Source organism: Sturnira hondurensis, unplaced genomic scaffold, assembly GCF_014824575.4.
Source record: "Sturnira hondurensis isolate 20B ecotype Veracruz unplaced genomic scaffold, ASM1482457v3 Scaffold0007401, whole genome shotgun sequence".
NCBI lineage: Eukaryota > Metazoa > Chordata > Mammalia > Chiroptera > Phyllostomidae > Sturnira > Sturnira hondurensis.
The window spans coordinates 1934029-1998002 of NW_028080032.1; the positions used below are offsets into that span (position 1 = coordinate 1934029).

Below are 63974 nucleotides of genomic sequence, written 5' to 3' on the forward strand. Positions count from 1 at the left end.
ACACTTCTTTCCTCTATTCAAATTTTCTACGCCCACCCGTTAGTCAAATTTCCGATCCCATTTTCATCAATCAATGTTTTGACATTTCCCATCTTCCACTGTAGGCTCCTCTAAACCCTTTAGAGTTATGTAGAAACTACAGCTCCTTAGGAAATAAGAACATCTTGCCGTGGCTAATGTGGCTCATTTGGTTGGAGTATTGTCCTGTGGACCAAAAGGTTGTGGGTTTGATCCCTGGTCCATGCACATACAAGAAGGCAACCAGTTGATATTTCTCTCTTACATTGATGTTTCTCTTTCTCCCCCACCCTCTCTCTTCCTCTCTAAAAAGCAATGAAAAAAATGTCATCAGGTGACGATTAAAAAAGAAAAGAAAAAAAAAGAGCATCTCATTGAGACACAGAAAACCTCAGTCCCCTCTAAAAATGGTGAGGATAATTCAAATACCTGGGACTGGAATTGCTCAAATCATTCTGATGATAAACTTTCCCACTTACTCTTGTCTTTCATCCAAAAAGTAATTCCACATCCCTCAAATGCTAGGGCTGAAGTGTGTCTTAGGGTCTCACTGTTCTGGAAGCAGTTATGCGGCACCAAGAAGATATAAATGAATCTCTGAAGGGCATCTTCCACAAAGGTCCACGTCACCGATATTGTTTTGCTATGAAGCCACTGTCAAAATGGCCTGAGTCATGTATTTCTTCTTTCCAGTGTAATGCATTCCCATGGGACATGTGACTTAATCCTGAGCATGTTCAGTAAGCAGTACTAGAAAATATATTAAAATATTAAAGAGTTATAAAGCTCAGATCTTATATTTTTTAATATAATTTTTATTTAATTCTTGTTCAAGTACTGGTTTCTGTCTTATATTCCCAACCCTGCCCGCCCCCCACCCCATGCTCCCCGCCTCCCTCCCCTTTCCACCCCCCACCCTTAGTTATTGTCCATGTGTCTTTTATACTTGTTCATGTGAGTCCATTCCCTTTTCCCCTATGATTCTCTCCCCTCTCCCCTCTGGGCCCTGACAGCCTGTTCCATATTTGAGTGTCATTGGTCGTATTTTGCTTGCTTGTTTGGTTTGTTTAGATTCCTGTTAACGGTGAGATCATATGATATTTGTCTTTCACCGCCTGGCTTATTTCGCTCAGCATAATGCTTTCCAGTTCCATCCATGATGTTGCAAAGGGTAGTAGTTCCTTCTTCCTTTCTGCAGCATAGAATTCCATTGTGTAAATGTACCATAGTTTTTTGATCCAGTCATTTACCGATGGGCATCTAGGTTGCTTCCAACTCTTGGCTATCGTAAATTGTGCTGCTATGAACATCGGGGTGCATAGGTTCTTTTGGATTGGTGTTTCAGGGTTCTTAGGATATACTCCCAAGAGTGGAATTGCTGGGTCAAAAGGTACGTTCATTTTTAGTTTTCTTAGAAAATTCCATACTGTTTTCCATAGTGGTTGTACCAGTCTGCAATCCCACCAACAGTGAACTAGAGTCCCCTTTTCCCCACAACCTCTCCAGCACTTGTTGTTTGTTTCTTTGTTTATGATAGCCAATCTGACTGGTGTTAAGTGGTATCTCATTGTGGTTTTAATTTGCATCTCTCTGATAGCTAGTGATATCGAGCATCTTTTCATGTGTCTCTGGATCCTCTGTATGTCCTCCTTGGAGAAATGTCTGTTCAAGTCCTCTGCCCATTTTTTGATTGGGTTGCTTGTCTTCTTTGAGTGGAGTCGAGTGAGTTCTTTGTATATTTTGGAGATTAAACCCTTATCTGAGGTATCATTGGCAAATATGTTTTCCCAAGCTGTTGCTTCTCTTTTTATCTTGATACTGTTTTCCTTAGCCATGCAGAAGCTTTTAATTTTGATGAGATCCCATTTGTTTATTTTTTCCTTTATAACCCTTGCTCTAGGGGACACATCAGTAAAAATATTGCTGCGTGGAATATCTGAGATTTTCTTGCCAATGCTCTCCTCTAGGGCTTTAATGGTTTCACGGCTTATATTTAAGTCTTTTATCCACCTTGAATTTATTTTGGTGTATGGTGTAATCAGATCTTATATTTTGAAAAATTTCTCAAAATCTTCGAGATGGCAACAGCATCACTCGCCATCACATGACAGTGTCCCCTTCCATTATAATCTCCCATTGATGACATCTCTGTATTTCTGACTTTTAGAAGAATCACTTCTCCTACATGTATTTTGAGTTATCTTCTCTCATGATTGTTTCACACATGATTGTTTTCTACCTTCCAGAGATTCTTCATAATATGTGTGCCTTTGATGGAAACATTTATTGTTTTTCTGTAGTATTATGAATTATTTCCGTCAACTTTTCTTTCCTTGCAAAAAATTTATGATGGAAGTAGACATCTATACTCAGTTTGTAATTTGGTATAATTTTCAATTGCCCTTTATTTATGATCTGTTTTATTTTTTGTATCTAGCAACACAAAATTATCTCTTAAATAAGACTAAATGAATGAAAAACTTAAATCATTGATTTATAAGACTATCCAACGTAGTCAAGCCATATGCAAACTTAAAATATGTGTGGTAAAGGAACTCTAGGATTTCTGGTTTTCTTATCTTGTAGCTAAAATTTATATGAGCTTAGTTGAATTTGTTTATTTGGTACTGGGTAACAAAAAAGAAGAAAAAACCCTTAAAGCTGTAAAACTCTTCCAGTGGCTTTCCAGTCTTTTTAAAATAGACTTACAGTGACAGCAAACTCATGCTCCCCTCACAAGGTTGTTCAGACCAGTTTCAGAAAGTTCCAATTGTTAAAGACAAAAAAAGTACTCAGAGACCAAATTACAGACTGTTTAAGTGCTAAAAAATTTGGGTAGCTCTTTGTGTCTTGATTAAAAGAGCTCTACCAATAAATGATGTTAGCAACCCAAATGAAAAAAGAAGACAATTAATACTGAACCTCAGTGTCCACTGGTACCTATAAAGTCCTCATCCTCCACCCAACATATCTGTTTATCCAAGTAAATATGCATTTAGTTGGACAGCTGTCTCATTGACTTGTTTCAAATGATTATGTTTTCTTAACACTATTGTTCAGACTAGATTTATTCTCCTTTCAACCTGTAGCTCTTATAAATCACCATGGCCCAAAGTAGTATTTTTCTAGTTCTTCTGTAGCGGTCATGGTGCCCTAGAAGGGCCTTTGCATTGATCAACTCGAGCATCTGCTCTCCATATGTGATGGAGTATAGGTTGCTATCTTCTCACTTGGAGTATAGTGTCAAATTCTTACTAAGGTTTTATAAGATGGTCCTTTTGGAGTAGGATCCAAAATATAATCTTATTTGCCTTGTTTAACCTCATATCATAAGACTGAAAGGCAATCTCAAAGACTGCGATTATCAAGGCAAGTCTGGAGATACAGTCTTAATAATTTTGTAGGCATTTAAGGTTAATTCCTAAGTGGCAAGTGAAGGGTAAGGAATATTCTAAACCTCTTTGGTATCCCTAACATTCACTATTACCACTGGCTTCACTCCAGTCCTCTCCATATCTAATGCATAACTGCTACAACTTATTGTTCCCATCAGCTTCAGCTGTGCCTTGTCTCCCATGCCTTCCCTCCTGCAGCCAGAGTAGTGCCCTTTCTTAAAGGCACATCAGATTAGGTCACTCTGTCACTTAATTGCTTCATTGCCTTTTAAATGGAACTCAGATTTCTTGTTGGGAATACAAAGCTTGTGCCAACGCTCCTTCTTCATCTCTTGTCTTGATCTGTCTATCCTCCAGCCAAGTGGGATTATCTTTGATCCTGGACAGTGTAGGTTGCCTGCTGATTCTCCTCTTCCCTGTCTCTATCTGCACTCATTCCTCTGAGAGAGGCCCTACTTACTGTACAACCTCCAGGAAATTTGTTCTCCATGACTCCTTTAGCCCCAGTCAGAACACATCTATGTTCCATTGTATCCTGAGCTTATCTCTCCTTATTATAATTGTTTCTAGTCGATATCCTCCCCATATCTGAAGCTCTTGGCAAGAACAGCCTGGGTCTTTTATATTTATAACATTGGGATGTAAAACTTTGTAGTTGCCCCGTATTGCAAAAGCATGATGAGTGCAGATGCTCCAACACAGAAGGGAATAAATATTCGGCACTTTAGAATACGTAATTACGCTGCTGAGGGCCGTTCTACAGAATATTCTCTTTGAGTGAACTCTGAAGTGAAGTAATGGTTGCTTTTAGTGAAGCACTGAAATATAAATATGGTGATCTCTGATGGTTTTTCCCTGGGCTGTATTTTTTCTTAGTAATTTTTATATTTTCAAAATTCTCTATGAGGAGCCACATAAGTTACAGTTTATAATCAAGAATAAAAGTTAAAAAACTATATACATTATTTTGTATTTGCATTTGCCTTTGTGGCAAATATGCAGAGAAAAAAATTAGGGTAAAATCCTTAAGAGGTTAACAGTAGTTTTCTCTAGGCCTGGGAAAATAGATAATTTTTTCTTCTTCCTTTCAAGTTGCCATTTTTAAATGTATGATTATGTGTTATTTGTATAAGAAACAATTTTATTTCATATAAATATAAAAGTTAAGTTAATTACATGATTATTAATAATATGATTAGTCAAAAATAAAACCACTCTTGTCAAGAGGTTACTAAATTTAATCAAATCACACTGTCAGGTTATTTAGCTATTATTTTGAAAATGCATAAAAAACATTTTAAGTTTAAAATCTGTGTTTTTAAGTAGAGAAAAATATGACTCTGGAAATTGTAAAACTGGAAACTTCATTTAGATCTTTGAGAAGTATGTGTGTCATTGGGCTGGGAGAAGAACCTTCATCAACTATGAGTTATAGAGTTGTTTTTTAATGGAATGTGACCATCTATTTCTGATGTCAAATCTATTGTCCTTTAGTACATAACACACCGGAGATTGAGAATCCATTATTCAGCAAGAGATTTACCATGATGAAGTAAAAATAGGTTTAGTCATAATTTATACAGGTGCATATTTATTGGTAGAGCATAAATGAGAAAATGGCACTAAGAAAAAGGAAGGAGCCAATATTATTTTAGAATATTATTTTATTTTCTTCCTTAAACCCATATGCTTTACATTTATTACAAGCTAAAAATAAATACCGCTTAAATATTTATCAAACATTAAGAGTTCTCTGAACTGTATTTGGGAAGAGCTAAGTAAAATTGTTGCTTACGGGTGTTTATTGAAAAGGAGATTAGGTGTACTTTTAGCCATTTTGAATTTACTTTTGTGATCAAAGTAATGTTACTTATCTTAGAGGTTCTTGAAATTGTTAATTATCACAATCTAAACACATGATTTATAAACTTGATGTTCAATGATTTTCATGTATTAGTAAATGTCAAGTAGAAGTCCAATAATGCTTACCTGAAAGACAGAAACATATATGTGTTTAGCACTTTGTAGTGTAACAAATAATAGAGCAATGCCTAGTACATACTATCCCATTGAATTCTCACCACAAACCTGTGCAGTAGATCTATTAGGATAGTCAACAACTTAGAATCTCAGTTGCTTATAATCCATCATATCCATGGACAGGCAGCTCTGGACCCTGTTTCATACCCTCCAGGTTGACAGAGTAGCCAGCAGCAAAGAGAAGGAGAGCTCAGAGACTCACATCTGCAATTCAAAGCTCCAGCCTGGAAAATGGGGATACACCACTTCTGCTCACAATCCATTGTTCCAAACTAGTCAGCTGGCACCACGCAACCACAATGAGGCAGGGCAGGGAGTACAATCCTATGGTGGGTCCAGCAGTGGTAGGAACAGGGATTACTTGGTGATAGTTCCAATCACTACTACAATAAGCTTGTGTTCCTATTTTACGTGCAAGGAAACAGACTCTGAGATAGGTCACTAGCCAAGTCACATAGCTACTAAGTAAAAGACTTAACATGTTATTAAAGAACTAAGATTGAATATAATGATTTTATAACCAATTTCATGTCACCTGGAAAGTCACAGGAATATTAAAGATTGAACAGAGAATAGCAGGTATTTCTGGGTCTCACTCTTGTGAACTCTGAAATCCTTTGGTTATACTTCCAACTGCCTACCTTTAAAGCTAGAGGCTAAAAATATTAACTTTCTGCTATGAGAGCTGAGTTCCCTATGAAATTGTCATGGCCCTTGAAATTCTTGGGTAAATTATTCATGATGAAGAGCACTGAGATTTGCAAACACTTTGAAGATGTTGTTAGCAATGTAAGGCCAAATAACACTTAAGAAGAGGTAACACTATCTAATCTGCATTAGTGGTGTGCATTTTTCATTAAGGTGAATTATATAGAGGGGCACTGTCCATGTAGTATTCTAAGTTAATGGTACCTCTTGGAGTTGTGCAATGCATTGGTCAAAAAAATCTTTTATCCTAGGGAGCAAATGTCATACGTTTCCTCCAATTTGAGCCCCTCTCCTCCATAGTATTTTACATCTTATAAGTAGATATTGGAAAGGTATTTTCAGTAGAGTCTTGAGGAACCTACAAATAGTGCACTTTCATTAAGCATTCAGCCAATGCAAGCTCCTTTCTATCATTTTTCTTTGAGCATTTGACAGCAGATCGTCTTCAGCACTTGCTCAAAGATACTGAAGAATCTCGCCTGCTTAGAAATTTCAGCATCAAGTAAAAAACAAATGTACATTGCTTCTATGCAACCCACAAGAGGTGGTTTCCACCCTGTCTGCATTTTAATACTCTGCTGTACTTTCAAAAAAGCCCCTTGCCCTTTTCTACCCCTAGGATCTGAATGAACTGATCTGGCATAGGGATAAACCATGAACATTTTACAAAGCTGCTCAAATCTTTCTGGTAGTAGCCTACCTTGAAAAACACAGAGCTGGGAATAGTTTTTACATGTCCTGAGACAAGATTATTACCAAGGTAAATGTATTAGACTAGGGACATGGGAGGAATATGAGTGTTCTTTCAAAAAAAAAACACAAAGAAAGATAAACCATAACAGATTTGATTCTTCAACCTATCAGATTTGGCTTCTGGCCCACAATTTTGCCAACTCCCACAAGTAAGTTCTTACCACATCGCCAAATTCATTAGATCACTGGTTGTCAATTTTGTACACAAGAATGCCCTGGAAAGCTTTTAAAATCCTGAGACCCAGTCTTATTCAAGCCCAATTAAATCATAATCTCTATGGGAGGAAAATAGCCATAATTTTATTTTAGTGTTCTGCAGTTGGTTCCAATAATATGCAGTTAAGGTCAAGAGTGACTGCAACAGTCCTTTTTCAGGGGAGTGAGGGGAGGTGGAGGTTGGGGGGAGGGTATCAAAGGGGGAAAAATTGGGACAACTGAAATAGCATAAACAATAAAATATTTTTAAAGGTCCCTTTTCAGTCAATAGTGTACTAGCAACTTTTGGTATCTGCTTCTTCCTCCCTGGGAAACTGCTATCTTGGGTTTCATGGTACCATGGTCTCCTGTTTTCCTCTTTCTCTCACTAACCATTCCTCTAACCACTTTCTTTTCCTCATCCTCATGTGTCAACTTCTCTTCTAGGTTTCTACATTATGGAAACCTTCAGACATCAGTTCCTGAGGAAGAATCATCATCTTGGTGCAGTTGATATAATTTATCCCTATGGCTCTAAACACCATTAGTAAGCCAAAGCTCCCAAGTTTATACCACTAGCTCATATTTCTTTTTTGTTTAATTTATTAGGGTGACATTGTTTAACTGTAAGGTTTCAGATGTACAATGCTACAATACATCACCTGTATATTGTATTGTGTGCTCATCATCTTAATTCAAGTCTCCCTCCACCACCATTTATTCCCCCTTTACTCTCTTCTACCCCTTCTACCCCTGTTTCCCTCTGCAAATCACCATAGTATTGTCTTCGTCTATGAGATCTTTTTTCCTTAATCCCTTCACCTTTTTCACCCAGCCCTCAACTCTCTCCCTTATGACAGCTGTCAATCTGTTCTCTGTATCCATGAATCTGTTTCTATTTTGTTCACTAGATTCCACATGTAAGTGAAATCACATGGTATTTTTCTTTCTCTGAATGGCTTATTCACTTAGTATAATATTCTCCAGGTCTATTCATGCTGTCACAAAAGATAACATTTATTTCTTTTTCTTTTTTTAATGCCAAGTAGTATTCCATTGTGTAAACATACCACAGCTTTTCTTTTATCCATTTATCTACCGATAGGCACTTAGGCTGCTTCCAAATTTTGGCCATTGTAAATAACACTGCAATGAACACAGGGGTGCATATATTCAGATTTCTTTTTGAGCTTCTTTATCCACTCGGTTGTTTTACATGCATATTTCCAAAATCAGACTCTTGACCTCAGATGTGTTCATTTTGATGCCTTCCTCACTCTTACTATATAATGCAAACTCTTCAGTTGCACAAGCCAAAAATGTGGGAGGTGTTCTTATGCTGTTCTCCTCAAACCTCATCCGCATATCCAGGCCTTCATCACATTTCATCTAGTTTTCTTTCAAATACACATCAAATCCACCCTCATCTCTATTCCTCCACAACAAAATTAGTCATCTCTTGTTGCACCATATATTATCCTAAAACTTAATGCCTTAGAACAACAATGGATGTTTTATACCTTATACATTTTTCTATGGGTCAAGAATATGAGAGTGGTTTAGTTGGATGATTATAACTGTAAAGGGGTGAACCCAGGGCCCCCAAAGGGGGATTTATTATAGGGTCTATAACTTGGAGTGCCTGGGAATACACGATATCCCCACCTCCACAAATCTGGCTGGGGGTGGGATAGGTGGAGCAGGGCCATTGAGAGTTATTTCACATATCAAAAACATCAGACTAGTCTTCATGTCTACATGCAAAAATGGTTATTTTGCCTATCAGTTGCAGGCTGGCTAGGGAAATGGGTGTGACTTTGACCCATGATGTAACTGAGCGGCAGCTCCCATGGTTACAGTGCCTGCCTGAGAGCTTAGAGATGGCTCCCTCCGAGCCACAGGGCCACGCCTGCCTGGACTAACTTTCATGACAGCTAAGAAAGGCAAAAAAAATGTAGGAGTGCTGGCAGGTGTAGCCAATTGTGGGAAGAGTTGGAAATGGGGTTACAAGGAAGATCTGCCCTGGGATTTAAGACTAGGCATGGCAGACATATGGAATCTAACCATGCAGTTTTAGGGATGGAGAGGAGGGCTCCCTTGACTTCATGGTTTAGGAAGCAGGAAAGCAAGATGTAGCAGTGTCAAAGGATGCAGAAGGATTCCCTGGCTTTGCATGAGGAAATGGTTTTAGATTAAGAAATTTGAGATTGCATCAACCCACCTGATGGTGCTGGGGACTGCAGGAGACCTGCCCAGCTGAGCTCGGATTACTGAGAGGAACTAGGAGTCTAGCCAAGCTACGGACTTCTAATTCTTTTTCCTGAGATACCATATCCCTGAATGGGAAAAGTAGGGGAAGGCAGGACTCTGTGTGTACGTGGATGTTTTAAAGGGACTTTGAGATTTTTAATGGCGACATTCAACTATTACTCTAAACCTGTATAACTTTTGAATAAATAGTTCTTTTCCTTTTTATCAAACTCTGGCATTGAGAGACACAGCTCCTAAGGGCAGAGGGCAAAGAACCACAGTGGAGGGCAAAGAAAAACCCTGGGGGAGGGGGCTTGTTTCAGTAGCAGTATCTGGGCCCCCACAGGTTCATTCTGTAACTGGGCCAGCGAGCTCTCATTAGGTTGCATACGGTGTGGGCCAAGGGTGCACTCATCTGAAAGCTTCACTAGTACAGTCAAGATCCGCTTCCAACATGGCTCACTTACATGGCTGCAGATTTCGTGCTGGTTGTTGGTGAAGAGAGATAGAAGAGGGTAAAGCGGGTCTTCAGTTCCTCCTCACAGGAAACTCTCCAGAGAGTTTCCCTGTGTGTCCTCATAACATGGCAGCCGGATACCCGCAATGAGAGTGATCCAGGAAAGAGCAAACAGGAGGCTGCTGTATCTTTAGGCTTACCTTCGGGAGTCACGCACCATTATTTCTGTATGATCTTGTTGCTTACACAGATCAGCCCTATTTAATGTTCAAGAAAACTACTCCAGAATGTGCAAATCAGGAGCAGAGAATCACTGGGGTGAATTTGGAGACTGATTATCACAAGAGCCAACACCATAATCATTTCCCACCCCCAATATTACGATCGCCTAAACAATAACTTCACTTCTTGGTCCTCATTTCAACCTTTTCCACAAAGCAGACAGAAGGATCTTTTAATCAAGAGAATTCCAATGCCATTATATTGAACTTGGAGATTACTCTCCTTGTCCTTCCCTGCAAGGTTCTCAAAATCTGGCTCCAGCCTCCCCTTCAGTTTCGTGCCCAGCTCTCTCCCCCTCACCACCATCTTTATTGAAGCTTCTCTTTTTCCTGCTATTCATCAAGCCAGGCTCTTTCTCATTTCAGAGCCTTTGCAGGTGTTTCTTTTCTGTGAATATATTGCTTCTGCATCCTTCACCCCCATCCTGCTGTTTCACTCATTCTTTAGAACAGATGCTTCTTCAGAGAGGCCATCCCTGCTTCCCAACTTAAAACTTCACCCAGTACTTTTCCATTATAACTGTCATCACAATGAATAATGATATTTGTGTTTATGTAATTACTGTCTGCATTATGGTGGCAAGAGCCAAGGCAGCAGTGACCTTACTTTGCTCAGCAAAAGTAGCATATTCTTAATATTTATGAATGAAATAAATTAATAAGTGACATAGTCTTTAAGTGAGGATATTCATTGAGCTCTCCAAATTTCAATTTATGTGTCTCTTTTTCTAAGCTTTGCCAACAATCTCAATGGTAGAAGTGAGAAAACCAAAAAGTCTAGAATAATTTTAGAAAAAAATTTTCCTCTTTATTCTGCAATTTTTAAAAAATCCTCACCTTTGGTTATGTTCATTGATTTCAGAGAGAGAGACAGAGACAGAGAGAGCGAGACAGAGACTGAGAGAAAGAAACACTGACATGAGAGAGAAACATCGATTGGTTGCCTTCTGTACATGCCTGAGCAGGGATCAAACCTGAAACCTCTTTAATGTAGAGAACGATGCTTCAGCCGACTAAGCCACCCAGCCAGGGCTATTCTGGTAACTTATACACTTATTTAAAATATTTTTTGCCAAGAGCTTGGAAAAAGTTAATCTCTTCAGACTATTGATTTTTAGACGGAGGTATAAAACATTTAAGGAGTTTGGTTTCTTTAAGATGATTTCTATAAGTAGAAAGGATATAGAAAACCACCAAACCAATTACTGCATTTGAATCAATAAGTATATTTAAATTTTTTCCAGACATTTCCTACCAAATGATTCAGACAACATCATCTGTTCTTGTTTTTTTATGCCTTCCTGCTCACACATATCAAATGAAGAAAAGCTAAAGGCTTTATTAAGCAGTGGGAAGAATCTTGTTGTCAGGCAGTTCATGCTGCTGCAGGTCTGTGGATTCAGGACCCAGAGGAAAATGTAAGCGGACGTGCTCTCTTTTGAATCACAAAATACGTGGCACATTTAAGAATTAGCACAAGGGTAATTTATTAGCTCCAGAACACATTTATCTCCTGATGTGTGGTCAGAAATAGTCTTTTTATTCCGCCAGTTCTGCCTCCCACTCCTCTCTCTCTCTCTCAAAAAAAAAAAACCCCACCAAAACAAACAAACAAACAAACAAAAACCTGTTGTAAAATTATTTGCAAAGAGTTTTGGGGGTTATTTGTTCCTTGTTTATTTGCAATTCCTTCAATTCTTAAGCGTGATTGACAATTTTTATGCATATGGGGGCCTAAGGTGGAGTTGAGGCTGACGTAGGAGGGCAACTGGGTAAGGAAACCCTTCTACGAGTGGACACTTATTAGAAGTAGCCATTTAGAAGACCTGTCTCATACAAATAAATACACTATAAGAGGCAAAAGGAAAAGCTAATATACTGCAGTGTTGCCAGACTAAAGGGGTCTGTCTGCCTGTGCTGAACAAAATGCAAGATACGAACAGAAATTTGCAACAAAGAAAGTACTCTGCTCCCAGAGAAACAGGTTAGTTTGTTGTCACTGGAAATCAGGCTCTTCCACAGGAATGCAAGAAAAGCATTTCAAGAACCCATGCATGGGATATTGTGGTGTGGCAAAACGTATCTGGGTGGAAATCTGCCCCTGGGTTCCAATTTCTTATCTCTCTCTGTCCTGCCATGGAAAAAGTCCAACCATGTCCTCAGCGAGGCCAAAACACAGACCAGTGTCCAATTTCTGCTGCATATTAAAGCTCAGTCCTCAGTATCTCATGCCATCTGTTGTAGACCCCAGTACCTGCTAGACACACATGGTCGTGTGCACAAATAAACAGGGCAAGTGTGGGTCACCAACAAGAGAGAGACACAGAGAAAGTGTGTGTTTGTGTTTGTTTGTTGCCCTGGGATCATATTAACTTGGGTTTGGGATGGACCAGGTGCTTTTTAAAAGAACCAATCAATTTCCCAAACTTTTGCCGGCTTTTTGATGGGTCCATCCTCTAGCCAATCCACTGTTTCCCAGGCTAGAATGACAGGCGCTGTGGGCAAACACCTCCCCTTCCACCCGCTTCCCTGACAATTCAGTACCAGAAGGGGAAACAGAGGATGTAAATTGCCTTGGTTGAACAATGTTGAACTCACCTGAGGTATGGAGCTATAGCTTCCTGGTGAAGCAAAGAGGCTTGTACTCCCCAGTTTGTTAAACTCAATGTCCAATTCCCTTTGTCCCTTTTCTTTAACAATTAATAACTAGTAAATTATCTATGGTAACAAGTTAATGCTAAAACCTTGGCTCCCTCATGACTTCCAGGGGATAGGTTATATAGGGAAAAACCATTAATCACCGTGAATAGGGAGTTAGGCTTGTGGTCAGGGTCATGAGCTCCACTGGTTGGCCATCGCTAGGGGTGGGAATAGTTGATCAGAGCAGCTAGTCCTGAAGTCAACCATGGCCTCACTTCAACTGGTTCTACTACTTCTCTGGTCCGGGAGCTGAAATGCTGTGGAGGCCTAGTTGTTTTCTCTAGCTTGACTGAAACTCTGTGTCTGGGTCAACAGACTGCAGGCTTTGCTCCCAAGATTATTTGATGCTGATCATAACCCATTGTCCGAGGACTTAATGATTAAGGGGTGGCTGTGAAAGGGAAAAGGAGGCAGTTGAGTCTTGGTGCTGGATGAGGCCAGTTTGAAACAAAAGGCAAGCAAAGAGAAGAGGTCATAATCAAGAAATGACATTTCTACGTGGTTGCACCAGTAGAAAGAAACAAAGAAACACTCTAAAGAGCAGATGGAGAAACTTGGGAGTTTAACAGTCAGGGATGAATAAGCATAAGAGCAAACATCCCTCTACATGTGACTAGGCCCTGAAAAAGTACATACATAATTTTTAGTTAGGTATGATGGCTAAATCTAAAATAATTTCTCTGCCATGTTATATTTCAACATGGCAGAGAAATCCTGGAGGGATTTGTAAGCAACCATATGCATTTTGGGAAGTTGCAAATTTCCATTTGATTCTGCTGATTCCACCCTCGCCCTTAGGATTCTCTTGGTTTTAGTAACACCACAGTTCCCAGTGCATCTCAATATCTTTTGAAGGACAATCTTTTTGTGTTAGGACTCTCAACATACACCAATTTGATAATGCTCAGAATTCCAAGGGGTGGGCTGAGCAAGACTACATCTACGATGAGAGAGTTGTGTCTTTCTCCTCTGATTGCTGGCACTCTTGCTCTCTAATTTCCTTGTTCTCTCAGCTCTACTTCCATTTGTGTGTTCACCCACCTCAGTTAGCATGTCCCCACAAAGTAGCAATGATGTCCACCAGCAGCTCCAATCTTATATCCTGCTGGAATCCCACGTGAAAAGAGGTATTCATAAAAACCCTGGTGGGGCTCAATAAGTCTGACTTTGGCTTCTTTCTCTACTTAATTTCTATTTATGTTCTCATTTCTTTGCCTTTATTGGAATGAATCTGTCCTGAAAAATGCTGTTTCTTCCACCAAACTCTTTCCTTCCTTCAAGACCTACTTAATTCCTCACTCATCCTTCAGATCTCAGCTAAATGCCATTTCATTGGCATGAATCTCCCCAAGCCCATAGTGTATACTACAGGTTTACATGTTGTGTAAGGGCAGGGTTACCTTGCAGCTATACCAGAATATTGAAAGGTTTTCTCAGGCTCCACCGAGGAAAAAATGCCAATCAGCCACAAAGTTAGGCAGTATAGAGCTTTATTGGGGTTTGTGCACCTGGGCAAGGTTCTCTGGTCTGCAAAGTGGGGCCAAAGGAGTCGCGCCCAAGCAGGGAATGTGGCGGGGTTTGATTTTGGTTGGCTCTCTTCGTGGGAACTGGGGATTGGTCCCCTTTGAACAAAGTGGCAATATATCATTGGTGGTTCTCCTTGGGCTCAGATTGCTATGCAGATATCCATTTTGGCAAAGCCCACCATTTTGGCTCCCTGGTTTGACCTCAGCCATCTTTTCCGGGTTGTGGTTCAGCTGCCATTTTGTCCTACCCCGCTGATCCTGATAGATAGCACTGTGCTTAACTCCTCAGATGCCTAGAAATCTGGCAAATATAAGAATGAATTGTACTAGCTGGAACTTTATAATGTGCTATTTAAAGTTCGAAATTTCTTGGAGGCAACCTATATTAGCTTCTCTACAATTTTTAGAGATATATAGATGGGTAGTTTATACCTGGCTTAATACAGCCAGTGTGTATAAAAGACCCCTCAATAAATGTGTGCCTGGCCTCACATTTATCTTGATCAGATGTGTTATTTGAAGATGAATTATGTCCTTTCCTGAGTCACTAAGAAAGAACACTGGGTACTTAGGTCTGGAAGTTTGACATGGGTATGAAATCTATATGCTTTTTCTGTCCTGCTGTATTGTACCCTTTATCTGTGTTAAAAATGTATGTGCATGTACCCTGTGGAATCTTATGAGTCTTACGATAATCTTAAAGTTACTCAACTTTGTGTAGATCTCATATATAACATTATGTCATTATTCTATTAAAATATGTTCCTCCTACCAAACTTTAAATATGTTCCTCCTATAAACCTTATGAGGGCATGGGGCATGACTGATTTTGCATTTCATTTTCTCTTGATATGCCACAGTGTTCAAATACCTGGTAAATTAGGATCCAGCCAGGGAAACTGAAACCACTCTTAGGTTTTACAGAAGGGATGTTAAAGCAAATTTGGTGACATTGGTAATAGAAGAGGTTGAGGAACCAACCAGTGCATCATGAGGCTGCCCAGGTATTAACAAAAGAAGTTGGTACTATTCCTAGATTAGAGAAACAGAAAGAAGAGGAGGTGCTACCAGAGGCCAGGGGAGAGAGTCACCTGGTAGAAGCTGGAACCATGGCAGGATGTTCAGGTGGGAACTGGACCCACTGGGAAAAGAGACAGATGCTGCTTGGGATGCTGCCCAAGGCAAAGAGGGAAAGCTATAACTACCCTGGTTTCTCCTCTCCTCCCTCCTCTTCTACCAGTGTCTGCAGTTGTCTGAATCAAGCTAGAGCCAGATGATGCAGAAACCCAGGGCAGACAATCTGGGTGGATCACTATCCCATGATGTACCACAGGGGAAGAGCAAGCAACAGCACCAGGACTTTTATTATCAGTGCTCAATAAATAGCAGCTGAATGAATGAATAAAACCAAAGTGTGTACAAAACAAGTGTTGCTGGTTAATTCAAAGTTCTAGTGGTACGAGCCTTGAAAGGGGCTAGATTTTTATTATGATCTATATTTTTATTGTAGACTTAGTTACATAGACAGAATCTGGTGACACAGGCTGCTTGGCTACTTTCATTTAGAGATAATTCTGTTGCTGATCAATTTTTCTCCTGGCTGACACTTTAGCTATGCAACATGTTCAGACTGATCAGTAATAATTTACCTACTTTGCATTTTGTTGCGTGTGTTCATTTCATTATTTCATTTTTCATGAGGAAATACTTATTTCTCTTACTTCCAACTTCTTTAGGAGGGAAGCACATGCATGTCCCAATAAGAACATAATAACCTGCCAAGTTTAGAGAAATATAGATATTTCATATACTCTTGTAAAGAAGTCACTATATCTATGGAAATGAAATTATCTTTTGTGTGTTTGTTCTTCTTCAAAGACTTATTTACTGAAGATACAAAGGAAAGACTATCATGATTAACCTCAAATAAAACATACACTCATACATCACACAATACTCAACTAGGATAAAAAGAAAAACCTCCAGTGAATTCTAGAATGTTGATAGAATATTCAGTTCTTCCTTATTGTCCAAGTAAAATTCATGATGTAGTAACAATCACCTAAAGATCTACAAATGTTAACAAGTGCTGATTGGATTTGCACAAATGCCCCCATCTACCTTCATTTGTAAATTTCCCCCAGGATCCACTGTTAAAGAACAAATGCAGGAAAAAAAAATATGACATTTACAAATATTTAGAAAATAACATCATTCAGAGGCTGATTAATTTCAAATCTATGCTCATGTATAGAAGGTATCAGAATTATCTTCCTTCTGTTTCATGCTACCTTCCTTAAAAACAAGTTATAGGCTAGTAGTTCCCTTGGGCACCTTCATGGTTACACAGTGAATTGTTAAATTGTGAATTCAGTAAAAAATTGCTGAACTAACTGCATTGGGGCTGATTCATTTGTACCAATTAGACATGACCTTATCTTGAGCATATTTCTGTCTCATGTTTATTATTTCCAATGATTGATATCATGTTCAACTCAAGTTTGAAGAAACAGGAACTGCCAATGAGATTTGCGGATCGCTTTCTCCTTTTTAGTAGCTGCTGAGTCAGTCTCACTGTTGTTCTTGCTCATTCTTTTTTCTTTGAGTGTTTTAGACAAGTTTGAAAGTCTGTAAAAGTTATGTGTTGTTTTTTTTTTAAGAGAAAGTTTAGCCCTGGTCATGTGGCTCACTGGATTGAGTGCCACACTGTAAACCAAAAGGTTGCCAGTTCAATTCCCAGTCAGGGCACATGCTTGTGTTGCAGGCCAGGTCACCAGAAGGGGGCACTTGAGACAACCACACATTGATGTTTCTCTCCCTCTCTTCCTTCCTTCCTCTCTCTAAATATAAATAAATAAAATCTTTGAAGAGAAAGTTTGTTACACAGAATGATCTTCTGTGTAACAAAAAAGTCACTAAAACTTTGCACCCAAGCCTTGCTACAAAGCTTATCATTTGTAGCATATGTTATTTGTGCCCTAACCAGATTCCTTTTCACCATCTGGCACCTCCATTGCTCAGCTACTGTGGTTGGTAGTTGCTTTTGTCTTAGAGCTACCCATCTTTCAGGAGGATTACCTTTGGCTGATAGGAGACTTGCCTCTGTGAGACTTCTGCCTCTACAAGGGTCTGACCAATGAATTACTGAGGTAAAATATAACAGCCAGCCCCTTCACTCTGGGCAAGACAATTTGTGTGGTACATTTCATTCTCCATATCTTGCCCTGGAATCAGGCTGAGGCTAACTTAAGGTCCTCTTCCTTTTTCATCTTTCTTCTCCCATGCCCTTAAAAACTTCTTTTGGGAGCACACCCTCAGTAAAGCTCTTAGGCAGAAGTCCCTATATTGGGCTCTGTTCCTTGGGAACTCCACCTATGACCCTGTTTTAATTGCCTATTTAAAGTCTAGAAGAAATTGGTTAGCTCTGGAAAGAAAAAAATAAACATTTGGTCAACTCTCCACTAAAATTATTGTGACTGGAATTAGTAACTATTTCCACAGCAAATGAGTTCTATGCTTCCTTCTCTGATTATAGAAACTAGATAAAAAAATATGTCTACATGTTTAAATCCCTTCAACTGACAGACTGAAAGTGAATGTGCTTCAACAAATCTTTATTCTTCAGATTGCCTGGTTCTGGGTCCTCATCCCTGTCTTTTATTTTCTTACCTTGCAACTTGAGGCTGAAAGAAGGTACAAAACATTCACTTATTGTGTGCTGACTATGCATCAGCACCAAACTAGAAGCATTACAAATGTTTTCCCATTTGAATCTCATAACAGCTTATTGAGGGATATATTATTATCTCTATAGATGATGAAATTGAGACTCAGAGACAAATTTGTAGCTGATCCATAGACATACTGCTAGTGAATGGCTGGGGGAGGGTTCAAATCCAGGTCCACTGAATACAAAACCCACACTCTCAAACGATTCACCAAAATGTTCACTTAAAGACAGAACACGTATAGAGAAGGACATTTCCCTTTAAGGTTTATCTCTGTATGTACATTTCTGTAGCACACCTTCTTGGAGTTACTTTTCCCATACTATGCACTCACCTCCAGCCTCTGCATGCTTTCCAGACAACAGTTCCCACAATGACCCACTAATTCAATGTATTGTATTGCCCTTGAGCACTGACATTGCCTTGCCAGTACCCTCTCTGGCTTGTACCTATTAACTGATGCAGGAATCCAGAAGCCCAGCACCAATTACCTGTGCTTAGAGCTCCCCGCAGGTTGGATTAAACCTGGGTCTTCATAGGAAAGCTCACCCTTGGGTTTTATTCACTTCTCTGTCCTGCTTCACCCATTTAACCCTTATTGGTCTCCCCTGGGGGCATTTCCTTAACAAACCACTTGCTCCTGAATGTCATTTTCTAAGAAACATAACTAAGTGAAAATATAGAAAGGAATAAAAGAGTCACACACTAATCAGATCACTTTGGTATTTTGCACTTCTGGGTCAAGCTATATTTTTCCAAAAAAAAATAATTTTATTGTTTACATGTTCATGGTAAAAGAGACATAGAGAAAATATGGATAAGCCAAAACAAGACAATAAAAGTCAATAATTAATTCTAAAACCCAGAAAAACTACAATTTATGTGTGTTCTTGCATATTTACAAGTCTGAGATAAGTATACATACTAGTTATACTGATTTTTTAAATGTAACTTTGACAAATTCTTTTTATGCTGGAAAAAGCTGTACACTTTTTTATGCTTATATAGAATTCTGAACAATAATTTTTTGGGGGGGAGGGAGGGTGGGGCCAAACTTCCAGGTGATGTTCATGCTACTGTTCCATGAACCACTTTTTTAAAAAAGATTTTATTTATTTTTAGAGAGGAGGAAGGGAGGGAAAAAGAGGAGAGAAACATCAATGTATGGTTGCCTCTCACATGGCCCCCAATGGGGACCTGGCCCACAACCTAGGCATGTGCCTTGACTGGGAATCGAACTGGCGACCTCTTGGTTCGAAGCCCGCACTCAATCTACTGAGCCACACCAGCCAGGGCCACTTTTTGAATGGCACTGATTGCATTATAGGCCACCAAATGACCTTAGGCTTTGCTCTTTTCAGGTTTAGTTAAACTCAGAGAAAAGAGAATTAACAGGACTTGACATTAACACTTTCTCTCAGTTTATGCTTGTGAATGGCTAAAGGTGACCACAGAACACCACTACACATAAAACTGGCACTTAGAAAGTATACTTACTATAGTGACAGCAGAAAGTTATAGCCTCTGAAAATCTGCTGTTGCAGACTCATTTTGTGTGTTCCTGAATAAAATCATGGGTATGCATTTGCCCTCACATTCAGGAATCCTCTATTTTAGTCAACAAAATGTCATGTTCTCAGGAACCAGCTTGCAGGGGCTTTTTCCTTGGCCAAGTCTGGGATATTTTATATCAAAATGTAAAATATGAGAGCATCAAAATAATGAGAGCAAGGGATTATAACTCATTAAACAAACAAAAAATGCATAAGTCTATACTAATTTAAATACATAAATTAATAGGGAAGAGGAGAAAGTTCTGCCCAATGATAGAAAGTCAACTAAGAAATGTAAAAAGAATGGTCAAATTAGAAAATTTGGCAACCATCACTGCAGTGATTATATCAGGCAAGTTTATTCATAAATGCTAAAATTAAGGGATGAAAGTTATGGGACTAACAGGAAGTTTACATAGTTTCAAAGGCTATATCCATAAAATACACAAGTACAAAGGGAAAAATAAGTTTACAGTGGAGAAATCAGATCCATACCACTTTAACCAAGGGATTAAAGTTTACAAAGTTTACATCACATTCAATATCAGGTGCCTCTTATAATTTGTACTTGAAGGTCCTGTGGTTTTCCTGCCTAAAATGCATCACCTAAAAGTATATTTGAGTAAATACAAGACAAATCAAAACTGAGGGACATTTTGGGCCCTGGCAGGTAGCTCAATTAGTTGAAGCATCGTCCAGATATGCCAAGCTTGCAGGTTCAAGTCCTTGGTCAGTGCATGTACAAGAAGTAACCAATGAATGTATAAACAAGTGGAACAATGAATTCATCTCTTTCTCTCCCTTCCCCACCCTCTCTAAAATCAACAAAAATTGAGGAACATTCTACAAAATAACTGGCCTGAATTTTTCTAATATACCAATGTCATTAAAAACAAGTAACAAGAGACCATAGAGATGTGACAACTGAATGTAGCCCGTGACTTGGGATTTTCTTTGCTCTAAAGAATATTATTGGGACAGATAGCAACATAAGAACTATAGACTAAATATATAGTTAATTCAAGTATTAATGTCCTAATTGACAATTGTAATATAGTTACATAGGAGAATGTTCTTGTGATACGGAAAAACTTTGTTCACCCAACCCCCAAGTACCCCAGGGGAAGAGCTAGCCGGCCGTTTAAGAAAGCAAGTAACAGGATGTTCCCAAGGACTAAGATAAGCTCCATAGCCAGAACTAACTTCCGCATTCTGCTTCTGTATCCCGCTTTACCACATAGACAGGAAAACCCTGCAGACTATATAAATCCCAAGAACCCTTTGTTCAGAGCTCAGAATTTGGAGAGTGACTCCTCTGGGCCCGTGCACATAATAAACTTCTTGTGTTTTCCGCTATCTCCTCTCAGTGTGAGTATCTTCCTGCAACACTTGTTTTATGGATAAACATACTGAAAATTTACAAAGTTTCAACTGACAACAGTTCAGAAAAAATTACACATACACATATATATATGTAGAGAAAGAAAGAAAGTGGATGGATGGTTAACATTTATGTAGTACGGGTAAAGGATATGCAGGATTTCTTTGTATAATTCTTGTAATTTTTCTGTAAATCTGACATTAAGTCAAAATTAAAAAATGAAGAAACAGATAAAAAAATTTCGCAAAACAAAATTAAGTTCTAATAACCAAGGTCCAGGCTCCATACTATAAAATGTGTAAGCGACCCCAGCTCAAGCCTGCCTCAGGAAAAGATGGGCCTGAACAGCTATTTCACTCAGTAGTCATGCAGCCTCCTCTCAGACACACTAGCTTGTTAACATGGAAAGTAAAGGGTTTAAAGGAAAGGGATTTCATGTATACGTCTGAGAGCTGTAACCTGGAATTGTGCCCTCTGGTAAGGCAGATGCTAAAGTGGACTCCTGCTGTCAATGGGACTTTTGTGGATACTACTGGAGCTCCTGCCCAGACCTCACAGTACCTCCTGGTATGGATAATGCCTCCACTAGCTTTTACTTAGTACTACATCTCCAGCGGTGGTCAGTTTTATGTTATGTCTCTATTGGACTACGTTATAGAACCCAGTAACCCAGATACTAATTGTAGGTGTTGCTGTGAATGTAAATTACTTAGTACTACACCTCCAGCGGTGGTCAGTTTTATGTTATGTCTCTATTGGACTACGTTATAGAACCCAGTAACCCAGATACTAATTGTAGGTGTTGCTGTGAATGTAATACTTTGACTAACTTACCCAATAGTTTTCTGCCTTATAGAACCCAGTAACCCAGATACTAATTGTAGGTGTTGCTGTGAATGTAATACTTTGACTAACTTACCCAATAGTTTTCTGCCTATCCTTCCTGGTGGCCTGCCCTACCAGCTCCACAATTGTGTAAGTTAACTCCTTGCAATATCTATCTATCTATCTATCTATCTATCTATCTATCTATCTATCTATCTATCTACCTACCTACCTACCCACACTAGCCTAGTGGGTCTATTTCTTCAGTAGAACCTAACATACCTCTTTCCCAAGTATGAGTCAGGCTACAGAAAACCATTTTATGGTGGGTCTCTCTCTCTCTTTTTTAAAGATTTTATTTATCTTTAGAGGAGAAGGGAAGGATAGAGGGAGAGAAATATCAGTGCATGGTTGCCTCTCATGCATCCCCTGCTGGGAACTAGCCTGCAACCCAGGCATGTGCCCTGACTGGGAATCGAACTGTGATGGTTTGGTTCACAGGCCTGTGCTCAATCCACTGAGCTACACCAGCCAGGGCTATGGTGGGTCTCTTATATCTGCCTTTCTCCCTTGCTCCACACATACTTGCCTTAAGGAAAAAATCATATATAATATCTAGTCATTTCCTATCATATATATTTTTATGGCATCTGGAAATTCTGTCTAAAGTATTATATGAATACTACTTGAACTGCTTCTGAAATGCTTAAGATCCTGGGTACAAACCCTCTACACTGGGGAAATGTTTATTTTGTTGCAAACAGAAGCTAAGGGAATGTATTTTAAAAATACTTGCTAAGGGACTTAGAATCATAATATCATAGATGTCTGAGTTTGGGTCCTTAAAGAAGGAACCTTGAGACAAGAATCTAGGTATAAGTGTTTGGAGGTGACCTCAACAAAGATGAGAAGGGCTGGAGAAAAGTGAGAAAACAGGAAAGAAAAGGTGGTCAATAAAGGGTGTGTTATCACACAAAATCACCACTGTGGGCATGTTGATCTCAATCCCCATGGGGAGCTCTAGAAGTCAGTGAGAATATGTCCTTTAGAATAATCTCTCCACAACAGTGAGGGAACTGGGGCATTAATATACTGAATCTGTTCAGTCACTGCTTAAGAGCTGTTTCCAGGAGGTGCTTATGACACTGTACTTTGGCCCCTACTGTACAAGTTTAAATATCAGAGGCCGTGAGCCAGCATCTGGAAACCAGGTCTGAAACTGCCTCAATTCCAAAGCAGAGGAGAGACGGCTGGAGTGTGGACAGTGTCTGCCAGACATTTACTTAACCCAACACACATCACTTATGATCATGTGTGAGAAACAAATTTCTTCCTTAATGGACTTAAAACTCCTTCTCTTTCTTAATATTAAATAGTCTTCATCAACTTCCAGAATTATATCTTTAGCAAACACAATGGTGTATATTTGGTAAATTTTCTGACAATAAAGTTATGTTTATAACCAAAATGCTATTTATTCCACTACAATCTTAAAGAAGATTGGGGAATTTACCCAGAATGACATTAAATTCATAGTAAAACAAAACACACCTTTTCTAGACAGCTCATACTATTTATAGTTGTTAAAGCAAAAACAAAATTTGGTTACAAATACTTAAGTTGTGGATTGCTTTGGCTTTGATGGAAACATTTACTTCCTCCAAAGTCTGATCTCTGGGTCTCAAAATGTTTAACACAAGGCGCAACTTCTGTGATTTAGTTCTTGAAAGCAGCTTCCAATGCTTGAGCTTTCTCTGTGATGTTCTTCTGAAAGGGCATCATGAAGTCTTCAAAGTCCACCTCATAACTAAACCTCTCCCTCCGCAGCTCCCTCTTTCTGATCAGCTCTGCCGTTGTGGATTCAGGACTCCAGGTCTTAAAAAAACAACCACATCCAGAGCAGGTATGAGTATGACAGCCTATAAACATGCCATAGTCATATAATTTTCAATATGGTTAATTCGAAACTATCAAATTTACTTCTAATTCTATTTTAACTTGTTTTTTCCTTTTACATAACATCAGTGGTTACATGGGCATCACTGTTTCTGATGGTGACTCTCTGGACAACTGAAGTGTTTGTTCTTCAGTTACCTCTCTGATAAACTTTGAGCCAGGTACTGTTCAGTTTTAGGATGTCAAAACCAGAAAGCAATGGAATTAGATGATCATTTGGGTTTACTACCATTACACCTTATGTGTAAATAAAAATTATTTTCATAGTAGAAGGCAGAGAAAGCTGGTGGTCTCTCAGCATGGTTTGATGGACATTGCCAAGATCACTCTTATTCTCCAAAGATGTCTCTACCTCTAACTGTAGATGCTTTAGGTAGCTACTGAACAAATCCTCTCTTAATTAGTGGGAAACCCTTATAAATTAAGGGGTTGGTGGTAGCAAGTACAGGAAGAAGGGGTTGACCTAAGGTACTAAGAAAAACTATCTATAGCACCTGGAGACTAAATAGCTATAGGGAATGATAATAACTAAAGAAGACTTTTTTTAAAATTTATCTTTAGAGGGGAAGGAGAGAGGGGGAGAAACATCAATGTATGGTTGCCTTTTGTGCGTCCCCTGCTGGGAGTTGGCCTGCAGGGAACTGGACTACAACCCAGGCATGTGCCCTGACTGGGAATCGAACCACGATCCTCTGGTTCACAGGCCCACGCTCAATCCACTGAGCTACACCAGCTAGGGCTAAAGAAGACTTTAAACTTTTGAGGAAAATGAAAATGTCAAAATAGAAATAGTAATAGAAGAAATCAGATACTTGGAGCCAAACAAGTTGGACTTAATGAGTCAGAAGTAGCAGGACCTGGCAAAAGGACACCTTCAAATAGTAATTATGAACAATATCCTTTGGACGTCTGTTTGGGTATTCTTCATGGAAAGTATATGAAAAATGACATTATGAGTTTATACCATGTTATGAAAATATTTCCAAAGTACTTACCCTCCGTGGAATAAATGTGATATCTACTTTCTTGGTGTAACCACTGGTAATCAATGAATTGAGATGAACCACATTACCCTTACGCATCTTCTTTTCCTCCAATATGGTTGGTACAGTATAAACTGGTAAAAGTGATTCCTGGAAGCAAAACAAAAAAAATCCCTATGAATTTCATAAACCCATGATACTCTAATGTTACATGTTATTCTACATCTCACTCAGAAGCCAGAAAAATAGAAACAAAAAATGCTACTATATAACTTGAAATGAAGTAGAATATTGTTTTAACTTTTGGTAAGGAGAGAAAATTAGTTTGCCTTGTTTAACTCTATTTAATTGGTAGTTTCAGGAGCAGATCTCATAAGTCTTCAAGATATCCATCCTTGACCTGTGGCAATTCATTAAAAATGATTATTAAAATTATAATGGTACACATAGTAGGAACTTAAGCTGATTGACTTCCTTCACCTCTGGCAATTCTTTTTTTAAGTATATTTTGTTGACTATACTATTACAGTTGTCCCAATTTTTTTCCACTTTGCTCCCCTCCACCCAGTTCCCCCCTTAGTTCATGCCCATGGGTAATGCATTAGTTCTTTGGCTTCTCCATTTCCTATACCATTCTTAATATCCCCCTGTGTATTTTGAACCTATCATTTGTGTTTCTTAAACCCTATAACTTTTCCCCTATTCTCCCCTTTCCTCCTCTCTGCTGATAACTCTCCATGTTATCTCTATTTCTAGAATTCTGTTCCTGTTCTGTTTGCTTTGTTTCTTTTTGTTTTTAAGATTCAGTTGTTGATAGTTTTGAGTTTGTCATTTTACTGTTCATAATTTTGATCTTCTTCTTTTTCTTAAATAAGTCTCTTTAACATTTCATATAATAAGGGCTTGGTGATGATTAACTCCTTAGCTTTACCTGATCTCAGAAGCACTTTAACTGCCCTTCCATTCTAAATGATAGCTTTGCTGGATAGAGTAATCTTAGATGTAGGTCCTTGCTTTTCATCACTGAATACATCTTGCTAGTTTCTTTTTTTTAAAGATTTTATTTATTTATCTTTAGAGGGGAAGGGAAGGAGAGAAGAAGAGAAATATCAATGTATGGTTGCTTCTTGTGAGTCCCCTACTGGGAACTGGCCTGCAACCCAGGCATGTGCCCTGACTGGGAACTGAACCGCAATCATGTGGTTTGCAGGCCCATGCTCAATCCACTGAGCTGCACCAGCCAGGGCACATCTTGCTAGTTTCTTGTTGCCTACAACGTTTCTTTTGAGAAATCAGCTGATTGTCTTATGGGAACGCCTTTGTACATTATTCTCTACTTTTCTCTTACTGCTTTTAAGATTTTCTCTTTATCTTTAACCTTTGGCAATTTAATTATGATGTGTCTTGGTGTGGCCCTCTTTGGGTCACACTTATTTGGGACTCTCTGTGCTTTCTGGACTTGTATGTCTATTTCCTTTGCCAAATTAGGCAAGTTTTCTTTCATTATTTTTTCGAATAAGTTTTCAGTTTCTTGCTCTTCCTCTTCTCCTTCTGGCATTCCTATGATTCAGATGTTGGCATATTTGGAGGTGTCCCAGAATCTTCTTATTCTGTCTTTGTTTTTTTGAATTCTTATTGCTTCATTCTGTACTGATTGACTATTTATTTCTTCCTTATGTTCCAATCCACTGATTTGAACCCCAGCTTCCTTCCCCTCACTGTTGGTTCCCTGTGGATTTTTCTTTATTTCACTTAATGTAGACCTCATGTCTTCATTTATGCTTTTGCCATACCCCATGATTTCTCTGAGCATCCTTATCACCAGTGTTTTGAACTCTGCATCTGATAGGCTGGCTATCTCCATTTGGCTTAGTTCTTTTTCTGGAGTTTTGATCCGTTTCTTCATTTGGGCCATATTTCTTTGTCTTCTAAATTTGGCAGCCTCCCTGTGTTTGTTTCTGTATATCAGGTAGAGCCACTTTGACTACCTGTCTTGGCATTTGTTATGTTGTAAGGGGTGGAGCCTGAGGTATTTGCCAGGGCAGGACTACCAACTTCATCACTTTGTGGTGCTGTATGTGGGGGAGGGGTCAGAAAAAAGGACAATGCCACTTATTCAGCTCTTGCCCCATTTGCAGTCAATTCCTCCCCTTCCCATATGCAATTGGCACCCTTCTAGCTGCTACCCTGGTGCTGAATCCCAGAGTGGGTGGGTTTGCATATGTCCTAGGTCCATGTGGGTCCTTTAAATGGACTCTCCTGAGAGACTGGCAGTTTCTTCTGTAGTTCTAGCCCCCAGTGGTTTTTACTGCCAGAAATTATGAGGCTTTATTTTTCCTGATGCTGGATCCTAGGCTGTGCCATCTGGCCTGGGGCTTAGATCACTTGCTCCCCAGGCGTCCCTCTCAGTTTCTGTCCACCACACGAGAATGTGGGACCACCCATTCTGCTGGCCACTGCCACAACTGCCTCAACTCTGCCACACTGGGTCCTCTCCGCCCTGGCTTCTCAGCTCCACTCCTCCTACTTATCTGGATGAATGTTTCTTCTTTAAATCCTTGGTTGTTGAGCTTCCTTACAGTTCCATTTTCTGGCAGTTCTGGTTGTTTTTTGTTTTGAGATTAGTTGTGATCCTTCTTAAGGTTGTGCAAGGAGGTGAAGCATATCTACCTACACTTCCCTCTTTGCTGGAAATTCCACCTCTGCCAATTCTTAAGCTTACCATCCATGTTTGTTACTCTCTACTGTCTGCCTGTAATCTCTTCACTCTGTCCATTTCCTACTACTTACATTCCTTTTTTTCTATTTGATAACATTAAAGCTTCTCCTTCTTAAATTGCAGCCACTGTCAGGTAAATTTCATCCATTGTCAGGTGTCTGCAAGAATCTCCCAGGGATCCTTCTGCTCCCCTAAAAGAAGCTTCTAGTCTAGAAACGCGTCTAGAGCTTCCCTGCGACAAAACTTTGATGTCTCAGAAATCCCCATAAGCAATGACCTCAACCTTCTCCTGATAGTTTAGAGGCACTCATACCATCCCAGATTATTAAGGTCAGTCAGTTTGGTGCTTTAAACCTTCTAGAGTCATACTGCATGATATCCAAAGTTACAAGTATCCCCCTATCCCAGGGTTCAGTGGTAGTCATTAAAATTCCTTAAGCAGGGGTGGTATAAGATGAGTAATGAAAGAATATAAGGCCAAAATTAAGGAAAATCATGCTTTACTCCATTCCTCACAAGGGTTTTCCTCCTTCCCTGTTGGGCCATCTCATCAAATCTGTATAATGCAGGACCAAATATACATATAAATATACATATATTATATAAATATGTGTATATCCATTACATATATCCAATATCAGTTCTCTTTTCAACATTCTAATTGTTGAAGCAACTTGGTTTTTGTACGGATTCTGTTTGCAAGAAATACTTTTCAGATTCTTCAGTAATAGGAATTTTCTTGCTAGATTTTTTTTAAGTATTGCATAATGGTGCTGAAAATATAGACTGCCTGTTATTCTGCCCATATTGTGTAACAGTATGCAATGCTGCCCCATCCCCCAACAAGTTTTTAAGATATTTCAGTTACTAATGGATAATCGATTACTTCTCTTACCTCTTCTTTCTTAATTTCAGTGCCTTCAGTTTTCACTTTAAGAGGTGGCTTGCCTTTTGATTTTTGGTTTTCTGCTGGTTTTGGCAAGTTATCTAGCTTTTCTTTAATCAAATCAATTATTCTATAGTCAGCATATGCTTTTGCAACATCCATGGCAGTGTGCCCTGTTTAAAACATAAATTCCAAACTATAATAAGCATACTAATAATAAACCATGTAGAAAAACCTTAGCACATCAGCCCTAAACATGTCTTAGTATGGGTGTTTCTAAAGCAAATGGTATGTGTAAGGTCACAGAGCTAGATCAAACATTCTCAAAGGTGGGCCCAGCTCTAAAAATCTCATAATTAAAATGTCATTTACTGGCAAATCAATTTTTTCTTACTAATTTTTAGCATGTTTCTTAAAAAATCAATAGGAAATAATGGCAGATTACATTTTGAACATCTCATTGCTGGTTCTTATTCCAAACTGTGCACATTTCCTTTCATGTGACAATTTTATGTTGTCTTCCCTTTTCCATGATTTGAGGAGGTATATTCTAAAAGGCCTGGGGAACCTGATGGTCAAAAGTGCTCTATGCAGGTGGCTAGAATTTATGACATCTGTAATGTCCTCAGGCAGGACTCCCACGATACCTCCTATGTCTCAGAGACAGCCTGGAGCAGCCAGAGGTAAAATGTTCTTCACTGAAAGGAAGCAATGAGTTCCACTATAAGAAAATGATAACTCCAAGCAGAGAGCTCATATTTATCAAATGAATTTTTATTCTTCATTTGTGATTTTTATAAGGTACGACTTCCATTTACTTCTTAGAGAAAGCCTCAGTTCAGAAATGACTTTGTGCAGCTTTAGAAGAAATCCAAATGCAGAAGTTTTATACACTATGCCAGTTATTAGAAACTGACAGTTAAAACAGTGTGATAACTAACTCAAGGTATGATCTGCACACTGGTGAAGTCCACAAAAAAAAAAAGGTACAGGTCCACAATGAAATAAGCTCAGCAATTAAGAGTAAGTATTTAGAATTTTTTATAGCATTTGATAGAAGAGTTTTCTGTCATTTGAATGTAATTTAAAAAGTTAGAGCTTGGCCCTGGCTGATGTAGCTCAGTGGATTGAGCGCGGGCCTGCGAACCAGAGGATTCCCAGTTCGATTCCCAGTCAGGGCACATGCCTGGGTTGCAGGCCGGTTCCCTGCAGGTCAACTCCCAGCAGGGGATGCACGAAAGGCAACCATACATTGATGTTTCTCTCCCTCTCTCCTTCCCCTCTAAAGATAAATAAATAAATAAAACCTTTAAAAAAAAGTTAGAGCTTGTATTTTGTGGGCTTTTTATCACTTCATTTTTTCTAGTAAACCATTTTTATTGTACTTTGAAAAAAGTATCAGTCCATGAAAGATTGTAAATGTAAAGAATTGGCCCTTTAACACCAGTGATTTGCAAAGAACTGAGAAATAAGACAAACTTCCATAATATTTAACTCAGGCTTATGTTTGCAGCAGTAATTCAGGGGAAAATATGGCCCTACAAGAACAGAATCAGATGGGGTTTGAGATCAAACATAAATCCTTCTTTCCTAACCCTAACCATCAATAAGATGAACACATACCTTTTCTATTTTCCAACTGGAATTTAGCACCAATATCAAGTAAGTATTTGACAGTATCCAGTCTGCAGCTCTCAATGGCTCTGCTTAAAGGAGTTGAGTTGTTGAGTGAAACTGCGTCTATCATGGCTCCAGATTTAACAAGAAGCTCAACAATATCTTGTTGACCTGCATGGCATGCAAAGTGGAGCGGAGTCCACAGAAAATTATCTGTAGAATTAATGTTAGCCCTACAAGATAAGAGAGATGCACAAGCTAAAAATATGAGTTATTTCAAGCACTGGAGGCTAAAAATGCTAAGTAAGCCTTCATAGCCTTTATCAACTTGTTCAAATATAAACCAAGGAAACTCTTGAGTAAAGTTAAATTCTACACCAGGATTTTTCTTGACAAGTATTCTGCATTATCTGGCTGTCTTCACTTTGAGTACACATATAAATTTTGTTTAGTTTTAAAAGGTACTTAAGGTCCTAGGGGTTATAATTTTGCAAAGGTTAGAATCAAGAAAAATTGTAAAACTGAATCCAATGAAGATAAAAGCTAAGAGGAAATATATCACTCCATTTCTGTCTATTTCTGCATGTTATAAATGTTTTAAATGCACCTTCATTAAAATTATAAGCATTATTATTATTTCAAATTTTATTATTATGTAAATGTATTATTTTAAATTTGTCAATTTTAAAGATTCACTGCCCAAAAGTCTAAATCCTCACAGTTGCTTTATACTCTCTTCTGATAACAAATTTGAGTCCTTTTTTTGACATTAAATATTTATAGTAACAATAACAATACTTTTATCAAGTCTGCAATTACGGTGCTAGTAAGTGCTTTACACATTTTAACTAATTTTATCTTCAATACATTCTGTGACCTGAGTCCCATTAGGGGCCCATTATTAAAATGAGAAACTGAGGCACAAAAAGGTTAAGAAACTCATCCCAGGTTATTTAGTTGTGGTAAAAGAAGGACTTAAACCCAAGTAATGGCTGAGATTACAAAGTCAAATGAAAATATTAAGCTTTGATCTTTTAAAGGTATTTACATATTAACCACGGAAAAAACTGCTGTCTCTGGAGAAGGGAATCAAATGTGTCCTTAATCATTATAGGCAACATTCCACCTGTTGGAATTTGTTGGGATTTCCCTGCACACATAAAAAGAGGCAGATTGAAAAGTATCTCGGTGTAAAAAGAATAAATTCTAGAGATCTACTGTATAAGATTCTCATTATAGTTAATAACACTATATTGGACACAATATTTATTAAGAGGCTAAATTTCATGTAATGTTCTTACCACAATAAATTTTGTTCAAGTTTAAAATAAAATGAAAAGCAACTCCACACCAACTAGGTAAGGCACTGAGACTGAAATAACTTCTCTTGGAAGGCCAACTTCTACCCCCAGAGTGAAAATCCCTCAGCCTTCACTTTGTACATTGGTGCTCCTGGCAAGCCATCTTTGTGTACAAACTCTCCTATGTTCCCATTAGGCTGGTTTGCGATATAAGATCCATCTATAGTCTAGGTTCAGGAGTGAAGCACTTTCTTGTGCTATTAAAATTCTGCAATTGAATATATCTTAGCTTTCCTTTCATTTCCTTGAAATACGAAGACTCATGAAAATGTAAGCCCCACCCAACCCAAAACATACCCTCTTTCAAGAAGAAACTTGACCACCTCTATGTTTCCACTTGCACAAGCAGTCATTAGGGGTGTTTTGTAATAATTATCCTTCATATCCACAGGTATTCCTGATTCAAATGCCTTTTTCAGAGAAGCTAGGTCTCCTGCCTTGGTGAGAAAATTAATATTTGAAAACACTTTCTCTGAGTCATCAATGTACCAAGCAGAGTCATCCTGAATGGGATGTTCTGGGGGATGATCCCGATTAAACCGACTGCAATCAGTAACATTCTTGTAGGTTTCAATCATGTAATATGGTGGCCCACCATCACTCCGGCGTGGAAAGGCATCGTCAGGAATGATGCAGATTGGGAGCGGTAAAACGACCTTGCCTTTTTTTGTCTTTTTAGCTATTCCTTTTTTCCTTTTTTTAGGCCCATAGGATCCCAAGACATAAGACTTCTGTAAGTATCTGGTTCCCTTAAAGAAATCGTTAATGTTGACCCCTCCTCCCCGCAAGTGTTCATGAAGTTGAGCTATGGAGAGCAGCTGTTCCGGACTGACTAACTCTTGCCTCTCTTCCAGCACCATCACAAAGTCTTCCTTGCTGACTGTCCCATCCCCCCTGTCCACATAGGAAAAAGCTCCCCGAAGGAAAGTCTCATGTTCTATTGACCAGTCATGAAGTCGAAGGGCCCAGAGTGGGTTGGGATCTTTGGCTCCCGGACGGGCCAGTTTGTTAGCAATGTGTTCTGCGCGCCTTATTTCTTTGCTTGCTGCTTTGAAGCCACCTTCCTTAGCCACAGTCCTGGGTGTTTTATGTTGTAAATTCTTCCATTTCAGGTCACATCCTAAAACGTGAAGCATCATTATTATGAATGGTGCCAAGGCACCTGCATGGCTCTATGAATGACATTCATCCAACTGTGTTCCTATTTCAAATGATTAGTCAAAAACTTGTCCCTAAATTACTCATATATAGAGATGAGCATATTTAGCTATTATAATTATAAAATTAAGCTGTTATTTACTTATTTATTTTTGTGCTTTGCTTTGGTGAATTTCTGAGAGATATTTCCAATTCCTATTATCTGCCCCCAAAGGATTAGGACATTAATCCCTATAGATATTTAAAACAAATACCATATTAGGGTACTTGCTAAGGAGTCTTCATGTCAAACAGGAAATAAGTAAGGGTGACACTGGAATTTGGAAAGAAGCTGTATTCAGACAGCTTACATGGGCCCTTAGAACTCAGAATGCCGAACAATGGCCTGTTTCTTTTTGAATGACTATGACTATAAATCTGTGTGCAATCTTAAATCACATCCTAGAACACACTCACATAGGATCTGGTGATGTTGTAGTACTTCTAAACATGCTACAGAACTCAAAATATTTTCAGATATCTGTTTTAAAACCATAGTCTAGTCTTACGATTCTACCAGGAAGATAAATCTTTTCTATACAATCAGATGAGGCCTGTGGCATGGCTAAAGCTCTGGCCCTTTACTTCTCAGTTTGCTTTCTATGACTTTATCCCAGGAGTATGTGAGCAATAGAGTACATGTTTGGCGATGTTTGTCTCTGGAAGGAAGCAATTGACATATTTAACTTGAAGAAGTTTTGTTAAAAGTGTTCATTATTTTGGAGGGTGGGGAAAGAATAATCAGTTATTGCACTATTAGTTATGCAGGCACATTAGTCTTATTTGTAATATTTGGATCTCAAGGTCCCAGCGACTTCTGAAGTGTTGTGCTTTGTAGAGGAGAGAAAAGCAAAGGTACTTTCTCTGCTCTAATATAGAGTCATAGATCTTCAAGTTTTATGTATTTCTCATAAGCTGGAAAAAGGAAAGCACTACTATAAAATTCAGCAGAATGCAGTCCCATTTCTAAAATTTTAGTGTACAGTCAATTAGCATGTAATTAACACCAAATCGATCCATTTCTTTAAACTTAATTAATGAATATTATCATTTTAAGGACTATACAATATATAGTCCTAAATTAACAAGGTTACTTTTTAAAAAGCTACAGAAAAAGCTAAAATAATAAATATTATTTACATTTTAAGTATTCTTAGAAATTTTAATTTTATTTCATATTTCTCCCTATATTTCCCCCATAATTTCAAATTATCCAGAAAAGTTATCTTTACAGTTGACACAATAGAATATTTTTAACAAAACAAGAATTAAGATTAAAAGACATGGTTTTCAGTGTTTGTCCTTGCTTAGATGGATGTTCATTTTTTTAAAAGGAGTTTAATAACAATAAACATTTTAGAATAATTTCTTGACTCATGATTAGATTTTTAACAATAATCTAAAAATATTTTGGAAAACGGATGTTTATCACTTTTAATACCAGTTTCATGACTTAATAGAAAGCAGAGTAAGAAAAAAATCATTTTTTTTCAACATATGTGCATGAGGTTGGCTACTGAAAAATATAAGGAACTGACAAGTGAGAGACCCAAAGTCTCCACTTACCTACAACAGTGATTTTCTACCTCTGTGCTAAAAGAATCCTTAAAACATGCAGTACATCATGATGTAGTCAGGGGCACTGACCTCTTTCCCCCTTAGATTGTCAAATTAAAAAATGACAACAGCCAACACAACAATAGCTGTCCAGTGAAAATGAACCAACATTATACCTATTTTTTGTCAGATGGGCAAATATGTGTATTTTAGTAATGAGTTTATATGTGCCATGAGACAAAAAAGTTGAAAATTGCCGATCCACAACATGGGTAAGTCATAAATACTTTAAGCATACAAGTGCTGGATGACTTTACCTCGCTGAGCTATGTATCTGCAGCACTCTGCAAAACCACCCATGGCAGCATAATGAAGTGGTGTGTTCCCATTCATTGCAATCAGCCCCACGTCTCCGTTGTAGGCAAAAAGAAGCTTCAATATCTGAAAGACAGATGGTGGATAACGTAGAGGAACAGGAATGTACATTTAGTGAATGAGGGTTGCACTTAGATCTGTGCTATCCAATACATTACATGTTAGTCGCATGTGGCTATTGAAAGTTAAATTGAAATGAATAGGAAATAAAAGTACAGTTCCTTAATTTCACTAGCCATATTTAAAGTACTAAAAAGCGATATGTAGCTACTGTATTGTACTCTATTGTACAGCACAGATATGGAACATTTTTATCATTGCCAAAGTTTCTATTAAACAGCATTGATCTCTAGAGTATAAAAAACTCTATATTCAGCTGGGGTACTATCATTTTGGTAAATCTAGGTAATTTTAGAAAGTATCAAACTAAGGCAAACATCTTCAAAGGAGCAAATTCTTTACCAAATGTAACTTCTATTGTGATTAATATTTTTATTGTAGGGGAGAGACTCAATGACAAAAATAATGGTAACTATGTTAAAAGTCAGAGAAAATTGGGTAAAGAAATTTTAGATGTAATTCAGAATTTCGCAAAGTAAGGCCAGCATTGGTTCCTATTTAGTTTCTGCAGTGTAACTGTCTGTACCTCTGAGAAATCTTTACTAAGAAGTCCAATCAGAATACTTGGAATTTCAAATTTAGGTAAGTCAATAGGTGCACACAACAGTCACAGGGATAAAGATATATTGTTCTCCCCACGATTAGATCATAAGATATTTTGAAGATTATAGTATGTAATAGAGGCATAAAATATGGTAGCCCCAGTAGCCAAAACCTTTAAATTGGTTTAAACCTTTCTCATAGCTAAGAAAACAGAAAAAAATTAATATTATTAAATGCATAAATTAGCAAGCAGATAAAATTGAATAAAGAGCTAGAGTGTGTTTTTAAAAATAATATTTGAACCCTGGCTAGTGTGACTCAGTGGACTGAGTGCCAGCCCGTGAACCAAAGGGTCACCAGTTTGATTCCTAGTCAGGGCACACATATCGGTTGCAGGCCAAGTACCCTACTGGGGGCATGCAAGAGGCAACCAATCGATGTTTCTCTCCACCTCTTTCTCTCTCCATTCCCCTCTCTAAAAATAAAGAAATAAAATCTTTAAACAATAATATTTGGTAGGAAATATAATTTTAGAATGTTTAAAGGAAATCAAGATGGTAACTTAGAAAAAAATCTGCCTTAATGTAACCTATATGATATCTAAAATTTTTGAAAAGGACAGAAAATTTGTTAGCAACAAATTTTAAAGCAATAAGCATGTTATTACATCAAAAAAGCCTCCTTTGGCAGCAAAATGTGCAGCGTGATGTCTCTCGTTATCAAATGCATTCACTTCAGCTCCTCGTTCCAATATCCCTCGAACTAGTTCCACCACTCCTTCTCTGGACGCTTCCATCAAAGCCGTGCGGCCTGTGGCCTGGACATGAAACAGATCAAATAGAGTTGACAGCTGTCGTGTTAAATGACACATTCAGTATAAATACAATCGAAGTCCATTTGGCTTCAGGGTCACTAACATGTTTAGTTCTCTACATTTTTATTAGTTTTATGTAACAAATAAAAAAATGAAGCCAGTACCATGGGTAAATATCCAAAATGTAGAATTCTAAATGAGTCAAGGTCATACCAGATGTCCTGATGAGAAAAATGCATTTCTTGCAAAGATTATAGAGCAAAAGGGAGAAAAGAGGTAGGGTATATGCCAACATTAGGTTACTAATGTGAAGAAAATCTGATTTTATTATCTCAAAATAACAATTAAAAGATAAAAATTCAATAAAACCCAAATGAGGAGAGGGAGCAAAATGGATAAAGAAAACAGCATAACCACATATCCTCTTTTCAAAAGAATAAAAACTTTACTAGGCACTAGTGATCTTTTGTCTACTTTCTAAAATGATATTTTGACATTATGAATAATAAATAACAATTTTCTAAACAATTAGAAAATATGCTGTAAGATCATGGTAACATAAATATAATGAAAGCATGTTGTCTTCAAGCATTTTGAATAAAAATGAATTGTCTATACGCTTAACAGGATCATTTTACCATATTTAAATGCAAAAATTGCCCTGATAAAACTCTATAATTGAAAAAAATGAATATTTATAATCACAGGAATAGTCATACTGAGTTGATAGCATTTGGGTTGGCTCCTCTGTCCAAAAACGTCAGGCACATTTCTTTAATATCATGTGCTTCTTCGCAAGCTCTAAGGAACACTGGGATTCCTTCGTAGGAAGAATTGTTGACATCCGCACCATGCTCCAGGGCAATCAATGCACAGCGGTGATGCCTCTTAGTAGGCAAAATGCAGTGAAACAAAATGCCTGCAGAAAGACAGCAACCCCAAAGAGTACTTATTACCTATATATTTCCATCAGACAAAAATAATTTTAAAATCCACAACACAATTAGCTAGTAAAAGTGATAGAGCAAAGACGTGTCTGCCTTTGTTTTCCTTCCGAAACGAACTGAAACACCAAGATTGAGAAATAGGAAAGCAACTCAGCCCACAGAGTTTGGAAGCAGTCACAAGCAAGTGCAGCTTAGAGCTTTACCTTCTTCATATTCTGCAAAATAGTTCAAAGAGAAAGTACCGTGTGGGGATGGAATATGTCCCCCATCCTTCTAAAGACCTAGTGAGTATTTGAATCATTTAAATGTTTGCTCATCCTTTAGAAACAATCTCTGGAAAATAGATGTTATGACAGAGTACTGTGAAATAAGCAAATCAGTTTGGCAAGTGGCAGCCAAAGTGAGGATGCGCTAGGTGAACTAGATGCGTATGTGGGAAGACAAGGCCCTCGGTGCAATGAGCACAGCAAAGGTTATGTAGAATCCAGGCAGAAGAGGGCAATACTAACAAGGTTATGTTTGAAACAAGACTTTGTATTTGTTTCAGGCTTCATTTTATATTTTCATTTCTTACTATATGATTTGTCATATTGTTTTCTGATATACTCATCTTCCAGAACCTTGAGAGATTTAATATGAACTTCAATGAGGTTAAATTTTAACCACAAGGTCGTCAACATTTATTACAAATATTTACTTGAACTTGTTTCTAATTGTACCTTGTTTAGTTTTAATTTTACAATTTCAGATTTTTATGTACAATTTCTCAACCCGTTTTCTTTGTGATTGGTATCTGTTTCAAACTCAAGGAGGTAAACTATATTCATTACAGTGTTTCCCAAAGTATATTTGACAAAATTCCATGTATAGGAGATGCCATATGGAAAAACTACTACATGGTCAAATAAATATGAAAAGTGTCACCATCACTGGTCTGTCTGACAAATGTGAAATCAACATGACTAAATGTGTTTTATCCAATGTTTCTCTAATGAATTTGACAGTGGAGCCAATTTTGCACGTAGCACTTATCAACATCCCAGGGAGTCAGTCCATGAAACACACTTTGGGAAATGAGACTTGATTGAACTGTGAGCGGCTTCTGTGTTTGTTTTTGTTGTTATTGTTTTTCAGGATATGGCATTTTAAAACCTGAATTTGACCCCTGACACATTTGACCCCTGAGTACACCTGAAGGATATTTTGTTACCCGATGCCATTAAGTAATTAAATAATTCTTTCTTGTCTTTGTCCACTCCTTTGTTTTAAGCAAGTCACTGTTTGGAGAGAGTTACAAAAGCAGATTTTGTTCCTGTCAGAAAACATTAATATTTTACAGGTGGATTTATTTTTCTACTGTGGGGCTGATGATAGTGGCTTTATACTTGATGCAACTCTTTGGGACAACTCATGAAATCTACTGGTTTTTATTAAGCCTGGTGGTAATTTTCTTAGTGATTTTCACGAGGCTATGCCAATTCCTGCTGGGGCCTGGAGTTGTTTGGACAAGAAGCTCCAGGACCATGGTCAAGAGATGGGATTGGAGCGGGAGTGAACAGGGTGGGGGTATGGGGCTATCTCACCTGAAAAATCATGAAAATGACATCCCTTTCTCAAATTTCAAGTTGTATTTACAAATTATTTAAAATGACTCTAGAAAATTGGAATTTATGCCAGAAACCACCTTAATCCTTCAAATTCCCATGTATAACTCCTTTCTACATCAGACTGCTATTTGAGAGCAGACAAAATCTTTCTGGAGTCTGAAGTCCAGAACTACTCCAGGTTCTAAACTGTGAAAAAGAAAAATAAATGCTCTCCCTTTTTTGCCCTGAACAAGATTTTGTATTTTATAATGGGTGGCTAGGATTACAATAATATCAACGTGTGTCATGTTGAAAATTCTCCACATTTAGAAAAACCACTGAACACAGATTAATCTAATTCTAATTTTCTTTTTGTTTTTAAAATTCAATCTTCATTGCATTTTTTTCCTGTTACCATTTATTCCCCTTATATACACCTGCTCTTAGCAATTAATTTTCTTTTTAAATGAAAAACTCTCAGATCTGATTTCCCTACACCATTTTCAAATTACGGGCAGTCAGTACCCTTAGGTACAGGAGTAATTCACTTCTTAAATTGGAAAGCAAAAAAGCCTGCTTTATGAATTTCTGGCTACAAAAAGAATTGCATCTGCTGGACAGAATGCTGAGATCTTTACCTTTTCCTTCACTGTCAACTTTAGTCATATCCGCCTTTGCCTTGGCTAGTATTTCCATGGACAACTCATGGCCCAGTTCTGCGGCCCTCATGGTCGGAGTGCAGCCCATTTGATCTTGCACATCAGGGTGAGCACCAAGGCTGAGGAGAAAGCTGACCATGTCAATGTCATTGGAAACTGAGGCTAAGTGCAGAGCGCTGAGTCCCTCCACAGGTTCTGTGAAATTGATTAGCGCGGGGTAACCAAGTTTGACGAGCTTCTCTATCTGCTTCTTGTCTTTGTTCCGAACACACTGAAGAAGTTTGTAGACCTGCAGGTTCTCAAGCCTCTGATCTGCTAAAGCCATTCTTGACCAGCTTCTTGAAAATGCTTTTGTGGACCAAACCAAATACTAGAGCAGAAAACACACACACACACACAACCAAAACAAAAACATGCGACTCAAAGTTAATTATGTCAACTTTATTTTGATTAAATAATATTTTAAGTCTTCCCAAAGAAGAGTCAATTTCTAATAAAATGTTATTATGACAATTGATTAGAACTAATTTCATGAAAGTAGAAATCTGCAATTAGCATAAAGTTAAAATATTTTTAAACTAATCTTCCATCAGAATGAATACTATGCAGTTTTCTTGTTATTCTCACTTAATCTTCCCTCCTTGACAGAGCTTTCCCATTTACCTATGAACCAGTTGAGGCTAACTAAATTGCCAAATTAAGGATTTGAGCTCCCCACTACATGGCTCTGAACCAGCATGATGCCCATAATGTAGAGACCATACAAGTTTTAGTAGTTAAAACATATGATAAAGAACATGCAATATTTTGAGGTACTCATTATAAATGGCCATCTACTACGCTCTATGAGATACCAAAGGTAGATCAGTAATTTTTTTTTTGTCATTTTATGTGACAATAAGGTACCAATCTTTTGAATTGAGGAGTAGGCCAGGCTAGGTACTTCCTGCTTGCTTTCCTCCATTTATTTTTCTGAGGGAAACAAAACAAAAAAACAAACCTAGGCCAAATCGTTGCCACAGCCCTGCATTTGTCTCATTGCTTCCTCAACAGACCCCTACAGTCCAATATCTTTTATAAATGCAGATTGGATAAGGTCAGACAAGTTTCTACCTCAACTTTTTGAGTGGGGATACCCCTTCCATCTCCTAAGACAGGAATGGGTCTATGACCTAGGTTTAGCCTGTGTGAGTGAATACTCTCCCCAGGTGCAGGGATTGTCTCAAGAATACACTCAGAAAAGACATCAGCCAATCAGCATCCCATGGGACCCTCTGCTAAACTGCATGGAAAGACTACTTTTTCTACCCAGCTATTAAGCAGTGGGGTATGGGGTGGGGCTGCAGGCAGTCATGTTGGCTGTCACAGAGAGAGTGAGCTGGAGAGCCTGAGACTGAGGGCATCAGCTGTGCTCATGACTCAGTAGTGCTAGAACTCACCTAACACCTAAATGTTCAGGGTTGCATGAGAAAATAATGTCATTCCCCCAACCTTATATTGGTAGAAGCTAGTTAGCTTCTTATTTGCAATGAAAAGATCCCATCTTACTACAAAATCTGAAACTGTACCATCTTTTCCCCACCACAAACCTGCTCCCTTACCTACATGCCCTACGGCAATGAGTTCCATTGTTGACTAGTGTCCCTTCTATAACTATGTCTCTCTAGACAACCATAACAGCTCCATTGCCCTTTTCCTTCATACCGCCCCACCCACTCCTTCTTAGTCTCCTTTGCTGGTTCCCCCTCTTCTGTTAGAAGCCTAATTGTTGGAGTGCCCAGAAGTAAGCCCTCAGGATCCTTCCCTATTCTCAATCACTCCCCTGTGATCACATCCCATCTGATTATCTTTATCCCAATTTGCAGCTTATAATTGTTCACTCTCAAGTTTATACGGCCATCTCTGTCTCTCCCCAGAGCTTCAAAATTATATACCTATCAGTCAACTCTTCATTTTCACTTGGATGTTTAATAAGCGTCTAAATGTACAACATGTCCAGAGCAGAACTCTTGCTATCACCCAGACCTCCAGTTCTCCCCATTTCCAGTAATGGCATCACCATCCATCCACCTACTCAGGTTAAAAACTAGGGATTACTCTTCCTTCTCTTTCCCTCACAGATCCTCTATTCTTTCTATCTATCAGCAAATCCTGTCAACTCTATCTCCTGACATCAACTTCTAGTGGTACTATCCTGGGCCAAATCATCGCTACAGATTTCTAATTTGTCTCATTGCTTCCATAACAGCCCTCTACGGCTTGTTTTCTATTCAGCCCCAGAACAATCTTTTAAAAATGTAGATGAGATAGGATCAGACAAGTTTCCACCCTAAAAATTTTGATATAACTATTTTTAAACATAGAGAAAAACTGAACACCCATGTATCCACCTGTGGGGGCAATCTAGCCAGCAAAGTCCCCCCATCCACCATGGATGAAAGTGAAACTACCAAGACATGATCTGCTTGGGGAGGAAAGGTGGCCAATCCCTCAAAGAAGAAGGGCCCAGAGCCCCTTCCTCAAGGGGCTTTTATTGGGTTCATTTGCACAACAATATAGGCAAAGAACAAACAATAGATAGCATTCAAAGAACCATGAGGGCTTATTCTCAGTCAGGGTCAGATAGCTAAAGAGCCATAAAACTTTGAGGAACAAACTTCTTGCTTGGACCCTTATCATTTAAATGAGCATTCTAAACAAAGCAGGTTTCACAGGATTTTACATATCCTTTCTAAGGCCTGATCACCCCAGATCCTGCTCTAGCTGGCAAAGGGCTGCACCACCTTCCCCAACACAGGTTTTCAGGCTCAAGTGGATTAGAGCCAGGAAACGCTTCTCCCAGAGGACATGGGGACCCACTGGCTATGCTGGAATAGCTGGGAGGCAAGGGTCCATCACTCCCTCTTTGTTGCAGCCCCTCCAAGACCTTCCATGATGGCCTCCCAACTGATCATGTCTGGCTTAAGTTACCCCTCCTCTGAGGGGTTGTACCCGTCTCTGACTAACCCACCAAGCGTTGGAGGCAGAGATGGATGAAGCAGAAGCAGCGCTGCTGCCAGAGACAAGCTTTGTCTCCTTAGTGGCTCACAGTCCGGAGGTCACTCGCTCAGCCTTAGCCATGGGGGGCAGTTACAACTCCTGAAACCAGGCAGAGCTGGTTTCACCTTTGAGATCCTACCATTAACGCTTGATTTGCTTTATCACATATCTATCCATTGTATTTTTTGATCCATTTCAAAATAAATTGCAGACATAGTCCAGCATACATATCCTTATCTGGAGATCAACATTGGTTTACAATTCTTTGTTTTCTTTTTGGTCTTTTGAACATATAATGAAATGTGTAAGTTTTAAGTGTACCACTGCATGAGTTTTGATAAAAGCATACATCCATGGCACCTAATCTCCTGCCAAGATATAGAACATTACCTCATGTCAGAACATTCTCTCCAGATAATCTTTTAAAAACATTCCAGTATCTTTCCCTTGTAATAGGAAAAAACAACACCAAAAAGACTCATGATGACCTCCCCAGTTCCCTTCTCGTGATCCTCAGACCTCACTTCAGTCCCACTTGAATTAGTGATCTCCCACCATACTGGCCTTCTGTTTGTTTATGTAACAAAAGTTCACTCCTGCCTCCCAACTGTCTTGTTCCCGCAACCTGGAGTGCGCTTTGCTCAGAATTTCCATTGGTTGGCACTTCTCACCATTAAAATTGGCACCAGCATGTTACTTCATTTATTTTCTTCATAATTAAATGAGACATTGTTCTATATAACATTTCTTCTATAGATGTGTAGATACAGGTAGATTAAATTTATATATTGTATACGTTCCCCACTAGTATTTATTCTTCATGCAACATAAGTTTTATATCATAATGACCATTATTTCTCCACCAGACAGAACCTGGCTCATATTTTTCAACATAAAGAAAAACTGAACACCCATAGATCCACCATTGAGATACTGTCATTAATGCTTGACTCGTTTTATCACATATCACAAGAGGCATCAGTGAATGTTTGTTTAACAGACAACCAAAAGTTATAATACTGAGGAGTGGAAGGAATCAAAGAAAATGTCTAGGTTTCTGGCTTGAGCAAGTGAGTACCTGTGCCTAAGATGGGTAGATCAGGATGGGGTCCAGACTGGTCAGGGAGTATAGCTGGTTAAGCTTTGGGCATGCTGAGTTAGAATCCACAAGGCAATAGGATACATAATTCAGGAGAGAGCTCTGAACCTGGTCTATGGGGAATTATGAGGTTTTCAGGGGTTGCAGGCAGCCTGAGTCTGGGAAAGAGCAAACAGAAAAGTTTCAAGTGGGGAGAGTAACCATCACCATCAAACGCACACTGTTGCCTTGTCCTTCCTTTTTCCTTACTCTTCTGCCTGCTGTTTATTCTGTGCTTTCTTCCTTTCCTGCTGTGACATCAGCCATCACATGGCTTGTGGCTTTAATGCCCTGTTTGCTGTAGCCCCTCTCTTCCCCTCTGATCTGTTTATAATGTGTGTGGACAAGGAAACCAGATAAGGAAGTTCGTTAGAACGTTGTGTATAAATAGGCCCCCAATGAGACCTGAAGATGTCTACTTGGTCTTTGCTGCGTGCTTGGTGAGATTTATTTTAGCTGCTGTTATGGCTGGTTTTATTATTATTATCAGCCAAATTCTAGTAGGCCCAGTGTTGTCATACTGCATACAGATGTATATCCTACATGGAATAAAATATGATGCTCCTAAATAGTTTACTGAATCAATGTGTACTGAATCAATGCCACCTCACCCGTGTGGACAGAGACTTCCAAATCAGTGACCTCACTGGTGACTCTGACAGCATCTACCCTAAAGAATTACCATATTTTGCCATGTAAAATATGCACCCAATGGCCCAAACTTTTAGGGAAAAAAATCTTTCATTTAAAATTTTAATTCAATTTTTATTTACTTATGTATAGATACTTGTTTTTGTATTATAAAGGAATTTTAGCATTTATTTTTTAACATTGTGGTATAAGAAATTTTATGTAACACATAATTACAAAACACAAGAACAGATATGAGGTATTTCAAGCACTGCCCATGTATAATGCACATCCTTATTTTTCCCTCAAAAATTTGGGTAAAAAGTGCACATTATATATGTCAAAATATGGTAGCAGCATGTGACATTATCCAGTGAAGCTAAGGGGTGAATTTAGCAATCTGTGGGCTAGGTCTGTGGCTTGTATCCCTTCCAGCTAAAGGCTGGACAGAGAATGGTGCCCTACACACCATTCGCTGGACAGAGAACGCTGGACAGAGAATGGTGCCCTATGCAGTGTCCTTCACAACCAACTGCCAAGACAGACCAAGGAAATAACAGAAGGACCTCTCTGGAGGAAATAACAGAAGTCCTGTCCTCTAGGGCTGGGTTCCTGGTAAACTATGTAGCATTTCTGATCCTTGGGAGAGACATCACACATGCACACACCCCAGCATGCATACTTTACCTCATGGCCCCGTGGCACTTTGGTACACACCCATCTAACCATGTATGTGCAGTCTCAGAACAGTGGAATAGAACAGGATTTCTTGACTTGAGGTCCATGTTTGAGTCCGAGTACTCTAAAATATGAAAATTTGTGTGTAGGACGAGTGTGGGAGGGCTGTTCATGTGCATTTTTTTTCCCTGTGAGGAGAGATCCATGGAGCTCACCAACTTCTCAAGAGTCTGCTAGACAAGGGTGTTTTTAAGAAAAAGAAAGACTTGCTTGGAAGATTGGAATGTGTGTAGGATTTGAGGTGGAGGAATCTGTTTTTGTGATCCATCCAGGTCTGCATTAAAATTTATTCAAACTGGTTGCACAAATCTGGTAAATTACCCATGTAGTTGGCGCCTCAGTCTCTTCACCTGTGAAATGGGGATAAAACAGTATCCACTTCTTGGGGGTTGTGTGAAGAGAAAATGTGCTAATCCTTGTAAAGTGATTTAGCAAAGTCCCTCAATGCAGGCTCACTATGAATAATCAGACTTCCGTGGGTTGCAACTCATTCACGAACCACGGTTTACATTTAGGATGTGTGGGGTTCTTTACTGTTCTTTTCCGTTTTAAGTCTCAAAAGAATCCAGAGGGGAGGGTGGGTAAGATGTAATTTCAAGGTAAAGGCCAGATGGCAGGGACCAAGGTGCTAAGCTCACCTCTCAGCAGTGGGAGTGATCAGAGGCCACAGTTGTACCGGCACCGACGCGCCTAAGCCCCCCGGAAGCGCCGGGCAGCCCCAGCTCTCGTTCTCTGCCACCTGGTTCCTGCCCTAGCGGCGACTTCGGGCTCCAAGAGCCCGGCTTGAGCGCCGAAACATCAATGGTGTCCTTCTGCGCAATGCAGGAGGGCTGGCCTGCGGAGCTGCAGGGAACGGGATGTGTGTCCATAGACCCGGGGTCCGCCCCGCACGAGCGCGCTAGAAAGGGAGCACAGGGGGCGGAGCGGGAGCCCCGAGAGAGCGCGGATTGTGAGCTTCCGCCACGCAAAGCCCTGTTACCAGGGTAACCGCGCTGGTGCGTGGCTGGGTGGGGCGGAGCGGGGCGAGGTTGGGTAGGGCTCGACTCCGCCCACCGCCCTGGGCTTGTCCTACCAGGTGGCGGGGTCTCACCAGGGTGCTGGGGCTGAGTTGAACACTGCAAGTGTGGTTGGTGCAGGGGCGGTGTGCCTAATGCTAAGGTCTCCGGGAGTCCCCCGCCGTCGTTCACCCGCTTCTTCCACCTCCCGACTCAATTAAAAAATTATTTCATTAGAAACGTAAAGGTCGTAGAGTAAAATACACAATGAAATAATTTTTAAAGTAAAATAAAAAGGCAATAGTTTATATAATAAAATGAAAAGTGAATCTACTTGTCAGATAACTGCTGTAGATTATTCTAAGTGTACCCAGAAGTTTTCGTGTACTCCTCCATACATACATGGTTAAAAACATTTATACACGAACGGGAGCAAAAATATAAGGAGATCATTTTATTTCAGGGTCTGCACGTGTACCCTAATATCGCAACCCCCAACACAGTACTGGGGAGGCAAATTCTTAAAGCTTTTTATGTGAATGTAAAATAAGCATGCTTTAAAAAATAGCATGCAATAACTTCCAAATAAAAGCAATAGTCCCCCCACCCCACTCTATTCTGTCGATGGTTTCTACCTACACTCCGTTTTTAAAATGTTAAGAATTATGTCATGAACACAAAGAATAAAATATATAACATATGAGGAGTATGAAGAACCAAAGCACACCGTGACTAAAGACAACGAAGCCTGCCTGTACTGTATTCTGTGTCTTTCTCCCCAATACTGTATCCTCCCTTTCTTGCCCTCAGAAGTAACTGCTATTCTGAATTTTGTATCTCGAATCTTTTTGCCTTTTAAAAAACGTTTTGCTTGCCCTCGCTGGCGTAGCTCAGTGGATTGAGCGCGGGCCTGCGAACCAGAGGATCTCGGTTTGAGTCCCAGTCAGGGCACATGCCTGGGTTGTAGGCTGGTTCCCTGCAGGCCCAGTCCCAGCAGGGGACGCACGAAAGGCAACCATACATTGCTATTTCTCTCCCTCTCTCCTTCCCCTCTAAAGATAAATAAATAAATAAAATCTTTAAAAAAAAAAGTTTTGCTTGATATGAATGCTTCCCTAAAAATTGTGTATTTGGTACTGCATGTTTCAAGAGTTTATAAAAATGTATATTATTTTGACATTTCTTTAACATCATATTTTTGAAATGTAACTTTGTGTTTAATTATAGTTTCTTTACCATTCCACAATTCCACTTCCCTTTTAAATTCTACTGTTGATGGACATTTGAGATACTTCAGTATTTTCTAGCAAAAGCAATGCTGCTATGATTGTGTTTGTACATGTCTTTAGATGCACAAGCTCCACAATTTCTCTAGGGTAAATTTCTGGGTCATAAATTATCTGTAATATTAAGATAATGTGAACTGGTTTTCCACATAGAGCAATTTAAACTCTCATTAGCAGTGTGTGTCTTAAGCCAAAACTTGGTTTTGTCACACTTTACATTTTTTGCCAATCTAGCAGGTGGAAACTGACTGGCATTTCATGATTTTATTTTGCATGTTCTGATTACTGATTGTTAGTTTGAGAGCTTGATTCCTTAGAGATATTTGAGTGTAACTTTATTGGCAAGCCATGCTATTCACTCTCAAGTATGTACCACGAAACTCTTAGATTATTTTAACAGAATTAGGAGACTATTTCTTGAATTACTGTCTCTTAGTATAGGAAAGATGTCACATTTGAGTGTGGGTTGTTTACCTAGTAGAATTTAATAATGAAGAGTAAGTAAGTCACTCAGTATGCATGGGTCTCAGTTTGTCAATCAATAAAATGAACTGCCCTACAGGTCATAAAGGAAGTATGCAGAATAATGAACGACCTCATCTTGGCTCTGGTAGACACATGTAATTGATTCTTAGAGAATGCCTCTATAGATGAATAGTTCTAACTGTGTTACATGTGTATTTGTCAATGTATGTTTACAATGATAGTCGTTCTCATTTGGAGACAAAGTTAATGTCAATGGTAGCATTGTTTAACTCTGGAGAAGTTTCCTGAAGTTATTTGAGGATCTGGTTGATTTGGGAAGAAACATATCTAGAAGATTGAAAAAAATGGATTAGTAATGTGTAATCTATGCTTGGTTTACCAGAACTGTTGGGACAAATATTTTGAGAAGTTGGGTAAACATTTGTTAGTGGATTGAGACCTTGGAGATAAGCAAAGCAGTCTGACTCATGTTCCTAATGTGGTTTCAGGTAAATTTACTTTCTGAGTTTCATAAAAACTCTGATGCAATGAGCAGGTAGCTGAAAAGTAAGTTCATACTAGATAATCATATTTGATTTTAACCTATTTGAGCCTAGGAAGGATAGTTATGCTGAGCTACTTAAATGTACCAACTTCTGCCCTGGCTGGTGTAGCTCAGTGGATTGAGCGCGGGCCTATGAAACAAAGGGCGGCTGGTTTCATTCCCAGTCAAAATGGGTTGCACGCCAGGTCCCCCTATGTGTGATAGGCAACCACACACTGATGTTTCTCTCCCACTTTCTCCTTCCCTTCCCCTCTCCCTAAAAATAAATAAATAAAATATTTTTAAAAAACAACAAATATAAATGTACCAACTTCTTACTAATGAAGAAACAGTCATAACATGGATAAAATTTTAGAAATCTTACAAATTAGTAAATGGACACAACCTTTCCCCTCTTTTGCTAGATGTTATAAAAACACTGCAAATATTGTAACTTGAACTTTATTTCTTTATTTATTTTAGCCCTTAGCCATTTGGCAGTAAAGTTATTAGAACTTGGGCAACACAGAGGAAAAATGAGAGTAAAGGGAATCTGTTTCAAACAAAGAGAAGTGACAGAAAGTTTATACAGTTCTTACCAACAGAAACTAGGAGACAGACAGCTGCATGGGCTAAATTCTCTCCCAATGATCTATCTTCATCTTTGATCTTTATCTGATATTAGATAACATTTTATCTACAAACTACAACTGTGGCAAAAGATTGCACATTTAGTATTTCTTACTTTGACCTACACCTTCTGCAAAATGCTTGATACATAATAGTGATTTTGTTGCATCACCTCACACATTTTTATAAAAATGGTCACTAGAATTCAGTGACAAACTGCATTAACTACCAGAGCTCTTACATAAGAATTTACTGGCCTAAAAAGCAGGCCAGATTTCCATGGTATGCCAGTGGCTGATGGTAAATTTAATTGGAAATAAAATGTATTGAATCATTATGGATCTTTCTATAAGATTAAGGCAAAGTTAGCGGAGTTTGTTATTATCTTTTCATAAATATTTACAAAACCATTTTTATAATGCCATGTGTTAATATTTTTCCCTCTAAAAACAAGTAAACTTTCAGGGTGCCTCTGTGTGGTGGAGAAGGCTATTTACTAGTTGGCACTGCACCTTAGTTTATAACTTTATGTATTATATAAGTAAGTGATGGGTTGATAACAGATATTTAGTTGCTTCTTTCCAAAAGAAAAATGAAAACATGTCAAATAGCTTTGAAATCGGAAATAAATTTGTTGACAATATAAAATACTGCATAATACTTCTATGAAAGACTTAGATGGACTTTTTCACAATATATTTTAGCAATTATAAGACACCTCTTGAATGGGTAAATGCTGAGCAACCATACCCTTAGAATATGAGCAGCTTGTGGATAAATGTATTCATATCAGGATCTGTATTTTTCTCTGGCTTAAAAACTTCTAAGCTCATGGGAAAATTTTTGTGAATAAATACCTCACAAATTCTCTTGTTCCTGAGTATATTTTCATTATTTATATGCTGTGGTTGCATTATTTAGAATATGGTTATTTTTGACTCTATGGTATCAGTCTATCTTAGCATATATGAAATCTCTCATAGTAAGTATATTTCTATCATTTTTCTTATATTTCTAGTAATTTTTACTGCTATAATATTTGTGCATATAGATTTATATTGTATCTGATTTCCACATTTCATCTTTTATTGTTATAGAATGTCTCTCCTTTTTTTAGGTAGTGTCTATAACCATTAATTCCTTCTGGTCTAACATTTCATTTCTTTTTGTTTGTCTTATTCCAGTCTTATATTTTTTAATTTTCATTATCAATTATTTTTACATTTTTGTGAACACTATGTATATAGCTATTTCTGTTACTATTTAGTGCAATATGTTTCTGCCTTTTTATGAGAGACTCATACACTGACATTTAGTGTAACAAGTGATATACTTGATTTTAGTCTTAGAATCTTATTGCTAATTACTTAGTTTATTCTGCTATGACATCTTTTTTTCTTCATTTTTCTGATTGGCTCAAACTTCTCCTCCTTAACTTGAGAAATTTCAAGAATATTTCCATCCCATTAATCACCTTCCATTTTCAGGTACTAATAATCTGTGTTTTCATTTTACAAAAATGAAATGAATTTTCCCATTTATTTCCAGATACTCTGTTCTCCAAGTTATTTCTTTAATCTGAAAAAGAACATGTTATTTCCCCATGTTATTTTTCCATTCCTATATGAGATCTTGGGAATGATTTTATATCCCTCCAACGTTCTACTTAGCCCCAATTCTTGAGTTTGGCCAAAATAACTTAGAATTTCTAATTCCAGACAACTATTATACTATCATTGGCAGTATGAATCTTTCATGTCAAAGCATATGATACATTCCTATGCTTTGCCTCCTTGCACAAAGATTACAATCTCCGCAGGGAAGAAATATCCACAGGGAACCAACAGTGAAGTAAAGAGAGCCAGGGTACAAATTAATGAACTGGAACATAACAAAAACAAAACAAAAAATATACAGAACTGCCAGAAAATTGAACTGTATGGAAGTCTGACAACCAAGGATTTAAAGAAGAAATATTCATCGAGATGAGTAGGAGGGAGATGAGTAGTAGGTGGAGATGGGCAGCCAGAGCAGGGGGGACAGGGTATGGCAATTGTGAGGCAGCAGTGACTAGGCAGTGTCAGCAGTGGCCAGTGGAAAGGGCAGCCCCACATTAAGGATATCTGGGGACTGAGCTTCGGGCCAGACCGTGCAGGCCAGGGTTCCAGGGGTAGGAAATAAAGCCTCATAAGTCCTGGTTATAAAAACAAGTGGGTGTTTGGGCAGTTGAAGAAACTGCTGGTCTCTCAGAAGACTCTGTTGAGAGGACCAGCAGGGTCCTAGAATGTATAGATACCCACCTACTCTGGAATCACAAGCAGGGCAACAGCTAGAGGGGCGCCGGTTGCATAAGGAACTGGAAGTGGGGTGACTGCAGAACAAGCCTCCAGCAGTCAGGCAGCAGCACTGTTCCCTCTCTGACCCCTTCCCCACATACAAAATGGTGAAGTGGGCTGAACCCACCCTAATAATTACTTAAGGCTCGGCCGCATGTAACGTAACAGGTGTGTCAAGACCAGTGATATTAAATGTTAAATGTTTGTTTCTGGGTATTAGGTAAGCTCCTTTGACTACATAACAGGTCTTGACACACCTGTTACGTTGTCAAAGGAGCTTACCTAATACCCAGAAACAAACACAGGAAGGCTGCCAAATTTAGGAGACAAAGAAATATGGTTCAAATGGAAGAACAGAATAAAACCTCATTAAAATAATTAAGCAAAATGGAGAAAACCAAACTATCAGATGCAGAGTTCAAAACACTGGTGAGAAGAATGTTCAGAGAAACCACTGGGTATAGCAAAGTCATAAGAAATAAATATTACACTAAGTGAAATAAATATCCACAGGGAACCAACAATGAAAGGAAGGAAGCTGGGGTTCCAATCAATGAATTGAAACATAAAGAAGAAATAAATAATCAACCAGAACAGAATGAGTAAACAAAAACTTAAAAGAATGAGGAAAAAATAAGAAGTCTCTGGGATATCTCCAAATGTGCCAACATCTGAATTATAGGGATATCAGAAGGAGAAGAGGAAGAACAAGAAATTGAAAACTTATTTGAAAAAATAATGAAAGAAAACTTCCTTAATTTGGCAAAGGAAATAGACATACAAGTCCAGAAAGCACAGAGAGTCTCAAAGAAGTTGGACCCAAAGAGGGCCACACCAGGACACATCACAATTAAATTGCCAAAAGTTAAAGATAAGGAGAAAATCTTAAAAGCAGCAAGAGAAAGGCAGAGGGTAATGTATAAAGGAGTTCCCATAATACACTCAGTTGATTTCTCAAAAGAAACTTTGCAGGCAAAAAGATACTGGCAAGAAGTATTCAAAGCAATGAAAAGCAAGGACCTACATCCAAGATCACTCTATCCAGCAAAGCTTTCATTTAGAATGGAAGGGCAGATAAAGTGCCTCTCAGATCAGGTAAAGCTAAGGAGTTCATCATCACCAAGCCCTTATTATATGAAATGTTTTTTCTCTAAGAAAAAGATCAAAAGACTTCTCTAAGAAAAAGATCAAAACTATGAACATTAGAATGACAACAAACTTACAACTATCCACAACTGAATTTAAAAAACAGAAACAAACTAAACAAACAGCCAGAACAGAAACAGAATCTTAGCTATGGAGATCATCCGGAAGGTTATCAGTGGGGAGGAGGGAAAGGGGAAAATGGGGGAAAAGGTACAGGGATTAAGAAGCATAATTGATAGGCACAAAATAGGGGATGTTAAGAACAATATAGGAAATGAAGAAGCCAAATACACTTAAATGTACAACCCATGGACATGAACTAAGGGGCAGTGGGTTGCTGGAGGGAAGGGGTGTACCACTGAGATGGGGGCAAAGGGGGAAAAATTGTGTCAGCTGTAATAGCATAATCATAAAATATACTTCAAAAAGCATAGGACACATTCCCAACATATCTATCTTTTTTCATTGAAAGGCAATTTCACATTGTAGGTATGAGCTTGGGCACTTGAATCAGACTACCTGGGTTTGTGTCTCAGTTCACCTGCCTGATAACCATGTAAGTTTGGTCAAATAAAATTTTTGGGGGTCCAGAGTAATAATAAAATAAAAATAAAATCATAGTGGTTTAAAATACCCACACTCTTTGAACTTCCCTTCAAAAAGTGGAACTTAATTTCACTCCTGTTTCATGTATCCTGAATTTAGTCTCACTTCTCATCACTAGACAGTGTGTGACATCTGAGATGAGGTCATAAAAGACTGTGGTTTCTGAATCTCTCTCAGAATGCTCACTTTGGGGAAAGGCAGCTGCTATGTTAATAAACTCAGACAGCCCTATAGACAGGCCCGCACAGGAGGAGCTAAGGCTTCCACCCAATAGCCATGTGACTCAGTCATCTAAAATGTGGGTCCTTCAGCTCCAGTAAAACCTTCAGGTGCCTGGAGCTCTGGCTGGACACATCAGTATTCCTTTCTCACATTCTTAGATGGTCCATGGCCAAGCTTAATGGAGACTTTGCCACAAAATGTTTGATTTCTTTCCATCTTGTCTCTAACCATGCTGCAGGAGGTATAAATAGGAGATGGGGGAAAAGAAATATTCTGGAGGAGATAGAATTTGGAGGAAGTTACAGTTTGCTATGTGACCACTCCTAATTCCCATAGGGTTGGACAGGGTGGACTGAGGTTGGAACATAACACTTTTGAAATTTGCATGTAAGCTGGACCTACATTATGCTATCTGCTTCTCATGTGGAGATTTCTGAAGGCAAGAGACTCTAGGCAGGATCTGAGCCAAGAGGAGATGGTGGAATCACGTGCTAAACAGAGTCACTCACCTCCTCTTCATCTCAGAGGACAGTGAATAAGAGAGAGATCTGAGATTAGCTGAGGGGTAGAAGTCAGTTGTGAGCGAGCCTGGCGCTGGAGCAGTGGAAGAAAGATGGACATAAGTCTTCAATGAGCATGCATGATTTGTGGGCTCCGAAGAGAAATGCAGCTGAGTTTAGGCTTAACAGGGGATTAGGAAAACACACCTATTAGCTACATGGGAACCAGCACATTAGTAATAATTTAAAAATCAGACTCCACCTGCCCAGTTTCTGGGCAGGACAAGCTGATGACCCCAGCAGTAGAAGACAACGTGGTCCAGCTGTTTCCACCAAAGAGACATTAGTCACAATGATTTTAGGAAGATCATTTAAGCAGATTCTCTTTGTGCCTTTCCTTCCATTCTCCCTCCCACAAGCATGGACCAGTGATGAAAATGTGCTGATACTGACAGTACTTGGATTTCACTGTCTTATCACCTGTGACTATTATTGTAAAAAGATTTTACAGAAAATCTTAGATTGGACTAGATTATTAAATAAAAACATTCAATTGTCTCATCACCAAGTGAGAACAGGGGCTCTGCAAATAATAATACAGTTGGTTATGGAAAGGGTGACTGTGCATTAGTGGTTTCACTGGGAGAAACTGGTTTACACCTTGTGTTTAGGCTTCATTGTAGGGAGGTAGTGCAACCATCTCATCTGACCATGAGGGTACAAGCCTCATAACAGAAGCCAACCAGCTAAGACTAGCAGAAAGATTCCAGTAATGTAGGAGTTTAGTTAACTTGAATTAACTTGGACCTGCCCTACCTCTAACTTTATATCAAATGAGGTCATAATTCCCACTATTTTTAAGCCATTTTGAAATTAGTACCTTACAACCCAAAGTATCCTGACACATCATCCTCTTGTACTCCATGGTTCATCAACATTTGATACATTCATTAAATTAATATCTTGATGTCTATCTCTTCTATGTAATATAAATATGATCTGAATATCCATCCAGAAATTATAGTTGGTCTGTAATTACAATGTTATTCCTTCTCAGCCTTCCTGTACTATTCTATACATAGGCAAAGCAAATTTGAATCATTATGTTGATTAGACAAACCATAGCCAAAAATCAGGATTTCCTATTATACATTTATTTCAATTATGGGAAAAGCCAAAACCTTTCTTTCCTATTTAAGACTCCTCTAGAAAAGTAATTGAAATAAAGTAATACAATTCTAGAATGATTTGTGTACTATCTAGACCAGAATAAGGATGTACCTCCAAAAACTATAGGTATAGGTGCAGTTGTTCTAGAAATAAGATCTTCATGAAGAAAACCTTAAATGAGTTAAAACCTTAACTCATTTTCTAACCTCATTTTCAAACTCATTTGACTAACCTTAAGTTGATTAGATAATTTTTTTATAAATCTCTTTTTCAAAGAGATTTTATTTATTTATTTTTGGAGAGAGAGGAAGGGGAGGAAGAGAGGGAGAGATATATCAATGTGTGTTTGCCTCTCACAATCCCCCTACTGGGGACCTGGCCTGCAAACCCATGCATGTGCCCTTACTGGGAATTGAATTGGCAGCCCTTTGGTTCACAGGCCGGCACTCAATCCACTGAGCCACAACAGCCAGGGCTAGATATTTTTATTAAATGAACCCTTAGCCAGTGCATCTTTTTATGATTGCAATAATTAAAGTATAATACATATTCAAATCAGTAAGTGAATTTGTTAAAACAGTATGCTCAGCTCAGTGAAGACTCTTGAATTAACAGAATTCAAGTACCGTATGTTTGTATTACAAAGCATTTGCCTCATCTTAGTTTAATGACTGTCCTGTCTTGCACTACAAGAAATTTTACTTTGATTTCATTTTATACTATTCATAGGCTCATATCCATAGGCCATAGGCTGCATCTAGATATGAACATAGATGAGGAATTTTTCTTATTTTTTAATTAAAAAAATATATGTTTTATTGATTGTGTTATTACAGTTGTCCTATTTCCCCCCTTTATTTCCCTCCACCCTGCAAACCCCCTCTCACCCACATTCTACCCCACCTTAGTTCATGTCCATGGGTCGTACATTTAAGTTCTTTAGCATCTACATTTCCTATAGGAAAAGAACTATTCTTAACCTCCCCCTATCTATTTTCTACCTACCATTTATGCTACTTATATCCTGTACCTTCTCCCTCATTCCCCCGCTCCCCTTCCCAGCTGATAACCCTCCAAGTGATCTCCATTTCTGTGATTCTGTTCCTGTTCTTGTTGTTTGCTTAGTTTGTTTTTGGTTTTTTTGCATTATTTTATGTTCAGTTGCCTGCCCTGGTCCTCCACTCTGGCCCAGAGCCCTCTCCACCTTTTTGTTGTTGTTCTTTTGATTGTGCAAGGAAGCACAGTGTGTCTACCTACCTCTATCTTGGCTGAAGTGGGGAGTTTGTTAATATACTTGAGAAATACCAGGGACACAGTCCAATTAGTTTTTCATTCTTTCAGTCATATTTCCCACTACTCTGTCCAACTTTGCCAGTAAGGTCCATGACATGATTTTCATTTCATATGAGCAACCAGCAAAATGATAATTTCATAATTTCATTAGTTTTTCTGTACTATGTTCTTAAAACAATTCATGTTTAAAACAGTGAAGGAAGACTTCTTTTTACAGAAGAGTTTGGAAAGAAAACTTACTATTTTTTTCATGTTGCTATCCTCAAGTTGCTTAAAATCATGTTGCTATGATTTTAAGATATCTTTCGGAGATTTTAGGAAGATCATTTAGCAGGAAAAGTACAAGTAAATTTATATTGTATTACAATAAACATTTTTCTCCTAAATTACTTTTGAAATTATTCTTATGCATCTGGTGATACAGGAAGAAGAATTTAATAGAGTAATATAGTGCGGTAACTTGGGTTTTAGTTCCTGTAGTTCAGGGGTGTCAAACTCATTTTCACTGGGGGCCAAATCAGCTTCACAGTTGCCTTCAAAGGACCAAATGTAACTTTAGGACTGTATAAATGTAACTGCTCTTGAACAGTTAAGTGAGAGTTCTGTGCTGCCGCCAGGTAGCAACAAGGTGCTGGGTGAGATAAAGCAAGGGAAAGGGCCAGATTCAGCCTTATATTTGCTACCTGTGCTGACGTTGGGAACTGCCCTGCCTGGTTTCAGAAGCTGTAACCCACCCAAGGCTAAGGCTGAGTGATCGATCTTTGGACCATAAGCCACTTAAGGAGACAAAGCTTATCTCCCTGGCACGGGTGCTGACTGCTCCTTTTACTTCACCCTGCCTGGCCCCCAATGTTGAATTAGGTTCAACAGAGAAAGGGGGTGATGGACCCTCACCCCTCGGCTATTACATAGCCTGAGTCCTCATTCTGTCTGCAAGATATCTCCTAATTTCTTGGGGGCCTTACTTCCCCTGCCTGACTTAATCCTGAAACAATGCCTTAAGCCTGAAACAATGCTGGAGGTGGGTGCCACCCTGTGCCGGAAAGGGCGGGTTCCCTAGGGTGATCAGGCCTGAGAAAGAATGCAAGCATAAAATCCTGTGAAACCACAGGACTCAGTAGTCTGTGTGAATTTGTCTCGTATCTCATCCACAATGCCATGGACCCCATGAGCCTGGGTTCGCATCATGCTGTAGTTGAACCCTTGTTTGAGTTACATCTGGAAGAGATCCAACGGAGACACACAGCCAAGGAAACTGGTAAGGGTGATGGCAGACAGTAAGATTTAGATCTCAGTCTTCATTACATCATCATTCAACTTTCACTGGCATCACAGCAACTCATTCATTGATTTTTTAATGGGAGCTTTGAATCATTGAACAATTTTTAAACATAATCTTCTAAGTAAAAGAATATGTATTCATTGACTCATTTGTTTATCAAATTATCTTTAAGTAACTATCATGTACCAGGCACTGTCCTAGACATTGAAATACAGCACTGAACAAAATAAATAAATTCTCTGTGCTCATGGAGTTCATACCCTTACATACTAGTTGTGAGGAAGAGCCACATGCAAACAAAAAAATGCAGTTCAGGAAATAATAGATGCTATGAAGAAAAGTAAACCATGGGAGAGGTTACACAGAGTGCTGGGTAGAGGTACTAGTTCATATAGATTGGCCGGAGAAGGCCCCCGTGATAAGATGACATTGAAGAAGAGAGTGGGCCCAGTGGATTCCGAAAAAAGAGTACTTCTAATATGCATAACAGTAACTCCAAGTTGCTGAGGCATCTTTGTCCTAGGCAGACCAATAAGCAGAAGGAAAGTGCTGTGGCTGGAACATAGTGTTCATGTTTGGGTGGTGATGGAAGATCATGTAGTTCATAAATGGTTTTGAAAATCACGGTGAGAACTTTGGCATCTACTCTGACATGGGAGGTCATCGGAGGTATTTGTGGAGAGGAATGATAGGCTTAGAACACAGGTGGCGAACACAAGGCCCATGGGCCGAATCTGGTCCTCCACTTCATTTTATCCAGCTGGGCACCTTGTTTCTACCCGGTGGCAGCGCTAAGCTCCATGCCCCTAGTTAGGGAGTAGTTACATTTATACAGTCCTAAAATTACATTTAGCCCTTGGGAGGCAACTGTGAAGCTGATGTGGCCCCCGGTGACAATGAGTTTGACACCCTGACTTAGAACATAAAAGGATTGCTCTGGCTGATCTGTAGAAAATTGATTTGTAAGGCAGTAAAAATAAGAAAGGAGAGAAATTAGGTGATGGCAGATGTTCAGGTAAAGGCTGCTGTCTTGGACTAGGGTGGTGCAACAAACTGATTTCAGTTGGTGGGCTCAATTAATGAATCCCTGCTTATTCTTGTTCTCTTTTGAGCCTGACTTGCCTGCTGGAAGATGGGAAAGCATGTGGCACAGAGCCCAGCATCCCAGCTGAAAGCATTCTAGGTCGGCTAACTGGCAGCTGCTCGGCACATGCGAGCCCCACTCAAGACCAGAAAAGCTTGCCCAGCTGAGCTGAGCAAGATCAGCAGAGCATCTCAACTCATAAACTTACAAGTGTAGAGGAAGTTGTGACACAAAATTATGGAATAATTTTGTGACAATATGGTATGAACCGTATTTATTGTATTGCAAGAAGCAGATGGCAATCATGGAGGTGACTGAACCAATTGGCTGAGTAAGAGAAGCCATGTGAATCCAATATTCCCCTACTGGACAATTAGAATAATGAATGTGGATGATGGAAGTGTATAGGTGTGTGTGTATGTGTATAAAATATTATATATATATATATATATATATATATATATATATATATATTTAATTCTATCCCAAAGATATGTTTAGTGATATTAGCTAGAGAGGAAGGGAGAGACATGTTGATGTGAGAGAGAAATATTGATCAGTTGCCTCTTGTAGTTACCCAAACGGGGGATCGAACTAAAAATCTAGGTAGGTACCCCGACCAGGGATGGAAGTCACAACATTTTGGTGTACAACACCACTCCAACCAACTGAGCCACCTGGCCAGGGCAGTGGAAGTGGATACCGAATCCAGATTGAATTCTTGTTCAACATATTGGGACTCGTTGAAATAAAAACCATAAAATAAAAATCGTCCTCAATGTATAAAAATTTCTGAAGTAGTGTTCTTCTTTCTCAAGGAAAAAATCAAACATCATGATGGCTTTGGCTAGAGACAGAGAAACAAAAACTCACTTAAAAAGCTGCTTCTCCCACACGATCGCAGTTCCATTCCCAGTCAGGGCACATGCCTGGGTTGCAGGCCAGTTTCCGATTCCCGGTTCCCGACAGGGGACGAATGAGAGGCAACCGTACATTGATCATTGATATTTCTCTCTCTCTCTCTCTCTCTCTCTCTCTCCTTCCCTTCCCCTCTAAGATAAATAAATAAAATCTTTTTTTAAAAAGCTGCTTCTTTTTATCACTTTGCTAAACGAAATATACCAAAGTCATACACCCATTTTTAAAAAATAACCAGACTTTGAATAAATATTCCTACAACTATTGTGGAACTGGACATTGATAGATGCTGACCCTTTACTTGACTGGGGCTTTTCCCCTTCCAGTTGCTGTGATTGCTAGTAATGGGTCACAGCTGCCCATTCCCCTGAGACTGCCCTAAGCTGCTGGGGCTCATCCACCAGCGAATGCCTGGGTGCATGGGATGAACAACTCTGTGGTGCTGTTTACATTCCAGAATTGCTCTGTGATCAGATAGAGGCTGGATCTCAGTGGCATCCCCACTGCTGCTTAGCTCCCTTTCTTGGTTCCCTCCTGAATTCCTCAGTCGCTCATCTGTACCCCCTGAGAGTACACTCAATAGAACACTTGGCTAAGAATCCCTGCCTCCCGCTCTGTTTCTAGGAAACCTGAGATAAGACATACAGCACTGGACAATTTGCTAAGTGCTCTTGGCCAGTGATACCATCAGATTACTATTATTTTTAATATTTTAGCTGATTCAATTGTCAGGACATATCAATGGGCATTTCATCAATTCCATAGAAACATTGAGAGAGCATGCAATGCAATATTTTCCATGATTTATTGAACAATATCAGAGAAGGAAGTCACTTTAACATTTTTCTGAAAATAAATTTTCTCAAAGGGAAGAATTGTGTGAAGAAATCTTAGAGTGTTTATTATATAATAAATTATTAGTAATTTGGACTGGTGGAGAAAGCTAAATTGAATTAGTGAGAAAGACAAATATTATTATTAAATGTCTCCAGTTTGTGGCTTTTAACCAAAATGATCACTTCATGTTTGGGAAGCATCATGTTAGTAGCTTTTCATGTTAATACAGTAACTTCTGCATTGATTTTATGAAGTTATTAGTGTGAGATTGGGGAAAAAGAAAACAAGTGTTAAATATAGAGAAAAGAATTAATTTGGGGAAGACATGTTTAAATACCATTTAAACTAACTCCAGGGGAGTTATAGTTAAAACTATAAGTTCTTTGAACTGCATTTTGTTTATTTTATTAACTATTGTTTGTTAAAACCACATTGCAAGTGAAGAGAATATATTGGTATCACTGTAAATGTTGTGTTGAAATTGACCTGTAGCTGTAACTATGTATAAAAATGTCACAAACCTCAGCCTTAATTCTGAATCATACTTTATGTTATGGCTACTCTATAACACATAGTTCATACAATTAAATGGTATGTTCGAGTATGATAGAAATTTAAAATTACCTAATATAGATCCAAAAGAAAGAGATGTTAGAAAAATCTAGTCCAATTTCTATATTACTCAGCTAGGAAACTGCAAGTTAAAAGATTAAGTGACATTCAAAGTCATGGAGTTAATTAGTGTCATGCCTGAAACTAGAAGGCAGAATAGGATGTAATAAACATATTCATTACAAGGTATAACTGTTGTGCTTGTTATTCTTATCTTTAAAAATAATGAAAATACATTGAAAAATGGAATGGAAAATTGATAGTTATCAATATAATTGTTTCAAATAGTTCACTTATCCACATAATTCAGGTAAAAGTCACCATTGTAATTTTATCCTAAATTAAATGGAGATTTTTAAAAGGTTTTATTTATTTATTTTTTTTAGAGAAAGAAGCAGGGAGGGAGAGAAATATTAATGTGTGGTTGCCTCTCACGTGGCCCCACTGGGGACGTGGCCCACAACCCAGACATGTGCCCTGACTGGGAATTGAATGGGTGACCCTTGGTTCACAGCTTGCGCTCAGTCCACTGAGCTACACCAGTCAGGGCTTAAAGGGATATGTAATACTAATTTTCCAACACATAGAGATTAAAAGAGAAAACCCTAGTTATATTACCTAGTTGCTTCCTCTTATTTAAAATGGTTAATTCACCCAGTTAATCAGAATCTTCAGCCCTTTTGCTGTTTTCTAGAACTATGCTGCTTCAAGTCACTTCCTTTTGGAGAGCTCACAGCTAATGGGACAAATTTTGGTAGTAGTGTGTGGAATGTCATTTAGGATGACTTAGTTGAATAGAGCAGGACTTCTTGAACTTTAATGTACAGGAGAATTGTTGGGAGCTGCCCTGCCTGGTTTCAGAAGCTATAAACCCCCCATGGCTAAGGCTGAGTGAGTGACCTTCAGACCACCAGCCACTAAAGAGACAAAGCTTATTTCCTTGGCAGAAGCACCACTTCTGCTCCTGTTTTCATAACTGGCCCCCAATGCTTGATCAGCTAGCCAATGATGGGTAAGCTTCCCCAAGGGAGGAACCACCTAAGACATGCATGATCATGTGGAGGCCCAGTGAAGGACTTGGGGGGCTATGGAGAAAGGGGGTGATGGACCCTCTCCCCTTGGCTTTGATGAAGCCTGAGTCCTCATTTCTCCCAATTCCTTGGCTATCTTGCCACCTCTGCCTGATTTAAGTCTGAAACAATGACCAAGGTCAGTGCAGCCCTGTGCTGGAAAGGGCAGGCTCCCCGGGTGATCAGGCCTGCGAAAGGTTATGTAAAATCCTGTGAAACATGCTTTGCTAAGAATGTTCTTAGTTAAATGATAAAGGTCTGAGCAGGAAATGAGTTTGTTTCCCAAAGTTTTGTAGCCTTTTAGCTGATAGACCCTGACTCAGAAGAAGCCCTAATAGTTCTTTGTATGCTATCTACTGTTTGATCCTTACTTCCTGACAGTAATTAATGAGTTGTACCTGTATTCCTTCGCAAATTAAACCCAGTAAAGCCTGTCCAGGCAAGGGTCAAGGCACTTTCCCCTTGAGAGAGTTGCCAGGCTGCTCCAAGGTGGTCTCCTCTTGAGGACTTCCTTGAGGGCCGTGCCATCCCTTTTCCTCCACAGGACTTGGTAGTCCATGTGAATTTGTCTCATCCATGACGCCGTGGGCACTACCAGCCAGTGCACACATCAAGGATCATTGAGATATTTTGCTAAAAACGTAGATTTTAAAATGCAAGGCCACAAAAATGAAATTAAGAAAACTGTTATTTACAATAGTGACAAAAAGAATATTACATCAGAAAATTTTTTATAACAAAAGTGGAAGACTTGTAACTGAAAACTATAAAACATTGTTGACAGAAATTAAGCAATACATAGGTAAATAGTAAGAAATCCCACATTCATGGATTATAATCCATATAATTGGAATCCATTAACCTACATAATGGGTTAATATTGTTAAGATGGAAGTATTCCCCAAGTTGATCTACATATTCAACAAGATCCTTATCAAAATCCAAGCTTTTTGCAGAAATTGACAAGCTCATCCTAAAATTTTATGGAAATGCAAGGGTCTCAGATGGCCAAAACAATTTCGAAAAGGAACAAAGTTGGAGGACTACCACTTTTGATTAAGAAACTTAGCTCAAAACTACAGTAAAAAAAATGTGGTATTGGTGTAATTATGGTATTGGGCATATAATCAATTCCATAGAAACATTGAGTGAGCATGCAATACAATATTTTCCATGACTTATTGAACGATATCAGAGAAGGAAGTCACTTTAACATTTTTCTGAAAATAGAAAAATGTGGTATTGGTGTAATCTCTCCCATACAGATTAATGGGACAGAATCAAAGTCCAGAAATAAACCAATATACAACATTTATAATCAATTTATTTTAATAAGGTTTCTAATTGTTTAAATATACTTTATTATGTTATTAAAGTTGTCACAGTTTTTTTCCCTTTGCCCCCCTCCACCTGGTACCCCATTCCCTCCAGCAATCCCCCCATCATAGTTCATGTCCATGGGTCATGCCTACAAGTTCTTTGGTTACTCAATTTCCTATACTGTTCTTCCCCACCCACCCCACAATGTTCTTAACATCCCCTGTCTATTTTGTACCTACCAATTTGTGCTTCCTAATCCCCCACCTTTTCCTTCATTCTCCCCCTTTCCCCTCCCAGCTGATAACCCTCAAAATGATCTCCGTATCTATAATTCTGTTCCTGTTTAGTAGTTTGCTTAGTTTGTTATTTGGATTCAATTATTGGTAATTGCAAATGTATTGCCATTTTAATGTTCATTGTTTTGATCTTCTCTTTCTTATATAATCACCTTTAGCATTTTATATAATAATGGCTTGGTGATGATGAACTCCTTTAGCTTTAATTCATCTGGGAAGCACTTTATCTTACCTTCCATTCTAAATGGTAGCTTTGCTGGATAGAGTAATATAGGTTGTAGGTCCTTGCTTTTCAACACTTTGAATAGTTCTTGTACTTTCCAACCTGCAAAGTTTTTTTGAGAAATCAGCTAATAGCATTATGGAAACTCCTTTGCAGGAAACTTCTCTTCTTTCCTCTTGCTGCTTTTAAGATTCTCTCCTTATCTTAACATTTGCCATTTTAATTATGATGTGTTTTGGTGTGGTCCCCTTTGTGTTCATCTTGTTTGGGACTGAGCTTTCTGGACTTGTATATCTATTTCCTTCACCACATTAGGGGAGTTTTCTCTTATTATTTGTCAAATGAATTTCTTGCTCTTCCTCTTCTCCTTCTGGCACCCCTATGATTTGGCTATTGGTGCGTTTAAAGGTGTCCCAGAGGTTCCTTAGCCTATCCTCAGTTTTTTAATTGATTTTTATTCCTGC

At 38.7% G+C, this 63974-nt stretch overlaps 1 protein-coding gene across 1 annotated transcript; it reads right to left on the reverse strand.

The window, feature by feature from the left end:
- Positions 1-22335: 22335 nt before the first annotated feature.
- On the reverse strand, positions 22336-45624 carry ANKEF1 (ankyrin repeat and EF-hand domain containing 1). The gene is made up of 10 exons (XM_037051653.1): positions 45314-45624; positions 39110-39500; positions 36658-36857; positions 35792-35941; positions 34404-34527; positions 31630-32452; positions 29978-30204; positions 28364-28527; positions 24762-24899; positions 22336-23685 (listed from the first exon to the last, which is right to left on the reverse strand). The coding sequence occupies exons 2-10, from the start codon at positions 39453-39455 to the stop codon at positions 23527-23529; spliced, it is 2331 nt and encodes a 776-aa protein (XP_036907548.1). The 5' UTR covers positions 39456-39500; positions 45314-45624; the 3' UTR covers positions 22336-23526.
- Between the last annotated feature and the right edge of the window lie 18350 nt (positions 45625-63974).

Excerpts from the sequence above, each read along its gene's own strand:
- ANKEF1 (XM_037051653.1), bottom strand. The coding sequence starts at position 39,455 with ATGGCTTTAGCAGATCAGAGGCTTGAGAACCTGCAGGTCTACAAACTT. Across the intron at positions 34,528-35,791 it reads CCAAAGGAGGCTTTTTTGAT|ATATTGAAGCTTCTTTTTGC; the intron begins GTAATAACATGC and ends TCTGTCTTTCAG. Across the intron at positions 32,453-34,403 it reads CAGATACATAGCTCAGCGAG|GATGTGACCTGAAATGGAAG; the intron begins GTAAAGTCATCC and ends TTCACGTTTTAG.